Source organism: Ruditapes philippinarum, unplaced genomic scaffold (assembly GCF_026571515.1).
Source record: "Ruditapes philippinarum isolate M1 unplaced genomic scaffold, ASM2657151v2 ctg558_1_1_1_1, whole genome shotgun sequence".
In the NCBI taxonomy this organism is placed as follows: Eukaryota; Metazoa; Mollusca; class Bivalvia; order Venerida; family Veneridae; genus Ruditapes; species Ruditapes philippinarum.
The window spans coordinates 203,512-275,600 of NW_026857738.1; the positions used below are offsets into that span (position 1 = coordinate 203,512).

General features: G+C 32.0%; 4 protein-coding genes across 5 annotated transcripts in view; 2 read left to right on the top strand and 2 right to left on the bottom strand.

Moving 5' to 3' along the window:
- Nucleotides 1-217: 217 nt before the first annotated feature.
- LOC132750766 (casein kinase I) lies at nt 218-19,461 on the bottom strand. 2 transcript variants are annotated; one of them, XM_060740807.1, is made up of 9 exons: nt 19,027-19,461; nt 16,798-16,904; nt 11,316-11,442; nt 8,246-8,344; nt 5,984-6,110; nt 5,267-5,358; nt 4,511-4,585; nt 3,852-4,065; nt 218-1,564 (listed from the first exon to the last, which is right to left on the bottom strand). In XM_060740807.1, exons 1-9 carry the CDS (start codon nt 19,150-19,152, stop codon nt 1,557-1,559), a joined length of 975 nt encoding a protein of 324 aa, XP_060596790.1. In that variant the 5' UTR covers nt 19,153-19,461; the 3' UTR covers nt 218-1,556. The 2 variants fall into 2 exon arrangements, with proteins under 2 accessions (XP_060596790.1, XP_060596789.1); XM_060740806.1 differs by lacking the exon at nt 19,027-19,461 and adding an exon at nt 18,312-18,589.
- Nucleotides 19,462-23,080: 3,619 nt separating this feature from the next.
- Nucleotides 23,081-52,319, top strand: LOC132750767 (negative elongation factor A-like). Its single transcript, XM_060740809.1, has 11 exons — nt 23,081-23,256; nt 31,737-31,908; nt 34,545-34,706; nt 36,094-36,183; nt 37,185-37,342; nt 37,799-37,862; nt 38,585-38,715; nt 39,111-39,219; nt 41,933-42,192; nt 42,626-42,725; nt 46,981-52,319. Exons 1-11 carry the CDS (start codon nt 23,215-23,217, stop codon nt 47,157-47,159), a joined length of 1,467 nt encoding a protein of 488 aa, XP_060596792.1. The 5' UTR covers nt 23,081-23,214; the 3' UTR covers nt 47,160-52,319.
- A 3,203-nt stretch (nt 52,320-55,522) lies between these two features.
- LOC132750768 (uncharacterized) lies at nt 55,523-58,053 on the top strand. Its single transcript, XM_060740810.1, has 3 exons — nt 55,523-55,826; nt 56,293-56,835; nt 57,531-58,053. Exons 2-3 carry the CDS (start codon nt 56,305-56,307, stop codon nt 57,543-57,545), a joined length of 546 nt encoding a protein of 181 aa, XP_060596793.1. The 5' UTR covers nt 55,523-55,826; nt 56,293-56,304; the 3' UTR covers nt 57,546-58,053.
- Nucleotides 58,054-63,214: 5,161 nt separating this feature from the next.
- LOC132750769 (beta-1,3-galactosyltransferase 1-like) overlaps nt 63,215-72,089 on the bottom strand; it is a 32,593-nt gene continuing 23,718 nt past the window's right edge. Inside the window, exon 4 of the mRNA XM_060740811.1 lies at nt 63,215-67,370. Coding sequence (XP_060596794.1) covers nt 67,159-67,370 — 212 coding nt within the window. The 3' untranslated portion in view covers nt 63,215-67,158. The remainder of the gene's footprint in view (nt 67,371-72,089) is intronic.

The following is a 72,089-nucleotide window of genomic DNA, read 5'->3' on the forward strand; positions in this document are numbered from 1 at the left end:
AGAGAAACGAAATTTCTGCCTTTACACTATTTCAAAGAGCTCTTAATTTTAGATCAAACTTTTCAACAACTTTAAATGCCAGTCTAACATATAGCACAGCTATTGGTCACGCTGACTTTGCTTATCAAAACTTAGACTGGTTTCAATTACAAAAATTTAGACTGGTTTAATTTTCAAAAACTTAGACTGGTTTAATTTATAAAACTGGTTTTATTTATAAAAAAAACTTAAGACTGGTTTTATCTACAAAAACTTAGACTGGTTTTATTTATTAAAACTTAGACTGGTTTCATTTACAACTAGAAATCTGTTTAGATTTCAGACTGGTTCTTCAAAACAATTATATTAAAATAATAACGAGACAAAAGCTCACCACATTCAGTCTAATTTATACATCTTTATTTTCCCATCCATTAAATGGAAAATGTATTTCTTTTATGATGACTTTCCTGAGAAGAGTGACATTGAAACACCTCATTTTGGCTTGAAAATGCAATTTCAGTTCCTTCATATGATAACTAAAGTTAAATGACAGACTTTTAATGTTTTGTATCAACATTTGTATAGAATCTCCTGTTCTCCACAACAAGATTAAGAATATAAATAAATATAGGCAGAGAAAATAACACAAAAAATTATATTACAAACAAAAAGTGAATAAAATTACAACCAACTAAATCTTTGTCTGTGCCTACTACATACATTTTAAAAATAAATATGACTGGTGGTCATGTACAATATGCAAAAAATCATCTTTAACCCCACCCCCCTTTTCCTGGCCCACCCTCTTTAGAATAATTTACTGCATAAACACTATTCTGTAATCTTATTTACCTTCCTCAAGTAAAGAGTTATAACATCAAAAGTCTAACATTTCATAGCATACAAAAATCAAACATTCTATCCACTGTAAGATATAATGAAAATGTTTCAGAAACATATTCTTAAGTGTTTATGGTTTATATTAGTTTATTGTATACAAGCTCTTATGCTTACATTATCATATTTTGTGAATGGTTTGGGTTACTTTGCCTGTTTTATCATTATCAACAGAATTATATAATATCAATATAATAAGCATAATGTTAACTTGAACTATTTAAATCATGTTGACCTTCTTTCAAATATATTTCTGTAAAGTAATGATTTTGAAAAACAAAAAAACAAAAAATTTCATCTCAAGGAACTTGTAGCAGAGGCCATGTAAAATAACAATATTAATCATATATAATAAAAAAAATCACACAAAAAAGTCATTGTATTTCTTCCTCTTTCTTTAAAAAAAGTGACATAAAATAGAATGTGAATGCCTCAATACTGTCCAACATATGGTCCTTTAAACACTTGCCCGGTACTTACTTTACACTCTAACTTCTCAAAGTTCTAATATAATGTTGATTTTCTTTTTTTTTTGAAATTAATGAAATGACTGTGTCAATGGATATTTCTCAAGCACTCTATATATAATTAAGTGTTTTCTTTTGTTTCTTCAATCAATCATGAGTGATCACAGTTTGATTGTTGAACGAGATCCCTGGAAACACTCCTTAAAACTATCATCGCCCTGAAAACAGAAACCATATATACAGTTTATTTTATGATTATTTCAGAAATAAGATGTGGCAGAAGTTGGCATTTAATTTTACAAACATAACTTACTTGCCTGAATCTTGTGTTACAAGAAACCATGTACATTTTAATGGCTTAATTATCAAAATGTTTCATAGAAACAATTTAAATATTATGCATAAATATCCAATGCCATGTGTAGGCCCCAGCAATCAGCACAACCATTAGTTACTCAACAATTTACTGCCATGTTACAAATCACATTAAAAACCAATTAATAACCACTCAGGAGTGTTGCTACTGTCAAATTTTCACCAGCAACTTTGAAATAAGAGCACTGTAAATATCAGGTTTTAAAGGAATTTTGTCATCAATGTGTTATAACAATTTGTTGTCTATTCAACTATGATTGCAAGTTTCTAGTTGTCTTAAAAGGGTGAAGGGGTGTATTAAATCAGTATTTAAGCATAACATGAATCAAAACTAAATCATTAACATTTTCAGATTAAAATACTGTATATAACAACATTAAACAGCCAATTTTTCATTTAAAACACTTTTATGATTGGTCGAAATACAATTCTGAATGGTTATCTTTCCAATACAAAAAAAAACAAATAAAACATGGGAATTAAATAAAACACAATGAATGCATTTATCGGAAAACCTTTTAATCTTTATATCAAAAAACCAAAATTTAAACAGTATTAAGCTTATGTATCAGTATGTCCTTTTTAAAGAAGAAACCATTTATTTGCTTGTTAGGCATAATGTGCCTTTAAATGATGTGCTCTTAGCAAATATTGAGTTTTGTTTCATGTATACAATCTCTATATACACACATTGGAGGAAATATTTGACTTATAGAAACATATGGTTAATCTCATAAAGTGGTATAATTCAATGATTATAATATTAAAACTGCACACAAAGTAAGCATAAATGTTAGATTAGGATTAAATTTAATCCATTTTAATCTCTATACACTTAGAAACTTAACAACCATAAAACTGTGTTTAAGTACACCTATTCCACAATTTAATAAAGGTTATCAATAATTCTTATTAAAAATGCATATGTTTTGATAAAATCAATACTACAAGGTTTTAAAATGCACAACAAATTTTTTTTTTTAAATTACGAAATCTAAATGTACAAATTTAGCATTAGTTCTTAGGAATAAATCATTGATATATTTTTCATCACTATATATCCTTTTTTTCTATAATTCTCTTAAAAATCACAATAAACTTATTTTCTTTAACTTTCATTATATTATTATAAATATACTATGCTCATCCCTAAGTAAAATACATGTATTTTAATCACAGAAATTTATTGAAATCCATGAAATTCTAACTGACTATGTCTAACTGGAATAAAACAATGAATAAACTATGTAAAGGAAGCTTTGTTTCCAATTACAGGTCAAGTAAAGTTGATCTTTTCTTAAAAACCTGCCAGTTTTTTTAAATGACACCATAATGTATATTCATATGGTGACAACCTATAGTGCGCAGAATTTTAAACATAACATATCCACTGTCTGTCAAGTCAAACATGTTTATATTTTTTTTACAAAAAGAATGTGTAGCAAATATCAATATTTTCTAATATCAAATTTGAGCATAGTATATCTTTAAAATAAATTTTTCCTCCCCTGTGTCTGTTATTTACTTATAGCAATGTGATAGTAGATATACATGACAGTGATGGCAGGAAGCTAAAATGACTGCCTCAAATGCATTTTGGGTAACCTTAAAAGCTTGAAGAACACTACTGTATTTAAGGAGCCATCTCAGAAATTTTTGAAGGACAACCTCTAGTATAATTTTAGAAGTGAATACATTCAAAGATTAGTACAACATTCAAACAGTATAATCACTGGCATGGATTAACTTTAAGCAAAGATGCACAGGCCGGCAGTTATCACATTCAGCACTAAAAGTTGCAAAAAGCTGCTGTGCCACATGACAACTACCAACCTTAATTAGGACAAATTGAGTTAGTTTAGAATATATATGTAGTGGTCATTGCCCCAACAGAAATATAGTGGTGTTTGACCTGGTAAGATGGGACGTCCCAGAAATTCCTGTGAGTTTACATCCTGGTCTCTTGATGAGTGGACATGCAAAACTGTTCAGATTTATCTATCTGATTGCATCAGATTCTGCGTGTCAAAGTATCCAAAGAACTTGAACATTTATGTAAGTTTTTTTATACTATTATAGATTAACTATATATAGAAAAGTTATAGAAAGCTTATTCAGTCTAACACCTACCTGCTGTTGCTAATGCTTGTGAGCCATGAGCAGCCGATGAGCTTCCTGCTGCTTTTTGTTTCAACATTGTCCAATCAAATACGTAATCATACTGATAATTGAGGGTGCGGAATAGTATCCTAAACAGCTGACGTAAATACATATAATCTGGCGCTTCTTCAAATCGTAGTCCTCGACAGTAATTCAAATACATAGCAAACTCTGCTGGATAGCCCTGTCAATACAATACCAGAAAAACAATTAATGCTCAACAAAATAAATATCTTCAACGGACTTGTTCATCTTTCAATCTGGACAAAATTATTCTTCATGTTTTAAGGAAAACTAAAAAAGAATGTTCTGGCTGAATAGTGAACATTGCAGACTATGATCAAAATGCACAGTTGTGGCACAGGTACAAGCATTTTCAGTTGCTGATAGCAGGCTGAGGGTCAATTTACTAGCCATACTAAAGAGAAATCTCAGGGACGGTTTTATAATATAAAACCAGACAAGATGAGTAGATATGTTAAATTGTACATGAAAGTTCCTACATCATCTAAATTGTAAATTTTGGATAAATTTTGACACCACTCTGAGAAAAATAGTGATTTTCACATAGGACAAAGACTAATAGGATAGGGCCCATAGGGTGATAAGAAATAATTGTTTCAACTCACCTTACATAATACTTCAACTGGAGTTGACATTTTCTTTTCACTGATTTTCTCATATTTTTGTTTTTTAGTTGCCGCCTGAAAATAAAATAATAAAATTAAGGATTATTTATTGACATAGCAAAAGCTCACTATGTAAGACTAAATTGTTATCATTTTACTCCAGTGTTTTTCATTGAGAAGCCATTCATGCCTGAAACATTGTAAACCTAATGTCACTTATCTATCAGATAGTTATAAAGTGTATTACACATTTGTCAAAGAGGCCAAAAACAATTTTCTTGATGTAATTACATATTCATGTTGTACAAAGATTTGATTTTTGATTTTTTTTATAAATATCGGATACACATTTCATGCTTGAAAATTTTATAAACTTTGATCAAGTTGATGATTAATAAAATGTAAACAAGTTTTCCATGCATTTGAATCACTTTATCTGTTAGAATTCTACTTCACACTTATGATGATTTTTTTTGTTCAGTCTGTTTCAAAATTTATTCATAATATCAATCATATTTTGTTGATAATCTGCATCTGTGTGAAATTCATTTTTGTGTCATTAAATTTATTGCATCTAATTGGGAGAAATTTATCATGTATAATGTATTACAAATTAATGTATTTTTAAAGCTACTGAAAATTTTGACTAAATTCTTAATAACTTAATGTTTGTAATTCATCATGTAAATGTTAAACAATGCATAAATGCAAAAAATTTTTGGTTACAATAAAATATCTCTGTGTACAATAATTTACCTTAAGTCCCTGCCATGGTAGAGTGCCCCTGTTGAAGTACATTAGTACATATCCTAAAGACTCCATATCGTCACGACGACTTTGTTCAATTCCTGTAAGATGTACATCAAATTTAAATGATTATAATATATACAAAATTGCATATTATTCTTAACTGGAATTTTAGATTCAAACACATTATTAATGATACACTAACAGGGCTCAAGAGTATCATTTCAATATACACTCACATTCTACAAAATAAAAAATTTGTTTTCTCTGATTTCACAATAAATATTGCGCTAAAAAATTATAAGATATGTGTACCTCAAAATTCTCAAATACATGTAATTAAGTATATGCATAAATCTGTTGTTAGTTATTCTCAGAAGAAATGATTTGTTAAAAAGATCTAATCACAAAATTATGCATCAACTTCCTCACTTAAATAATACAAAACAAAAACTGAACTGTAATGAAATTATTTTAAATCCTGCTTTATAAACAAATCACTCCAAAGGTGAATTTCTTTTATGACACAGGTCTATAGGCTATACCAAGTCACATCACATCATCCCAAACCAAATTTCTTTTACATCAAGCTGCCAAAGTAGATTAACTATTAACTATACATAAGGATGTCTAATTTCTCCAAAAAAAGAGGTTTCTTCCTATAACTGTCCTTCTGTAAATAAACCACATCTCACTGATTATAATAAACATTGAATTTTGTATTACCTAAATGTGCATTAATGCTAGCATATCTGGCAGTTCCAGTGAGATTTTTGTCTTCTCTGTAGGGTATATGTTGTCTAGTTCGGCTATCCCGATATTTTTTGGCTAAGCCAAAGTCTATTAAAAATACCTGAAATTGAGAAAAATACATTTATTACTTCATGAAATAATTGTGATCTTTATACAAAAAAGAAATTCCTTTTCTTGTACTAATTTTTTTGAACAATAGATTATATTCAGTTGATATAACGGACAATTTAAATTACTACTGGTATATCTTTCCATATGTTGTACAGTAAATAAATCAAATACTTGGCAATAGGGGCAAAACTTTGCAAAGATTAATGTTAAGAGACTGTTTGACATAATGTCACATTTGTTATAGTGTACAATGTTTTCAAATTTTAATAGTTGTTATAGTGAACAATGTTTTCAAATTTTAATAGTTTCTGAGAAATGGAACAAAATTACGTAAAGGTTACCTAATGCCAATAATTTAACAGTAGTTTCACTTTTTTGTTTGAAAAGTGGACCTACAATGAATCTCCTTTAATGGTAAAGATAACAGGATTTAACTTACAACATACATACATCATTCAGTGACATACATAGCCCCCATCCCTCCCCATCACTTTTTACTTTTTTACTTGTAGTCTCCCAGATAATTTCTTTTAACTACAACTTACATAACATAAAACCGAACACGAGGATGTCATTGTTTCAAGAACTAAAGTCATGCATCTGCTTAAATATCACAAATGTCATTATACACCACAATACTGCTACACGTGTTTGTATCTTTACTGATTACACAACCATGTGATTACAAACACACGGCTATCGTATATCTTTTTGTTACGTGTAAAAACACTCCTAATTTCAGCTAGACACTTGAATGAACTACGTGTGATAGGAGAAAAAAATGAGGTTGAAATTAATGAAATGCTATATTTGGTTTTAGAATCAATATGAATATTTCATGGTAAAAGACAATAATGATAATGTCTTCTAAACACGTGGCTAGAAAATCAGGTTCATATTTACACGCACAATTGTACTCGCAAGTACAATTTTCATTAATGGAAATTTAATTCCTGATTATTACCTTTAATAGAATTTAATAGGTAAGTTAATGTCATCAGCTGAAAGTTACAGTTGATAGAAAGCAGTGGGGTTGCATGAGCTTTTATAAGCTCAGGGTATTATAAATATTTTATCCACATAATGGGCTATGAAATTACTATTACTATAGAAAACTTGACTGTTTCTCAATGTTCAGGAATAGAGTATATGATAATGACAATCTATTTCTGTTTTGAAATCACATATTCTCTGATCATTAACAGAATAACGTGCAGGGTATATATACAGCCTATTGTCAAATTGGGACATTGAAGATCTAAACTGTAGAATGTCAAATTGGGACATTGCAGAGATATAAACTGTAGAATGTCAAATTAGGACATTGAAAGATATAAACTGTAGAATGTCAAATTGGGACATTGCAGAGATACAAACTGTAGAATGTCAAATTGGGACATTGCAGAGATATAAACTGTAGAATGTCAAATGGGGATATTGCAGAGATATAAACTGTAGAATGTCAAATTGGGACATTGCAGAGATATAAACTGTAGAATGTCAAACCGGATTATACAACTCTAATAAATAACTGTAGAATGTCAAATTGGGACATTGCAGAGATATAAACTGTAGAATGTCAAATTGGGATATTACAGAGATACAAACTGTAGAATGTCAAATTGGGATATTGCAGAGATATAAACTGTAGAATGTCAAACAGGATTATACAGCTCTAATAAATAACTGTAAAATGTCAAAAAGGCCAATATGCAGAAATACAGACTCATAAATATCAAAAATGGTTATATACAAAAATGAATGAATTCTATAGAATGTCAAAAAGGGTTATTTAAAGAAAATTAAATGCAATAGAATGTCCAAGAGGCGTATAATACAGTAATAATTACTGTTACTGTGTATAAATCATTTCCTACTATACTGGTAACCCTCAAAGCAGATTCTTGCATTTGAGCTTATGTAGCTAGCATATCCATGCAGTCTGACCAAATTCTGCGATTGCTGACTGACACTTTTTTATTTTTGTACTTCAATGCTGAAACCTCATTATTTACTATACTAAAACTGTGCACTTCTTTAAAATCTGCGACCAGAATTATCATACAAAAATAAATGGGGTTTTACATCACTTATATTTGTAATGATGACATGATAATTACTTACTTTATTACAATGCCTTCCAATACCCATGAGGAAGTTGTCAGGTTTTATATCACGGTGGATGAAATTCTTATTGTGGACATACTCTATTCTGTTGATCATCTAAAATAGATATCATAAAATACACAAAATGATTTTCTTGCTGTAAATTTATCATCATACAAAGGAAAAATAGTAATATACATAGCAACTCTAGAAAAAAAAATATGTTCTCAAATGAGATAAAAAAAAATGTTGCATGTAAGAAAAATTCTATCAACACAAAACTTTTACATTAAAGCTATTATACCTTAAAGAACATAAACACAGATAATATTTGCCAAGGATTGTAAACTTTTTTATCCAATTTCATGATGATTTTTTTCAACAAATTCTTTTGTTGGGAAAAAAATTTGAGGGCTTCCATTTAAGGAAAATAAAAAATCAATTTTGCTAAACAAAATGATCTGCTTTGTTTGATTATGTTAGATTTAGATTTTTGTCCTTCAGTTTTTTTATATTATTTTCATAGCCCCAGGTTTGTTATCTATAGTGTATCAAAGTTTGTTTACAAAATGACATACAACATGCCCATACATGACAGTCGATCAATCAGCTGTTAACCTATACTTTTCAACATGTACAATAAATAATTAGGTCACTGAGGGTCAAATGACCATAAGTCTCATATTAATGTACAGGCATAAACGTAACTATGATAAAATATGGGATGTATTTATGTTATATTGTTAATGTATGTTTCTGTGTATATAACTACAACACAAAGCCAGTATATTTACACAAAGAAAGTAGGTCAGAAGTGATTAAGCCACTAAATCCCAGCAGTGTTGTCATGACAGGTTATTGTTTGCCATGAAATAAAATTTAGCTTGCATCATAATAGACAATTAATGTGTCAACATTTTACGAGATTTTAATAGATACAGCCTAGCTGCCTTTTATTTCCTCCTCAATATTTTTTAAATACTTAAAAATCCTTGTCCTAACAACAAGATTTTTTTTTTTACTTGCAGCCCTTTCTGTATTTCAGGATTTTAAATTTCAGGATCTAAATTTACATTATAATCATTACAATGTTTATTACTGAAAGACCTGATGAAAACAATATAAAAATACATATATATTAAACTTAAAAACATACTATTTAATTATATGTCAGAACCAACAAAAACTGATAAGACTTCAATTTTGGTCTTTGTCGAAAGTGGGTCAATGAAAAATGTTTTAGTGTTTGTACATCATAACAGACAATGGACATCATCAACAGATTGCAACTTTTAATCAAATGTTGCTTATGATTGTTTGCTTACACCCTTGGTTGTCTAATTGGTCATAAAATTTATTTCCTTGACTGTTTATCATCAAATTATCCCTTATATTTAACATAATTATATTTAGTATAATTATTACACTTTATATTTTTACATTTATTTTTACATAGGTTTTTTTTTAACTTAGACATACACATGTATGTATCCTGTACTATAGTGACAGTAATATCGTAACCTTACACCTACCAGTAACTAAATGGTTAATTGCTATTCATACAGACTTGAAAAAAAAACTCTAAATCAAACAAAGCCACATTGTACAGTATAGTATGTGTGTAAAGTACAAACAAAGATTATATCAAATATCTTGTTCATGCCTATGCTCAGAACAATACACAGGTATAATGTTTCAGTATTTACATGTTTATGTACACACACAAACATACACTCCCCGAGTTATTATTTAATTGAACAACATACATCAGTAACATGTATATCATCAGTCTCGAGCCTGTCTGACAGTAATTTGACAAAGTTTGTTGCTAAGTTTTCATGTATCACTATGGTATATATAAAACCCCCTCATTAACAAAAAACAACTCCAAGTTTCCAAAATAGTTAAGTCTTTTCCATTGAAGGTTAAGGTGTATCAATAAAAAAACCATGTCTTATCTTTAAACAAAATGTCAAATTAAAGTAAGCTGTAATCTATTTTCATCATATTTAACAAACCTGAATTCCTATTCATACAATAGTACTAACACCTGATTTTTTTGTCACTGTATGACATTTGAAATTTAGCAAAATTTTGTTTTAATTAATTGTTTTTAAAAATCATAATGAAACCATGATTATGTTTTAAAACAGATCAAAATATACATGTTATTTACACGGAAGTAAAACCATTCCAGATATTGATTTTTGTACCACCTAAGATAACAGCATTTAAAAGACATCTTATTGCCCTTCAATCTCTCTTAACCGAGCTTGTTTGGTCCTATATATATAATGCAGTATCAGCAAAATATCCAGTCAGCCTGCACAAGACATCTAGTAGGTCCTCCAATCAGGACTGCTCAGATTCATTTATACATGTATATTTTGAAATGGACTTTTAAAACTTCAAAGCCAGTGATTTTCTTTAATATATAACAGACTCCGATAATTTTTTTTGAAATCATGCAGTTTTCCCAAAAATCAGAACTTAAACCTGCTTCTTTACTTCCCAAATCAGCAATTTTAGCGATAATTTTCCCCAAAATCAAGAGACTAAGGCCTCTTCCCAATAAAGTGAAAGAAAGACAAAGACAGTAATGGTAATACACAAATCTAGCATGGTGAGGTTAATAATCATAACATATTGAGATGTTTATTTATTGTTGAAAGTTGAATGACTTGGCATAATAACCTGCCTTTATTGATTTCTTCACCATTCTTATAATTTTACATCTTTTCTTTCCTACTGAAGTGTGAAATTTACTGAATAACAACTGCTGAATGATTAGGAAAAGGTCATATCACGGTTTTCATATTGTTGTTATCTTGTGTTATCATAATTTCATCAATATGTTGACAGAAATGATCTTCCCTATTTAGTCATATTGAAGTAAATCGTGTTAAAACGTGTCTACATTGTGTGACACACCCATATAAACATACAATACGCTAAAACTGAGTGTGTATATAAAGGTAAAAAATAAATTTAAGAAACTGACGTAAAATTGCATTACACATGATGGATGAGTCAAGAGTTAAATTTATTTACTTGTTTAAATTCACAACAAGTTTTTAACATTACTAACCTGATCAGCTAACATGAGCACGGTTTTCATACTGAATCTTCTTGAACAAAAATTGAAGAGATCTTCCAGACTTGGTCCCAATAAATCCATAACAAGTGCATTGTATTCCTTTTCTTGTCCATACCATCTGAAAAGATTTTTACAAATTTTTTAATTAGAAAACTGTGGATGTCACAAGTCTATTTGATACATTTATAATTGAGTTTTGTTTGGAAAAAAGGCTCATATATAAATATATTTCTTTAATTTACATACATATGTATTTGAATTCTTTTCTTTCTATTTTTTTCATTTTAGATGAACTCAGAAATGGGTATATCTAAAATAAGGTGAAACAATCTTTATAAAAAAAAAGTTAAGCAGTTGGGTTATATTTCCAAACAACAGTTTATATAGGGCCATATAACATATAAGTTGATATAACCTGTCAAAAAATCTTTATAACTAACAATATAATGTACTTTTTGTGAGTCAAATTTTAAGTAAATAAATATAAATGAAATATAATAGAAAATACAAGAAACTTAACAGGTAATGGCCAATAAGACTTTCAAATAATACAACAAAGCTGTGTTGTAAGCTAAACAATTTTTATCTTATCTTAGTTGTTTGAAGGTGTATGGAATTAGAATGTTTTAGTTCAGTAACTTCAGTCACAGGTCTACTTTTAAGAAGAAATATGACTTAGATACCCACATCAAAATGAAACATATTTGAACAGGTGATAAAAATGTCCTGGCCATAAAATACTTTAATTGTAGTAAATTGATCAATTTCCTTGCAAAATGTGAAAAGCAATGCCATAGGGCAGAATACACTTTCTATTTTTACCAGTCTTAGTTTAATATGATCTTTAAATTTGATCTCTCACTTATAAAGTAAACCCAACTTGACAGAACTATATACTATAACAAATGTATCATAAATAGCTAATCAAAATATTTTTGAAAAGATTTATAGAATTATATTTATGTGTGTGACAAAATTATGTTTGATATATTATTGGATTGTGTGTGGGACAATTTCACTTGACTAATAAATATTTTTATGGTCCATTACACTTGTCTATATATCTAAAAAACACATCAGTTTGTACCGGTTAACCATCTTTATCTAGTACCTGTGCAATGGCTTGCTTAATGTGAATATATTTAAAATCATGTTCACAAGAAAGTTTTTTCAAAGAACTAGTCTATATAAAATACCTATGATTATTAATAACTAGAAACATGATTTTGTGACACATAGTCATGATTTTAGTTCTATTTTTATTATATAATTATTGTATCCATCCCTCATATTATCTGGAAACCGGATATGCTAGCCCAGTCTTCGCCTTAATTTTTTATCAGCACTAGCCCAGTCGGGCTAGCAGCTAACAAATTTCACTAGCCCGAACACATTTTATCTAGCCCGAACCAAAATGGTATTTTTTGCATACATTTTGTACAAAAATAACACTTTCTATATGTTTTATATACCATTTAACATTATTAAAATATCAACTAATCAACTTTTCTTCCTTTCATTATTTAAATAAGAAGAGTTTAAACTACATATGAAAAGAAGATATTTTGATATTTCTGTGGCATTGTCCACAGACACTGAAAAAAATTGTTTAAAAACTGAAAATACTCTTCTCCTCGTTTACTATAACCATGTCCGCTGATACATGCTTTGACAACATATTTATATTCCTTTTCGTATTACTTTTTTTTTTGGTGTGTTCCTTTTTGGCTTAGTGCCTTCAAAATACAAGAGAAAAGACATATTGTGAAGCATGAGATGACGCCTAATAAATGTCTCACAATCAATATTTCATAAGCGTTTTAAGTTCAATAAAGCTGCAAATAGTTTATAGGTCCAAGGTGGTTTACTCATCAAAATCTAGAGTAAAATGAAAATTCTGGGGTAAAATTTATAAAAAGAATTTGCATTGTTTTGTTATCAAATTTTATTGCCTTCTAAAAAGTTCCTTTCTTAACATAAATCAGACTGACTTATATAATAAAATATTGATTCAATGTGAAATAATACAAAACTTGCTCTGTTAAGGCAGGCTTTCCTAGACTAGTACACAGCAAATGAATGACAAGACTCATTTTTTTGTTGTTTGAATGTGTCACATTCTTTTACAATCAGCTACATGGTCAGCATGAGGCTTTATTCATACTCTATTTCTACAGACAACATTTTAGTGCCGTTCTTTGGTGTTGATTATTTATAATTGAAATTAGAATTAATGAAAAATAAATATAATAACACAAAGAATTAGTCTTTGAGGAAATTGTCCGTAACTGTAAACTTGGTACGAAAATATTGAGTACAAAACTGCAGATGGCAAGGGAGAAATATGTTTTCCAATAACTTAAGTGGCAAGTACAACATTTTTCTTTATTTTGTAGCAAAAACATTATAATATATGTCTAAACAAATTGAATATTAGGTTAAGTCCTACGATGATTACACCAAATTTAACTTTATCAATAATTTCATTTCAGAAACTCCCAAGAGTTATCTTCCCTTTTTACTCGATGTCACTTCCTGCTACTTTCGTTTTCAACTTACAGCAGTGTTGACAATAGTACTTTTAGTTTTCCATCCAATTCAGCAGAAATATATTGTATTTTCATAAAGCATAAACATTGCTATCTGGAGCTCTGCATATTTCCAACATTTTCTTAATTTGGATATGAAAAAAGCCCTCGACCAGAAGGGCTACCAGCTTGGAGTTTTCACTCGACCACCCGCAAATTTACTCGACTCGGTCGTCGGTCGAGTGGGTTAAGTCGAAGACTGCTAGCCTATATCTTCATCACCTTCATGGTTGATATGACTCAATCTTATACAATATTATCCACCCTTTTTTGTTAAACATACCGGTTGTATTAAAACATAATATTGTTACTAATGTTTCCCAACTTGAATCATTTTAAAACATCATTTTTAATGATCCAGACTTGAAAATCTAAATTAAGTTTATAAAACATATATTACTTTCATTTAAAATGAAGGTGAAGAATAGATTTGTTAGCAATGGAATAAATTTAATCAAAATTATAAATAAGGTTTAAAGCACATGCCTCCAGATGAGTCAAAAAATTTCAATAAAATCAAACTTGAGAAAAAAGTACAAAGATGTAAGGAAAGGTAAAGAGTTTGAAGATTCAAGTAATATTTTACATATTATGTGCGATTAATGACTGAAATTCAGTATTTACAGCAATATTTCTACTGCGTTACTAACACAGTAAAGGCTATTTATGCATATTTTGACCACTTTTTAGTAATTTAAGTAGTTTGTGTCATTGATAATGTGTAAATTGCTTCCTTTTGTTAATTCACAATATTATCACATTCAAATATGTTTTCAAAATTTTCATGAAAATTAGCATGAATCTGGAGGCGTGCTGCTTTAAGGGCAAACTACATTCTTGTACATAGTATTACAGGAAAACATGACCCAAAGCTTCTTATGAAACAAAAATCATTTACAATTTGTACAAAAAGTCATACAACACTTTTGTTTTTTGCACATGACTTTTTGGTCATAAAAGGCACCTATATGAACTTTAAAGTATTTTTGATTAAAAAAAGCCAAAATTTTCAGCGTTTCTTGATTTTCAATTTAATAATAGGAAATGTTAATTGGAAAAATAGTTTTCGAAAAATACGAGCCTTACGATTGTATAAAGAATGACTTTAACAAGAAAGGACAGTATGCCTTAAATACGTTTTTTTTATTGTACTAAATAATTCTTTTTCAGGGGACTTTTTTTTTTAGACTTAAAGAAAACATAAAGCCTTTTTACTTCTTCCTTTGGCTTCTTGTTATAAAAAATCTCTAACTATGAAATTTTAATTTAATTTTCTAATGGCTCCTACATGATATTTTGCAAAATTTGACATTAAGTATCTGCCCCAGTTTTTTCTGGCCCCATTTAAGTAGGTAAAAGGAGTGAACGTATTTCTATCCATGGTTACTCAAATATCGAGACAAAATACTTCCTACACTTCATTCTAAAGAAGTGTACTGATTTATTTTAAGTTTAAAAGTCAATATACATGTACACATGTGCTTTTTTCCAGTTTTGTCTTTGTTTCATTGAGAAAATCAATAAACATTATTGTACTTTCATTGTAAATGACAACCAGGTTGAATAGTACAATCTTGAATATGCATGCTCAATGAAATTCTTTACTGCAGTCTTTACACACTGTGGACAATATCAGGCAGTAATCTGCATAGATACATTTCTATTTTTGTTTGCTCAACCCTGGATCAATATTTGTAATATAAGATGTGTAATGGGGTTAAATTTAGGATCGATTTCGGGTTTATAACAGTTCATACGGGTGTCTTAAATTCTTTTGTTGACATAACACTTCACTGTTAAAAAATAACAAAAAGAAATCTTAATTCATTTTGAAGAAAACATTTAACTGTAATTAATGACCTATTTTGTCTAAAAAAAAACTGAAAGAAAGACTTCAAGTTTATTCTTACTGTAATTTGTTAAAAAACAGACAGAAGGAAGAATTGTTTTCAAACTTAACATGATTTTTCAGTGTTATTGTCTATATAAATTTAACTTAAATTTCAAGCCAGTAATTTAGAGTGTAAGAAAGTTACAGTATAAATAAAATTCTATATATATTCAAAATACATGTACCTTACTTCTACACCTTAACATTCATAGCTTGACAAAAATGTCTTGTGTTCATTCTATTCTTAATATTGTCTTTGTTGTTTCATAAATAACTGATCTTATACCTCGGATATTACAAGCGTATTTACAATACTGGCTTATAATCTTCTTGTTTAATAATGCAGATATATCACCAATATGATTATCAAATAACATTCTGATGTGACAAATACAATGTTCTGAACACATGCACACTATCTGCCATGTTTTACTCTTAAATAAAATATGAGATAAAAAAAAAAAGAGACAAATAGTTTCATATGCCTAAAGGAACTTAATGAAAACAAGATTGTGCAACTTTATATAACTTACACACAGTTACAGACAGACAGCCAAATACCCGGGGTATTATCAAGGGCATGATAACAATATTAATTAGTGCAACATATAGTGGTAAAAGGTCAGTTGGTACATCTAGTAGCTAATTTGACCAATAATTACGGTAAGTTGCTATTGGGTTTTTGACAATGTCTTACCAATAATATGTATCAATATTAACTATATATTATCATTACTTTGTAACACATAACAGCTTGGCACAGTAATACTATTATTTTCAACAACAACAAAAAAATGTAACAGCTTCGAATAGACCAATACATACATGCATGAAATAATTCACCCAGTTAAATTATGCAGTTTTAACCTTATTATATACTCCAGGAAAAAAATGTCTACTTTTTACCATCTTACGCGAAATTCTAAATAGTTGTCTCACTATTGCCTCTCTTTTTTTTCATATTTTTGTAATTATGTAAAGTAACAATAATCACCGTATATGTGGAATGCCAACTCCTCCCTGAAGAATTTTGTACAATTTACTTTCATATAACAATTGTGGATGTCTTGCTTTTTGTGATTCTAATTTGACAGCTGTCTCCTGCAACAAGTAAAATAAATGTTAATAACATTTATAAACTGATTGAGTACAAGAAGTCAGGGCTCGAATTTAGCATTAGCAAACTTGTAACATGCAAGTCAAAATAGACAAATGCCAGTAACTTTTCTTTACACTGGCAAACTTCTGCTAGTGTAGCAGATAGTTATTACTTAATAAACATAAATTGATACAACTTTGCAAAAAGCAATGAAATTTTAACAAAAATATTTGTAAATACTAAAGTTGGATTTTCAAGTTAATATTTCTTCTTCTCACAAAAAATTACAAGTTGGAAAAAAAGGGTTTAACTCTAGGCATGGCAGTAACAATAAAAAACATACATGTTACAGTATGAAGCCAGAGCAATTCTAAAGCACTTTTGTACTGCCAGATCAGACATGACGTTGTGTCATTTGTTATTTTATAAAAAAAAAATTCTGAAGAAGACTAAACGTCGTAAGCTTAAGAAAAGCATTTGTTTTTACTGAACAGATTACCTATTAAAGAAACAGCTTTCTGTGTTTGATCACTATTTACCAGTAAATTCATGTAGTAAAGACATTGATCATATATACAAATTGAGGTAAAAATGTAACATACTTTTGTTATATCTATCATTCTATGCCCTTGAAAATAAAACATTTAATATCCTCTTTTTAAGTTTAATGAAGCTCATTCTGACATTAAATGATAAATCATGTAATGATGTACATGTATACTATTACTACTTGTACTTGTATGTACAGTAGGAATCCCTCATTCAAAAATTGACATTTGTTTGAAATGAAATTCTGTAAAATTAAAACAGTCTTATTGCCTTCTACAATTATAAATGCCAAAATTTTCTGCGTAAACATGTGTATTTACAAATATTTTTGCGCTGAATTATTTGTATAATGATATGAACATTTTTAAAAAAGAAAATTGTTAATGTCATTTTATTTTTAACAAACAAAAAATGCCAAAAACATACTTGTCGCTGTTACACACTGTTATAGAATTACCCAGAGCTAAAGTCTGGAATGTACAAGGAGTACCGATAAACAATTAATAGCTAGGTTTTGAATTGGTGAATAAGAATCAAATACACATTGATCCAGTCCAGGTTTAATTTCTGTTTGAATTTGTGATAATATTTCCCAGTTAGAAATCAAGGCTCCATCAAGTGTGAACCACAATTTTCAGTAAAGAACATTAAGTATTTGATATCACATTCTTAATGATAAACAAAATACAAAATTGTTTTAATTAATGCCAATGAATATCATAAAAGTGCATGGGTACGAAAATGTCTGTGTACGAATCGGATCAATATAAAAGAGAATGTTTAATCTGTTTTCCTTTGTTTCGTTAAAGTTAAAACTTGAAGTAATCTAAAAATAATGATGTTCTGATAAAATATAATACCTCTCCAGTGGCTATATTTATTCCCAAATATATATCTCCGAATGACCCACTTCCTATTTTTCTAACCAGACGATATTTGTTACCAATATGAAATTCTGACCGTTTACTTAAATTGCTTGTTGAATTTGATGCACTTGCCATGGTGAAAAATTTATTCTTATTTTAATATCATCTATTTCACTCAGTTTTCATTTTCATCTTTATATTTTTTCTGAACAATCAGCTGTTGAAATGAACGAAATGTGTCACTATTATTTGCCAACAAAGAAAAAGCATTGAACTATGGGTAAGTGGGCGGGCACTTGCCTGGTTACTAAGGGAAGCACGTACAGCGTCCTATATTTCCTGTATGACGTCACCATATCTATTTTATTTACCAATTAGTTATAAAAGAAAAAAATAACGTTATTACTTATGACCTGTGTAAATGTAAACTCTTCTTTTCCAAACTAAAAATCGCCACAGAAAAGAATGACTTTTGGTTAAAGAATGAATTTTTCGGGACCCAATTTTTCCTAACTCACTAGCTCGTGAATGATTTATTTACGTAAATCTACGCTTTAAGTTTTATATTAATAGTTTAAAACAGTCATTTACTCATATTTTGGTTATTCTATAAACATAAAATGATGAAACTTGTACAAGATAATGACACGTTTCTTTAATAAATTTATAGGGGAATACCGATCGAATATGCATAAAATGTGTGCGTTACCTCTCCATTTGCTATATTTATTGCGAGATAGATATCCCCAAAAGATCCACTGCCAATTTTCCTAACAAGTCTGTATTTTCCACCTATGTGAAATTCTCCTTTCGACGAACTTGTCGCACTGGCCATTGTTCAAACCACTAGTTTTTAGCAAAGTATTTAATCACTTGCATGTATTTAACATGTATTTAATTCAATTTGTCGCTCGTTATATATCCAGTGTTTGTAGCCAATATAAGAATGAAATATTAAAAAATGTCTTATATTTTCTGACTAGAAATCCACATGATAGACCTCTTTGGTTGAACACAAAGAAGTTTTATGTTAACAACGACAGAAAGGTTAAACCCAACAAGGGTTATGGGTAATTCGACAACTTTAAGCGTGTAAAGAATTATTAGTACCGCAAATAAGCTTAAGGCATATACACTATTGTATCGGTGTGTCGCACAAGTACACTACGGCATTGATCTAAAAATCGGATTTAAAAAAAAAGAAGAAAAAATATTAATGAATGAATGAATGAAAAAAGAAAAATCAACGTTTCGCGTACTCCTCCAACTTAATTAACTCAACACGATTTTTTTTAGTCCATAGCTTTAAATCCTCAATTTATTCTCTCTCGATATGAAGTGTTTATTATTGACTTATGATGTTTATAAAGGAGTGACAAACAAAAAAAAAATGACACGTTTTGACAGCTCTTATTAAATGACCATGCACACGGCATCTAATTAGGTCAGACTGTATTTGCACAGACCTGTTGGTGTAATACAACAAAAACTACATGTATGTAGTTTGTAATTGTTGTTACTTTTTTTTATCTTATAATCGCCATAGGAAGTTAAATCAAGATATGCATGTCACCTTTCAACCAAAGACACCGCTCTTACATGATTAAACCGCAAATTATCTTCTTATCAGCACATTGAGTTTCCTTTTTGTAATCTTGAAAATTATGCTATTTTCTTACATTGATTGTATCACACAGAGCTTTATCTAATCTAAGTCTTTGATTGTATATATTGCAAAGGTCTCATTTATTTTCTATTACTTAATACTTTTTTTCACAAAGAAAACTTGTTAAATTTTACATCCCGCTCTCTCAAATTTTGTTATCCTATACTTTGAAGTAAATATATATAGAAAAGTTAAACATCTTTCAAAATATAACTTTTGATTACTGTTAATTAATGACCAACACATGACTATTCTCTAGCATGTTCTACTAGCATATGTAACCAATACGTATATATAACGGCCATCAATTAACAAATCTTAAGGTTTATATAAAACTCACGAGACATATAACTTATATGTGTATCACATACATCACAGTAATGTAATATTTGTACCATTACAACAATCTGGGAAGTAGCCTTTACGTATTCCCAGGAGCAATCAAGATTTCACTTTAAGTTATAATTTGGTACTTTTAAACTTACCATAAACGATGACAGTATACATGTGTACCATTTTAATATATGACGCACAGACATTGTATCTAAAACAAATCCATACTGTTCAAAATCAAAACACACACACACAAAAAAAAAAAAAAGGGGGGGGGGGAGGTGCGTTTTAGATTCTATAATTATCTCTGTTTGAATACGTGGTGATGATCGCCACATGTTTGACTGTATATTAACTATTAATAAACACACGGGGGTGGAGCCTCATATATGGATCTCAAAATTGAGCATCTCAGAATTACCGCTGATCCAGATGTGTACTGTAACACCATAATAGGACAATCACATGGTGAATTTTCATTTTCTTAAACATTTATGTAAAATTCAAAGCATTTTATAAGAAAATCGGAATGTAATTCTACCCTCCGAACTTTCTTCTATATATACATATTTTTGTTTTGGACTTTATGCAGTCTTCGTATTCTTTCCGTCATGGGGTTTTGCAAGGGGTTCCAAAATATCAATATATTTTAAAGAAAAATAAACACTTAAAAAAACTCAAAAAAACAAAGGGGTTTTTCAAATCCCTTTCCACCACACGATGCTTAACATGCAAACAAACTCTTATTTAAACCCTTTTGTTTTGGGTTGGGTTTTAAAAAAAGAATCGCCCGGGCAACATTTTCCCGGGCGAGATTCAATGTTTCTGAAAAAGATCCTAGGTATATAGAAAAAAACCACCTACAAAGGGACGGATTTTTCCCCCATAAAACATAAAAAGGCCAAACTTAAAGGAACAGTTTAAGATTTTGTAAACTTTGGGGGAAATAAACCCTTAAGGGGAAAAATTTATATGTTTTAAAATTTTCATATATTTCTACAAACGATAGGTAAAAAATCTGAGCAACACTAGAAAAAACTAAAATACCGAGTAAATAAAAAAAAATATTTCGCAGTACTTTTTTGTTTTATTAGAAAAATTTCCCCCTGAGGGGTACTAACTTGGAGGGAAATCAAAAAGTAATAAATTTTTAAACAGCTACAAAATTTTAAAATGACCAAATTTTTGTAAAACTATCGTACCATTTAATGTTTTCCATATCATTATTCAAATTCATATGGCTATTCATGACTTCAAGACTCCACAAGTGTTTCTAATAAATTTTTACTCACAGGCACGAGTATTTTCTTATTGACTGTCATGAAGTGAAATGCAAACCTCTTAAAAAAACTTTCCTCAAAATAAATATTCTACCCATGTGTCGAGTACACAACGCGAAATCAAATGGATATCATGCAGTATGAACATTATAGACCTATTTCAATTTTGCCGACCATATAAAAAAATAAAATAAATAGAATAAAGAATAAAATAAAAGCATATTGCATCTCAATTACACAGTTATTTATACAAAACTAATATTTTACTATATACAACCATATTTCAATTAAATGGTTTACCTCAATAAATTAATTTTCCATGGAAATCAATGTCATTTTACCGTTACAATTTTATTACAGTATTCTGAAGACAACTGCACGATTATTAACATATCATTGCATAAATAGCAAAGAATATTCAAGACATTTTTGTTCACTCTTAACTGAACAATGTACCTAAAACTGGTAGGGTATCAAAGTGCAACATCACGCATTAAAATTAAGAGCAACATGAATTGTTTTATTTTATCTTTTTTTCAACTACTTATATATTTAAAGAGTAACTTTTTATTAAATTGTAAAAAATAGATGAATCTGATTCATTTACCAGAAAGTATTAGCAACACATTTGGTATCATTATGGTATTTTATATATATTTGAAAGGCCCTGATATATGTCATGTTTACAAATTCATCTGATGCGGTATACTTGATTACATTTTTAAAACATTAAAAACATTATGTTGAACCAAAGTTCCAGCCGAAAACGTCGTTATATAAAAGGAAATTTTAAGACTTTCTGTTGACTACTTATTTTTACTATTTTATCAGTTTCAGTTTTTATTGAACCTGGGAAGGCATATAGTAATATGCAACTGGTTATAACAAACAAACGAACAGAAATATAACAGTAAAAAGTCAACTAATATCACAATAGAAAATACAAATATAACTAGCTAAATAAACAAGAAAGGAGATCATATTGTTCATTTCAACTACTGAATTAAATACTACACGTATTTTACGTTGTAACAAATGGGAACGGAGAATGAGATCTAGAAGTATTACATAATGTTTTTAAGAAATAAAGATTTAGTAGAATTTTTTATCACAACTATTCATTAATCTGTCAAGTTTCAAAATATTGGGATGAATATAAAAACTGGGAAGAAGAGTCATTAAAGTACGAACATTCAAATAAGTATTGAAATTAAAGTAGCGTATGAATTTACACATCATGGAAAAGGAAACCCCGTACAAATCCCCGCAGGAACCTCCCCCCCAAATTTTTCGGGAAGGTCAAAAGGGGGCAACCGCTGCGAAAAATAGCGTATACGGGATTTAAAAGGTTTTTAAATGGAAAAAACGGGGTTCCCCCAATCATTAAAAACGGCACATTTTTTCGACCCAAACAAAATTTTTTTATTTTAAATGTAGGCGAGTCTTTCCAAAAATGGCCGGGCCCGGTGACACTTGGCCCCTCTGGCTGCATAACAAATTGGGTTCAACTGATGATTTGTGGTCCGGCAAAACAATATGCTCTCAGCTGTCACAGGAAAGACTGCAGAGTGTCCATGCATGCTTTCATACATTACAGCCTCATGTCAAAGTCAAGCTTATGCTGTCATTCCTACATATTCCGAGGAGAAATGTTGACTTGGTAAAATTAAAATTTGTGTCAATGTTTATTTATATTATATTGACGGCTAGACCGCATCTATTCTGAACATTTTGATTATACATAAGTAATATCTTTTCTTAAATATTTATGTTACTCTACAAAATCATTCGGGTTACTTCTAGGGTTATGGGTTAGCGTTAGTGTCACAGAACACAGGGGGCCCCACACTGTGTTTGGATGGTAAATACTGCATGGAAAAGAGTCAACTCGGCCCTATACCAACTCGGCACGGGTCAACTCGGCCCACTTTACAAAAATATATATAACGTATTACCTTTGCTTTGCATGTTGTTAAGGTAAATGAATAATAAGAAATATCTTATTATTATAATATGAAATTAGGTGCTACCTATGGCGCGGAAAGCTCTTATGATTATGATTTAAGCATAACATGTTTAGTGTACATGTTGACCAGATCTATCATGCAATTTGTTAATAAGTAAATTCAGGTACTTTGTACCGTAAACATAAATAGAATAAATTGGTGGTGTTCAACCTATCATAGGGGAGAGGGACCACTGCGCAAGTGTCGGCATCCGCCATTTTCTGTTAATCTCTAATCACATATGTTGTTTTTACGTCATTTTTAATGTGCTAATTTATCAAAAAGGATTTAAAAGTAACTGTTTACATTTAACATCGTTACTATAGTTCTTATGAATGAAATGAATGTTCATTTTCTGATGTTGTACATCATTCTTTCACCGGAAGTGTTATTTAGCGTGCGTCTGCTAGCAATAGTCTGAATTATGTAGACGCTCATTAAAAACGCTGTGATATTTATATTTAGCTCAAAAGGATTTCAAAATGGCGGCGCCCAGTTAACTAAGGATTTTTTCACAGCTCATTAGGTATAGGATATGTATTTTTTTGAAATTTTCATTTACTTTTAATTTGATTTCATTTGAATTGATACGCGTCATGCATGTTATCTAAGAGCGCTACAGCCCTCGCGGGGCCTTCGGCCCTGCTCGGACTTTCCGCGTATAATTATACATTGTACTTCTGCCGAAATAAAGTATATTTAGAAAAAAAAAGTTATTTATTTGTCTTGCAGATTCGATAAAATTAATATTATTTGATATAATAAAAATGTGTTTCCTTAGCTGCATTTTGTTTGTTAAGTAATATTTAAAAAAAATATGAAACAAAAACGTGTTTACTTAAAATCATAAACTTCTAATTCATTGCAGGTGGTCACTAATCAAATTTGAATGAATGAGTCAATCATAATTATCACCTAATTAATCGGTATCCTTAACATACACATTGATTGATTATAATAGCCCGTGACAATAGAAGTCCTTTAATGTCTTTTACCCACTTTTAAAAGTGGGCCGAGTTGACCCGTGCCGATTTGGAATAGGGCCGAGCTGACTCGGGGGCCGAGTACGTTTTAGGGCCGAGCTGACCCAGATTCATACTGCATGATGGTGACCTTAAAATGAGATTTAAGTCATAACCTTATAATATGTATATAAATTAGTGTTGGGTATCAGACTCAAAAATCACTATCGATAATCGGACCACCACAATCGATTGTCTGCCGATAGTATAATCGAGTTTTGCACTTTTTATGGCCCTATTTTCTTTTAAGGTACCAATCCTTGTATGTATTTTTATATACAGTAGTGACCACATTTTGAGAATAAATAAACTCTTGTCTCCAAGATTAAAGTATGATTTGCTCTTTGAATTCAAAACAAACAACACAAATACCTAATACTACTTTGTGACAGTCAATTATTGTATAATACAACTTTATGGCAGTCAATATTAGTACTAGTCAACAGGTCACAATATAAATGAGTAGTATTGTAGATCACTAATTTAACTACAGTAGATAATTATATATAAGTTTATAATGTTATGTTATTACACACTATAATTTTCTAAAGTAGTATTAACCATGATAAATAGGTTTTGAATACAAAAAAGACTTTAGGATCGTCTGGAATTAAAGAGATTCAGTCGGGAAATTTCTATTTGACCGCGTGTAAAAAAGTTACGCCCTAAGCAATTCATGCGGTGGTAGAACATTAAAATAATCGATTTTTAGCTCGACTATTCGAAGAATATGAGAGCTATTGTAGTCGCCCCGGCGTCGGCGTCTGCGTTGGTTAAAGTTTTTTGTAAAGTCAAATATCTCAATTATTACTTGAGATATTCAATTGAAACTTACAATACTTATTTATAGTAACAAGGTACATCAGATTGACAAGTTGGATAACTCTGCCTACAATATTGACAGAATTATGCCCCTTTTTAACTTAGAAATTTTGGTTAAAGTTTTTTGTAAAGTCAAATATCTCAATTATTGCTTGAGATATTCAATTGAAACTTACAATACTTATTTCTAGTAACAAGGTGCATCAGATTGACAAGTTGGATAACTCTGCCTACAATATTAACAGAATTATGCCCCTTTGGAACTTAGAAATTTTGGTTAAAGTTTTTTTGTAAAGTCAAATATCTCAATTATTGGTTGAGATATTCAATTGAAATTTAAAATACTTTTTTATAGTAACAAGGTACATCAGATTGACAAGTTGGATAACTCTGCCTACAATATTTGCAGAATTATTCGCCCCTTTGAAACTTAGAAATTTTGGTTAAAGGTTAAAGGTCTTCAAAGATATTTACTGGAAACTTTACACATGCACTTCGAGTCATAATTTGAGGGTCATAATTGTATGTCACTGATCAAGTTCCATAACTCTAGTCTCATTTAGGCTGATTCATATCCCCTTTTCTACTTAGTCTCTTGGTTAATGTTTACATGCAAGTTTTACATATCTCAATAACTATTAAAGATATTTATTAAAAACTTCACATATGCATTTAGGGTCATAATTGTAGGTCACTGACAAAAATCCATAATTCTATCTTGCATTTAGGCTGATTTTTCTCCCCTTTTTCAACTTAGAAATTCATGCTTAAGTTTTTCTTGTAAGTTGTTATCTCAATAACTACTGAAGGGTTTGTGCCTTTTTCGGGACAATTTTATGCATTCATAATAATAAAGCAGTGATTTACGTGATAAAACATCTTAATAACAAGCCTTTGTACCTTTTCTGTCAAATTTATTTATTCATAGGTAATTAGTATTATTATACTCAATAAAACACCCTTGTGACATTACCTTCCGAATAGTCAAGCCAATACTGTATAATTAGACTCTCTCTTAGGCCTATAACATGAATTTATAAAAAAAAATTAGCCCTTTTGTGAACTTAAAAAATTAAACAATATAAAGGCTCTTTTACTATCAAGCACTTAGAATAGTCGAGCGTGCTGTCCTACAGACAGCTCTTGTTAAAAAGGACTATCGATAGTTGCCGATTTTGGGGTGGTCCGATTAGTTATCGATTTTCAGAGACAATCGGGACAACACTAATATAAATGTAGACTATATTTATATAGATTTACTTCAAATTTGGTCTGTAGCATCCTTGTGACAGTCACACTTGAATTTGCTCATTTCATTTCAATTGGCCCCATTTAAGGGTCAACAGAGCTAAAAATAGAATACTTTTAAACATCTTCTACTACAGAACTTATTGATGGATGATCACCAAACTTTGTCTGTAGCATTCTTGTGTAGTCTTTTATCAAGATTGCTCATATAAATTTGATTAGCCCCTTTTAGGGGCCGCTTATGCATAAAATAGCAACACATTTAAACATCTATTTCTACAGAACTGATTGATGGATGATCACCAAACTTTGTCTGTAGCATTATTGGGTAGTCTTTTATCAAGTTTGCTCATATTAATTTGATTAGCCCCTTTTAGGGGTCACTAAAGCTAAAATAAGAAAAACCTTTGAACATCATTTCCTACTGAAATAATTGATAGATGATCACCAAACTTTGTAGCATTCTTGGGTAGGCTTTTATCAAGTAAAAACTACAAAAGTAAATCTCAGAACTGTTTGATTTCACATGTTAACTTCAATTTCTCACTTTTTGCAGATGCAAATGAAAAATCTTTTAAGGAAGAACCAAGTCTTATTTGCATGAAAACATTTAACCTGTCATACGTCTGTTTATTGCAGAAACTTAGATATTTTTGACCACTACAGCAGAGATGTAGATAACATTGTTATCTATGTCACTGACTAAAGCCCCTATTTTTTGTGGTGTGCTTGCCATTGTGAGAAAAGCGTCTGCATGCACAAATCGCTTGTTTACACCCTGACCGTGCATGTCTAAATCGTGGATACCGTGACTGATTGTAGAACGGTTAAATGTTGTGCCGATAACGACACAGAATAGGTTAGCATCTTATACATCCCGCAGTTACTGGAAATAAATAAATTTCGGATGGCCATTGCGGATACTGAAACAATAATTGCCGATTTTAACACGATGGCACTAATAATAGGAGAAATAACTTAATGAAAATGCATCTAATTACATGTAAGGCAGATTATCACTGCTTCATAGAAAACGCGCTTTACCTTTTCCAATGCATCATTCTTGAAATTATTGCGTCAAAAACGCAAGAAACGCAGAGTAGCGGAAACACTGTCCCAGGTCATAGCATTTCTTCAAATTATTGTTTAAACATATTCTATGCTCAAATTTAATATTAGAAAATATATACAATGGATAATTTCCAACACTGAAAAGCAGTTGTTTCTGGTGAGCACTCAGGGCCATCATGGCCCTCTTGTTTTTTTGTTTTTTTTTTTTTTTTTAAATTGTTTTAGCCAAATAAAGATTGATTTGAATATCAGTGTTGCAATAAGCCTTATAGCCAATTTACTAAAGTTATAACACTGGAAACAGTATTGCTGGCAGTGACTACACAAAATCAAATTGGTTTATAATCTCTCATTGTTTGGTTTGGTTTAAACATACTTACTTTAGCTGGATTGCAAAACAAATTTTTGCAACTTACATTAATCACTTTTGTGTTCGCTTCCTGGAACCAACCAGAACTGGTATCATATGAAGAAACATGGTCGAGACCCGAGTAGGGCTCAAACCCATGATCTCTGGGTTGAGAGGCAGACACCTTAACCACTAGGCCACCGCTCAAGTTTTTATTAAACATGTTTAATTAAATTTGTTTTGAAACTTTGTGTTTATATTTTGGAGTGTGCAATTTTTACCTTTTTGAGACTTGCCAGTATATGAGAATTTTTTTATTCTTTCTTATGGGAATGGCTTAAAAATTAATTTTAATGATTAAGACAGATGCCCATTTGTGTTTAGAGATTTTTTTACCCTTTTACAGGTGCATTTTAAACCCGGGGGTTTGGGAAATGACCCCAAGTGTTGGTTAAAAAGTTGAGGGGAGAATTGAAAACGGATTTTGTGGAAGGTTCAAAAATGCTACAATTGTCAGTAACAGGCATTTTCGGGGTTTTAAAGCATACATGGCCGTCGACATCTAAAGTTATTGCTTATTAATGCATACAACAGAAAAAATTCAAAACATGTCTAAAATTCTAAATATTGTCTTGCCTTTCAAGATTTACTTAAAGTTTATTAGATTTTTTGTCAATTTCATGCTCCATCATTAATAAGAAATCTCAAACAATGTAATTATCAATTTAAAAAACAACAATCTATCTTTGCTTATCTGCCATACTTGATAGGTAAAGCAATAGACAGATTGATTCCAATTTTGTATGGAAAAATATATTTGTACACACTGACGGTGCATGGACAAATATTTTGTTCCAAAATATTTTGTTTGAAAACTTTTAACTTACTTAAACACGTGCATTTGATAAGCCAGTCTGATATTGTGCACTGTGTGACCGGCTGTATAAGTACTTTAATTTTAAATAAAAGGATTAAAACAGGATTTTTGGATGTTTCACTTTTTAGCTCACCTGTCATAAATTGGCATGGTGAGCTTTTGTGATCGCTTTTCTGCTGGGGTCCGTCCAGTATCCGTCCGTCTGTCTGTAAACTTTAACTTTAAACGACATTTCCTCATAAACTGCTAAGCCAATTTCATCCAAACTTCACAGGAATGTTCCTTTGGTAGTCAACTTTAAAAATTGAATTTACCGGTAATTCCATGCAGAACTCTGGTTGCCATGGTAACCAAAAGAGAAAACTTAAAATAACTTATTTTAGAAAACCGAAAGAGCTAGAGCTTAAATATTTGGCATGAAACATCATCTAGTCAGTGTCTTCAAAGTTTGTTCAAATAAATGCCCTGGGGTCAAAATTGGCCCCGCCCCGGGGGTCATTGATTTTCCTTATTTGTATATAGTAGAAACTTAAAAAATCTTCTTTTAAAAACCAAAATAGCTAGAGATTAGATATTAAGCATGAAACACAGGGCCAAAACACCATTTTTGGGGAAGGGGCCTCAACCTTTTTCTTGGGGAAATATATGCGTGATTTTGGCATACTCAAATTTAACACAAACTTTTAACAAGTTCTTCAAAATAGTTCTTTAAAATAGAAAAGCAAAAAGTACTGGGAAATACTTAAAATAAGGCAGTAAAAGACCTTAATTCAACACCATCATTTAATTTTGTTCTAAATTCTATGGAAATTTCAAAAGACTGGGGAATTTTGAGGACCAAAGTGGGGGAAAAAGAGGCTATTTTGGTTGGGGAAGCAGCCTATATTCGGCCTCTACAAAGAAGGGTTTTTTGGCCCTGAAACATCTTCTAGTGTGTGTCTACCAAGTTTGTTCAAATAAAAGCCCAGGGGTAAAAAATTTCCCTGCTTCAAGGGGTCATTGATTTTCTTTATTTGTAAATAGTAAAAATTTAAAAAATCATCTTTTAAAAAACCAAAATAGCAAGAGCTTAGATATTAAGCATGAAACATTTACTAGTGGGTGTCTACCAAGTTTGTTCAAATAAAAGCCCTGGGGTAAAAAATTGGCCCCGCCCCTGGGTATCATTGTTTTTTTATCTTTATGTATATAGTAAAAACTTTAAAATCTTCTTTTAAAAACCCCAAAGAGCTAGAGCTTAGATATGTAGCATGAAACATCTTCTAATGGGTGTCTACCAAGTTTGTTCAAATAAAAGCCCCAGGTTTAAAATTGGCCTTGGCCATGGAGCCTGAGCGATTTCAGGGCCACCATGGCCCTCTTCTTTGTTTAATGTATTTCTTTTCTACTTTTGTTATCCCCCGCCGATGGAATCGGTAGGGGGATATAGTTTTGGCGTTGTCCGTCCGTCCGTCCGAATTTCGTTTCCGGAGTAGTTCTCTGCAACTACTGGCTTGAATTCAACGAAACTTTATGGGAATCATCAATATCAAGAGGAGATGCGCATATCGTCGGCTTGTTCCGGTCCGACCCTTTAACTCAGAGTTATGGCCCTTGATTAGTTACGTAGTATGCATATAGTGTAAAAATCGTTTCCGGAGTATATCTCTGCAACTACTGGCTGGAATTCAACGAAACTTTATGGGAATCATCAATACCAAGAGGAGATGCGCATATCGTCGGCTTGTTCTGGTCAGACCCTTTAACTCAGAGTTATGGCCCTTTATTAGTTATGTAGTATGCATACAGAGTAAAAATCGTTTCCGCACTACTTCTCTGCAACTACTGGCTGGAGTTCAACGAAACTTTATGGGAACCTTCAATACCAAGAGGAGATGCGCATATCGTCGGCTTGTTCCAGTCAGATACTTTAACTCGAGTTATGGCCCTTGATTAGTTTTGCAGTATCCATATGGAAAAATATTTGTTTCCTCGCTACTTCTCTGCTACTACTGGCTGGAATGGGATACTAAGAGGAGATGTGCATATAGTCGCCTTGTTCCAGTCAGATACTTATAACTCAGATTTATGGCCCTTTGATTAGTTATGTAGTATGCATACATCTCATTGGCATTTCCAGATTTTACTATTTAACACAAAGTTATGGCTCTGTTATTGCCCTGAATATTTATCAAGTTCAAAGAATATTACTGTTTATGCCATGATTAATATATAAATAAAGCCTTATGTCTTCAGTTGTTGTGTTAATAATAACCAGTACTCGGCGGGGGATATAAATTCAACGAATTTGCTTGTTCATAAACAGCTCAAAATTAATGTATTTATTTTATATGCTGACTTACGTGTTTTATCATTCCGCAAGATTTTCTTAGAGACCGTGCTATGGGTTTATGTGCATTTTCAGTATGACATTGCTTTTCCAAGAAGTAATAATATCTCAAAGCAACATCAGATTTATAGAACTAAGTAAAATATGAAAAAACATCACACATTAAAAGAGCAACTGTGCATTAATTATTTTGTTTATCTTTTATTTTCAACTAGGTATATATTCAAAGAGCCTTGTCTTCTTTTGATCATTTGATTTTTGGTATAAGTCATTAAAGACAATTGGTATATATTATACATTGAATCTGTTCTATGTGGCAAATTAAAGTAAAAGTGTAAAATTTGGTAGACCAAAACATAGTACAGTTTTTTTTCTGTTGAAAAATTATTAATATATATAATATTTGTATAATCCAGTGTAAAGGGCAGCTTGAAGAGATTCTGATGTCAGCTATACATGATACAGACCAATGGGTATCTATGGTAGGAGAGATCTTGCGCACATATCCAGCAACTGGAGCCCTCAATCTTGAGTTAGAGGATAATAATGGAACATTTGCAGAGGTTTTGGCTGACCTTAAGAAGATGGGTAATAAGATAATTTGATCAATTTCATGAAAGTATATTTATAAAAATTGTGATGGTATTTGAAATAATGTAGCCTGATTTTATGAACTTAACAAGTTACTTGAAAACTGTTGAAAGGGTGTAAAAACCGGTCAAACACTCGGTCAGTTTAACTAATTTTATTTAAGATTCTACTTTTTGTACATCTGAACTTTCATCAGGAAAGTAAAGTTACTTATTTTGCAGCTTCAAAATGTCTTAACATAATTAAATAATAAGTCCGAATGATAACCATAATAAGTAGAAGTGAAAATGTTATATTAAGCAATATTATTGCTTGAGATTCACACAATTGTTTCAGCCCTTATTTTATTACATTTTTATCCCCCGTCGATGGAATAGGGAGGGGGATATTGTTTTGGCGTTGTCCATCCGTCCATCCTTCTGTCTGTCTGCACTCACAGGACAGTTATTATGTGGCTAGAGGGACAATAGGTAACTGTTCTTTCTCTTTGATGTCATTTATTATGTGGCTATTTTCTTTTGTGTGGCTAAAAACAACAATAGAGAGAACAATAGAGTAGCCACATTATTACTCTCCTGTTAGAACGGACGTCATTCTGGCTGTCCATCTGTCTATCCGAATTTGTTTCCGCGCTACTTCTCTGCAACTACTGGCTGGAATTCATTGAAACTTTATGGGAATCATCAAAATCAAGAGGAGATGCGTATATCGCCGGCTTGTTCCAGTTAGACCTTTTAACTCAGAGTCATGGCCCTTAATTAGTTATGTATTATGCAAATAGAGCAATAACCGTTTCCGCGCTACTTCTCTGCAACTACTGGCTGGAATTTAAAGGAATCTTTATGGGAATCATCACTATCAAGAGGAGATGCGCATATCGTTGCCTTGTTCCGGTCAGACACTTTAACTCAAAGTTATGGCCCTTGATTAGTTATGCAGTATGCATATAGGGCAAACTTTATGGAACCTTCAAAACCAAGAGTAGATGCGCATATCATCGCCTTGTTCTGGTCATACACTAACTCAGAGTTTTGGCCCTTGATTAGTTATGCAGTATGCATATAGACTCTAAGAGCAATAATTGTTTCCACGCTACTTCTCTGCAACTACTGGCTGGAATTCAATTAAACTTTATGGGAACCATTAATACCAAGATGAGATGTGCATAATTTGTTGCCTTGTTCAGACCAGACCCTTCATTACAGAGTTATGGGCCTTGATTAGTTATGTAGTATACATGTATATATATAGAGTAGGGCTGGGAACGAATAAGGAATTCGATGTTCGAATATTCGTTTTCCATATTCGAATATATTCGAATATTCGTTTTTACAACATTTGTTCCAATATTTCTCTTTGACGTATACGTATCCGAAATTGACTGCGTCGAATACTATACTACTTTAAAATGCTTGGAATAATCGGCGATTAAAAATACCTTTATTGCTATGTCGAAGTTTTTTTAATTTATATATCGTAAATCGAGATATATATGTTTACTTTTGAAATAAATTCATAATTTGATTGCCTTTTGTTCAGTAAACCCGACCGCTGTCTTATTAACGGGAGGTAACTCACGTGACTTGACTGACAGTAATATGAATCATCGTAGCCATTTATCCCCAAAGACACATAATGATATTGAAACTTAACTTGTATTAAAATATTTTTATTTATAATTTTAGATAAAGTTTAAAATATTCTTTAGATAAGTTTAGCTATAACGAGGTAAATATCACACGGAGTCTAATGTCTACGGAATAAATGTATTCTGACAGAATTTTGACACTTCATATGCTTTCATAATGCGCCAAATAATGGTGCCAATTTATTCTTATTCACAAAAATTTAAGACAATTATTGATAAATCTGAAAGATTTTAACACAGAAAACAATAAATAAGATAATTAAAATCGGAAAAATTTACATTATAAACTGTTCAACAGGTAAATTGCAAACTGTGAAATGGGTGCCCTTTTGATCAACATATACCCCAAAGTTTTCACAGTTAATTGGCGATAATTGTTGACACGCGTCATACAAACATTTGAACCACCTGGTGAAAGAAAGGGCAAAGGTTTAATTTACGATCTGAATTGAAATTTGAAAGTAATGACAAAAATGAAACATTTCTCCTTTTTTTTTCGAATATTCGTATTCGTTTTTCAATGTTCGAATATTCGGTAGTGTTTCGAATATTCGAATATTCGAATATAATTCCCCGGCCCTAATATAGAGCAATATTGCTATTTCTTTGCAACTGCTGTATTGATTTGAACAAAACTTTATGGGAAACCATAGATACAAAAAGGCAATTTACATCCCATTGCCATGTCCAGATATTACTATTTAACACCGAGTTAATTCAGACTCTGTTATTGCCCTGAATATTATTATGTACTAAGAATATTACTGTTTACGCCATGATAGATATATAAATAAAGCCTTATGTCTTCAGTTGTTGCGTTAGTAATAACCAGTACTCTGAGGGGGATATAAATTCAACGAATTTGCTTGTTTTATATATCAGCAACAACATTACACATTTATAGGGTAGAAACTATGATTGGTAGATCAGGGATGAAATGTAATGTAAAGGTTGTATGAGAATTCTTTTACTGTTTAAATTAAAGTGAAGCGTTCAGTAGATGTAAAGATGTTACCTATGGAATGCCAATTTCTAAACAAGACGGCACTGATTGCTACAACTGGACAGCAGCCACTTCCCACCAAACATTTTGCTCTCAAACGTAAACCAAAGTCAGCTGCTTTAAGAGCTGAACTATTACAAAAATGTAAGTTCTATTTTTATTTTGTTGGCCCTATAACTTTTGGTATGGTTTAAAACTTTGTATTGGGAGGTGTAATTTTTATGCGCAATATAATACAGATCATTTTATTGTTGTCTCTACGTCTGTCACATAACTTGTCTGGACTACTTCTCAAAAATTATTGTTGCAATTTCATCCAAACTTAAAAGGAAATGAACCAGCTACTAAAAGTCAAGTGGGTGCTTATCATCTTCCCTTTTATGGTTAATATTTTTGTCCCGAGTTTGGCCCCTTTTAAAAAGATTTTAAAATTTTGGGCTGGACCTTAAAAACCTTTTTTCTACTAAAATTTAAATTTTAAAAGAAAAATTTTAAAATTATTTCCTTTTAAGTACCTTTGCATATATTATGAGTTTTCTGGTTGAATGATTTTTGGCTTAGTTATGACCTTTGATTAAAAAATGTGTCATGGTCTAGAAAGTTGCTGTAACATACAAGGAATTTCAATTTACATGAACTAAAAAGGGATTCTTTTATTTAGGTATTACCATCCTAACATGAAGTGTAAGGAACTGAAAAATTGACTACATAGGTTAGATATATACCTTAAAGGACACCTGTATGCAAAATTTCAACAAACTTTACCGTACGAAAATCAAGTTATGACCACTTTTCTGATTTTAATCTTGGATGTTAGAAGGATCCTTTTTCAGAAATAAGGAACCTTTAAGTAATCTACAATATCAGCGTAATGAAAAATGTTTTCATAAGAAACAAAATGTAACATTCAGCTAACAGTTCTCATAAGCAAAATGATTGTTTCTACTCTTTATAAACTCTTCTTTATAAAATAAGTATAAAAATGTTACCCTACCCCATCCAATTTTAACATGTGTTTGACCAATTTCCTACTTTGAGATTTCAAAAATCCCTAAAATTTACTTAAATGAGTGCCTGTTTTCAAAGTTTTCCCTTGATTTTCTAAAAAGTATATTGGTTGATATTGTCAAATATAAAATACTTTTACCGTCTTGTTTTGATTTGATTGCACTTTGAAAATATCAGGTTCAATATTCGTTACAAGATTTAGCATTTAGCAAAGGGTTATGAGAGATACATAAATAATTTTTTTAAAAGAACAAGGTTACCCTTCTGGGGTTTGAACCCACGACCTGAAGTTTCAATGTACTTTACAGTAGTTCTAGCCCAATTAAAAACTCTTCAAAGGGGAGGTAATACATTAGGATTGTCATACCTTAAATGTTGAAACTGAATTATAATTGTGATATACAAAATCACACAATGTTCATCTTTTGTTGTTAATTTATGAGAAGTTTTACTTGCTGAAAAAGTCTGTTCATCAATCAAGTTGTTTCAAATGTTTATTGTACAAAGTGTAAAATATTTCCAGCATCGGAAGCAGCTGTTAATAGGAAGAGAAATGGATCTGATTATGTACCAATCAAAGTACGAAGTTTTGCCAAGAAGATGGACGATTTTAGTAAGTGTCATGTTTTAACAAATTCATATTTTAGGTCAACTGTTCGAAGAATAGTACAGTCTCATATGCTATACTCATTGGTGTTGATGTCATACATTGGTTAAGGTTTTGCAAGTTTAGTATCTTGTGTTTAATTGATTCTCATTTTCAGGTCAACTGTCCTAAGAATAGTACAGCTACATGGTTTATACTTATTGGTGTCGGCTTCACACATAAGTTAATTTTTATGCAAGCAAGTTGTTATCTCCAAAACTACTGAACGGAATGGGTTCAAACTTTACACACTTATTTGAGTACATAATAGTAGGTCAGTTTCCAATGCGCACAATATTAATATGGAATTTGACGGAAAAATGGCCCTTTATGAACTAAGAATATTCTCTGCTATCCAGGCTCTTGTTTTATATTAAGCACTGAAAATAGTTCAGCACGTTGTCCTTCTAACAGCTCTTGTTAATTTGTCAGATTTTGTTAATACTGAGAAAATATAAGATATTCATGTGCTCTTAGTGAACTGCTGATAATTTGCAAAACCTGTTCACCATATTTTATGCTCATATGACATTAACACTTGGATATATAAAAACTGACAAGTTATCAAGAACCAATTAAAAGAGTCTTTTTATTTAGAAAAATGCACTGCAGCCCTCTAACTTTGATTTGATTAAGGTTATCTGTAGTATTTGTGTAGCCTTTTATGCCTTATTTCAAGATACATGATTTTTGGTTTTCATCACATAATCAAAGAGTGTTTATTAAATATTGAGGTGGCATAAAATGCATTTGAAACAAACATTTTAGTCCACAAGCTACCTCCTAATGGCAACCTTGCAGACTCTGACTACAATTTTGAAGGTCAGTGGCTTTGACCTCTTAAACTAAATAATGCATACAAATGTGTGTCAGAGTTTCCCTGAGACTTTAGCAAAAAAAACAACAACAAAAAAACAACTTAGTTTAAACCTTTTTCTGATATTATTGTATTATGCTGGTAATTTCAGCTCCTTTGAAGGGTATTCATGGTAGAAATGTACCAACTGGGGGTTTCCTGAGTCCAAACTCTGTGGGAAGGAAGTCAGGATTTCTTGGCAGTTCAGGTTCTTCCATTGCTGGAACTCCTAACAGATTGAATGCTCTGAAAAAAGAAGGTGGAATTAAGGTAAAACAACAGTTTCTATGTGATTTTGTTTTCTCTACACTGTTCTGATCTTAGTTAAATATTACTCGTTTAAGTTTGATTGAAGACAGTTTGTAGCTTATTTGAACTCTAAGAGACCAATGAATAGTGGTGAGATTTTATAGTAAACACAATCGTGACCTCAGTGGGCTTGAACCCTGTGTTAAGAGGCAGATGACTTAACCTCTTTTTGTCTGCTCTAATTATGATGTATAAGCGCCTATAGTGCAATGCTGACATTAGTGTGCTTTAATGCTATGTTTGTATATAACGAAAATGATGTCACGTCAAAGAGTTATTACACTAGTGTAATATCATTTTTATTAAATGTTCCATGACATATGTGATAATTCCTTTTTCACAGTTCTTTAATTACTGAAAAACATAATACTTGTATTTTTATTAAGTGGTCATTGATATGTCAGTCATTTGTTTCAGTTGCTAGATATTACTGAGCAACCATTAGCACCTAAAGAAGCCAAGAGGAGAAGAAAGCAGGCTGGTAAGAATAAGAGTATAATAGTCTAAAATAAAGATTATTTATAAGTCATGTGTTTGATATAATTAAAATTTGTTATGACCTGCACAGTTTTAACCCTAACCATGCTAAATACCTTAAATGGATGTGTCCATCTTTCATTCTGGACAAAACCATTCATCATTTGTAGGGAAACCTTTAAACTATGTTATGACTAAATAGCAAACAGTGCATATGACACGGATGTGCTGGCTGATCTTGATCTGCGCTGGTGGCATGGGTAGTTCACATGGTCACATGGAGGCTGAAGGTTGATATAATATATAAACTTATGTTCCTTATACAAACCAAATGAGCTATATCTAAAGTGGCTTAAATGAAGCAGAGTAGCTTAAAATGAAGCAAATTGGCTTAACATAAAGCATGTTGGCATAAAATGAAGCAGATTGGCTTAAAATAAAGCATGTTGGCTTTAAATGAAGCAGATTGGCTTAAAATGAAGCAGATTGGCTTAAAATGAAGTTAAGTGGCTTAAAACAAAGCAGATTGGCTTAAAATGAAGCAAAGTGGCTTAAAACAAAGCACATTGGCATAAAATAAAGCATAATGGCTTAAATTGAAGTATATTGGCTTTAAATGAAGCACATTGGCTTAAAATAAAGCACATTGCCATTGTTGGTATACAGCTTGCTTTTTTCATGTTTTGTGTTTTATACAACAATTATGCAATGGTTTCCTGTTTACAGAGATAGAAGCTAATGAGCTAGCAAAGGAGAAGAGAGAAGCAGAAAAAGCTGCTGCTGCAGCTAACCAAACAACAAACCCTGCCCCCTATACTCCAGATTATGCTGCAGGACTTGTATCCCCAGCACCAGCCGTAAGTTTTATTTTTATAAAAGAACTCCTTTAAACTGACATTGTGCTCATTTTTTTTCAGAGTGACTATTATAGTGGTTACTGACCAATAATTGGTAAAAAAATGTTTATGATGAAATGTAAAATTTACCTAAAATATAAAAAGACTGCCCTACTCTTTTTGTATAAATTGAACATCATTGATACAATCCAAATAATATTTATAGATTTTTATGTGTATAACAAAGATTATTGATCATACCATTAAGATAGGCATGATGTCATTTATCAAAATTTGTAACATTTCCATGTGTTTCTGTACAATTTATTCTTTTAAAGAAATTAGCAAAGTGAACATTATGCATGACCTGGCATATGATACAATTATTATGAACTTTCTGTTTGATATATTTTTAGAAGATAATTGGCATTGGTCCAAGTTCAGCTGTCTCATCATTACCACAAACACAGACTGTGTCTTATGTACCCACGTCAAATACAAGAATCCCGGACCCATCACCTACTGGTATGTGTGCAATATTTATGTATTCTGTTCAGTTCATTTAGAAATAGAATTTTCAAACCATTGAAGTGATTTTTTTAAGGTCAATTTGCGGCATAGTTTTGGCGCACTTCCTGAAATACTTTTTTCCCAATTATAGAATAGTTTTACTGTTCAAAATTTATTAAAAATAAGGAACAGCCCTTAAAATTGTTGCAGTGATTTAAACTGAGGGAAACATTACGGGAATGTGCAGATTTATCCTGATTTGCATTATTTTGAAATTGAATAATTGATCAGTAAAGATTGTTTCAAACCTTGCTGCTTTTAATTTTGTGTTCTCAAAATGCCAATAACAACATGTTTCCCCACCTGATGGGGGTCCATCACCTTTCCCCAAAATGTGAATAAAATCATAGCTTAGTGTCTAAATCAGAAATTGAAAAAACTTTTAACTTAAATACATGCTCTAGGTGTTATATTTTATCTCCATTCAATGAAATTTTGTTTCTTCCCAGGCCAGTTGTGTGATGATTTTGATTCAAATGTAAACTATTTTATTATTCTCTTAATATTGTGCAACTTGTCTTTATGCAAGTACCATATAACAATGGATCTTTGACCATTTAATGCAAAATGGCTACACTAGAATAATACATAGTCTCTAGTTGACCTTGTTTTCACAAAAGAACACATAGTGATACCTTGTGTCAGCAGTTGACCTTGCAATGTATAGAAAAGGTGGAGCTAAAGTTTTCACTGCAAAAAACAAAACAAAAAAAAAACAAAAACAAAAAAACAGAATAAAAAAGCCTAAGTAAACATTATTGCACATTGCAATATTTCCTAATGGTTTAAAAGATTATTTTTGGGTCTGATTTTTAATTACCTGGCTATTAGAGTACATAGGTTAGGTTTTTGGACTGAAATAATAAGTTTGTTTTCACAGCAATGTACAGTAAAAACTCTGAAAACCGGACCCTCTGAAAACCGGAATCCTCTGAAAACCGGACCATTTTAAAAGTCCCATATTTTCTCCTTATATGTTCAATGAAAAAAGATCCTCTGAATACCGGAACCTCTGAATTCCGAAAACCGGACGATTTCCTATGGTTTCTAATGCTAAACATGCATAAAAAATCCTCTGAAAACCAGACAGCAATTTTAAGTGTCAACTTTCTGTGTATTTTAATGTAGATTAAACATAATCTCAACAGGTGATATGTTCAATTACCAATTAAGGATCACATATTTTTATCTATGCAGGTGTGAAAACACTTGTCAGTTTGTGTTAATTTCTTATTGGCTATTAAATTAAAGCTCTTTCATCGTAATTGTGTCTGACCCTGTATAGGCGTGATTTTTCAAAATGTTTTAAATTTGTTCTTGTTTTTTTTTTAAAATATAAAATGTCTAGTGGAAGTGGAAAACTTTTGTTAAATGATTCCTGTTTTCCTTAAAATTTTTACCTTGAAGTTATCTTTGTTTTGATATTAATCATATGCAAAAATAGTAATACTAAATTCCATTATTTACATATTTTAAAAGCCAATTAAGAAGATATATTTCAGACAAGGTGTTTTAATTTCTGATTTTCAGAATTACATTTATGGATTTGCATAATAAAATTACTTACGGTATTTATTGCAAAAAGAAATTAAAATATGACTTAGACAAAAGGGTTAAAAAGTAAATACAAAATCATTGAACAAAGTCATTGTTCAAACACATCATATTTATCAATAAATGTATAAAACCTCTGAAAACCGGAATCCTCTGAAAACCGGACTTTTGGTTAATTCCGGATAGGGTCCGGTTTTCAGAGTTTTTACTGTACTTGTTCCAAAAGATGGCATAAAGTTTTTATACACTTAATTTAACTTTGTTTGGTATGGTGCTAGTTTGTCCACACTACTGAAAGTGAATAGGAGGCCATCTTACTGTAAACAGAATAATAGAGAACAAGAGAGTTAATTCAGTAGCCATTAAGTAAGAGGCAAATAGCCCTCTGTTAAACAAAAGAAAATAAAAGAAAAGGCCCCTGATTCCATTTCTGTTACAGATCTTTCAACCTGTTTTTCCGTTTATTTAATAGCCACATCTAAGTTCGCACATTATGTTGAGAACTATTAGGTGTGTTGACCTCATACTTTATAGGGTCATGGAATAGATTTTAAGGTCAGTTGTTCAAAAATCAAAGTCTTTGTGACACTGGAAAATCCTTGTGTTATCAATTACTTTAGAAAGTATAAGTCTAGGTTTGTGAAACTTCGAAGGGACATAGTCTATGGCCAGTAGATGGCCCCTTTTGATTTTAAGGTCAGAAGGTCAAAAGTCATGGTCACAGTTACTTTTTTTGTAACATCTTGTCGGCTCAACAACTTGAGAAGGAAAAAGCCTGGGTTTTTAAAATTTACCTGGGACAATTTGGCAAGTTGATGACCGCTATTAATTTTGAGGTCATTAAATCAAATGTCAAGGTCTCAGTGACACTTTTGTAAAATCCTTGTCCAATCAATAACTTGTTCTGGTTGTTTTATTTTGTTTTTCTAAATTTAATCCTTTCACATTTTATAATTGTACATGTTACATCGGCACATGCTTCAGGCATATAACGTTCTGACATGAAGATTTCTTGTTCAATGAGTTATTTAACCAGTTAGAAAGTAAGGGTTGAGTAAAGAAGTATGTTGACTTGTATATATATATGTTGTCTTTTCAGCCTCCTCTGTTTCAGCAAACACTCAACAAGCTCGGGACAACTTACAGCAACAACTTCAACAACAACTTGGCCAATCACAAATCAGAACAACTACTGTCTTGCCATCCATTGGTCAAACATTTCAACAAGCAGCTATCAATCAAACTTCTGCCACGCCCACTGGACAGCCATTACAACCAATCCAGCCACAGCCTCAAAATAATGTTCCACAACCATTGGCTGCCCAGCAGCAGCAGCAACAACAACCACAAGCAAAGAAAGGACTTTCTCTTACAGTATGTTTTAGCCTCTTTTTTTCCCTTTTGCAAAATGAATTGAAGGACTTTAAAACACTTTTAAATTTGTAATTTGTTTGAATATTTTTCTGTACTGTTATAGCAGTACAATTTTAAAATACAGTGCATTGTTGAGTTTACTAGACTTTGTATGATTAGTCAAACAAAAAAGTACAAAGATGTATTACAAGGTAGCAAGAAAGAATTGTGTCTGTATTAACATTTAAATACAATAAAGTGCTATATACAAGTATTTTTAAAACTCAACTTTTAGTACTGTAATAAATATGTGTCCAAGACTGTGTGTAAGACTATAGGTTTTGGAGTATGAAGACCACTTTGAGTTTTTCATGTATTAAAAGCAAAACAATGTATTTTTTTTCCGGGTATGAATTTTAACATTAATGAGACGTTTTTATCATTTTTTTTGCAGCGTGAACAAATGATGGAAGCACAAGATATGTTTAAAAATTCCAACAAAGTTACAAGACCAGAAAAAGCATTAATTCTTGGTTTCATGGCTGGATCCAGAGGTATAATTCTATATCTTTTATTTGAGCTGCGTCACGACAAAACCAACATAATGTGTTTGCGACCAGCATGGATCCAGACCAGCCTGCGCATCCGCACAGTCTGATCAGGATCCATGCTGTTCGCTTACAAACTCTATAACAAGTAGAGAAACTGATAGCAAACAGCATGGATCCTGATCAGACTGCGCGGATGCGCAGGCTGGTCTGGATCCATGCTGGTCGCAAACCCATTATGTTGGTTTTGTCATGACGTGGCTCATTTCATAACTGTTCATGGTTAGCTTATGGGATGACTGACCATTTGTTGTATATCTGTTGTAACTCTTTCATAATAGTAAGTTCTATAAACAACAGGACACCTTCCTGTGAAGGAGTTTGTCTAGCTAGGGTATGGAAGTTCTTTGGTTCCACTCAGGCTCTCACTTGTGGTCTGAAATAATGCATAAAGGAACACCTGCGGTCTTTCTCCATCAGTAAACCTGGAAAGTTGCCAAATGAAATTTACAAAGGAGTGGTTTAATGCATACATCATCTTCAACAAAATTCTAAAGACTTTTTTGAATATAGTAAATTGGTCTCTTTTTATGGCTGAAATGATTTCATGTAATGAGATCAAATGAATTCCTAAATTCATAGATTTTTTTTGAAATGTCAAGAAAAAGTATTGATATGAAATGTTGAAAAGATTATATTTGTTATATTTTTATCACTTGCACGGTCAGATAAGCAGTTATCTTATACATATCAATGAAATAATGAAGTTTTCAGTGAGATACAACCTATAAAACATACTGCAATCACATTCTGTAAAACTTGGCTGGGTTTCATAGAAAGTCCTAGGATTATCCTAAGTCGTAGGACTTGCATCAAACTATAGGACTAACTTAAGATCATTTCAATAAGTATTTTTATCTTTAGTAAAAGTTTTAGACTTATTCTCCCGAGAAAAGGTACAAAATACAATGACATGTGCTTTAATCTGCAATGTGTGAATGTTCATCTGCATCAATATTCAGAAATAAGAGGGTATTAACCACGCCCGTTTAACTCACAATGAGTGAAAAATGTCCATCGGTTAAAATGTTGTGAGCAACTTCCGTTCCTCGTTGTGAGCACCCATCTATGACGTGTGACACGATAAACAAGGTGAGTTTTTCATAATTTTTGAAGATTACAGACATTTATGTAAAAATATCGGAATGCAGTTAGCTAGCGATGTGTTTTCCGAGTATGCACATGTAAAGATATTGCCTGTTGGTGGACAATTTGATGGAAATACCGTGCGACGCAGTCACTCGGGGTAGCTGGAAAACTGGAGACAACTTCTCTTTGGACCTAATTTAACATTGAAAACGTCGATTCTGGTGAGGTTTTGTGCATTCTAACCTAAAACAGATGCCCACAAGTCTTCAGCGTAAATTATTATCTGAAAGTCTTCATAGAAACGAAGAAATACCCTTTTTTGCTTTAATCCTCGTTGTGAGCACCATAACCTCGTTGTGAGCAAGACAAGCGCAGTGCTTGTCTTGTTTTAATATGTAATTTAAATGGCGAGAATACAATTTTCAATCTAACAAAAGCAATCAAAACGTTTTTGTACAATAGTTTTTCTTTGCAATAGTTCTTCTTTTTCTTTTTTTGAAAATTATTCTTCACATTCACAAGTCATCAGATTAACAGAAGAACTAATCAGTGGGGGTAAATCAGGTATTTTATTTCGTATACTCTAGTGTGGCTCGAGTGAACATTACGGGGAGTTTATGAATATTTCAACAATTTCACAATCTGTGTGATACACACATACATGTGTTTATCCTGAGCTGAAGACTGACCAAGGTACATGTATGTAAAACAAGAAGTGTCACGGTAAGTTGACAATGCCCCCGAAGTGGTGCTTTGTCCTTTGATTTATGGACCAGATAGATTTTTTGTTTTTGAACAATTAGATCTTCAATGTGAAGGTCATTCAAGGTCAAGGTGAAATAAATATAGGTCAGTTGGAAGGTCTTGTCCAAAGAGGCATTGTGTCCAAATATGAATTAATTCCATTTACTAATAAAGAAGTTATGACCAATGTTAAAGTTTTTGGATGTTCTAGGTCATTCAGGGTACAAGGTAAAAAAAAATACAGATCAGTTTGAAGGTCTTGCCTAAAGGGGTGTTGTGTCAAAATATGAGTAGAATCTGTGTACTAATAAGGAAGTTATGACCAATTTTTAGCTCACCTGTCACAAAGTGACAGGGTGAGCTTTTGTGATCGCTTTTCGTCCGTCGTCCGTCTGTCTTACTTTAAATGACATCTCCTCATAAACCACTAAGCCAATTTCATCCAAACTTCACAGGAATGTTCCTTTGGTGGTCACCTTTAAAAATTGTTCAAAGAATTTAATTCCATGCAGAACTCTGGTTGCCATGGCAACCGAAAGAAAAAACTTTAAATATTTGCTTTAAAAAAAACCCTAATAGCTAGAGCTTAGATATTTGGCATGAAACATCTTCTAGTGAGTGTCTACCAAGTTTGTTCAAATAAAAGCCCTGGGGTCAAAATTGGCCCCGCCCACGGGGGTCATTGATTTTCCCTATATGCAAATAGTAAAAACTTAAAAAATCTTCTTTTAAAGAACTCAAAGAGCTAGAGCTAAGATATTAATTATGAAACATGTTCTAATGGGTGTCTACCAAGTTTGTTCAAATAAAAGCCCTGGGGTCAAAATTGGCCCCGCCCCAGGGGGTCATTGATTTTCCTTATATGTATATAGCAAAAACTTAAAACTCTTCTCTTAAAAACCGAAATAGCTAGAGTTTAGAAATTAAGCATGAAACATCTTCAAGTTAGTGTCTACAAAGTTTGTTCAAATAAAAGCCCTGGGGTCAAAACTGGCATCACCCTAGTGGTGTCATTATGTGTATAGTAAAAACTTTAAAAAACCCAATAAGCTCAGAGCTTAGATGTTTAGCATGAAACATCTTCTTATGAGTGTCTACCAAGTTTGTTAAAAAAAAAGCCCTTGGACTAAAATTGGCCCTGCCAGGGGGGGGGGGGGGGGGGGAGGCCTATATACAGGTGAGCGACCTCAGGGCCTTCATGGCCCTCTTGTTAAGTTTTTGACAATTTGACCTTCAAGGTAAAGGCCATTCAGGGGTCAAGGTAAAAAAATACAGGTCCGTAGGAAGGTCTTGTGCTAAGTGATGTTGTGTTCAAATATATATCAAATCCGTTTACTAATAAGGAAGTTATGGCCAATGTTAAAGTTTTCGGACGGATTGACGGACTGACAGACGGACAGTTAAAAACTAATATGCCTCCCTGTGGGGTATGCACAACGTCTTGCAAAGAAATGCTGCTGTGCAAAAACGTTTTAATTGCTTTGGTAGATTGAAAATTATATTTTCACCATCTGAATTACATATTAAAACCATACACGCACTGCGCTTGTCTTGCTCACAACGAGGTTATGGTGCTCACAACGAGGATTAAAGCAAAAAAGGGTATTTCTTTGTTTCTATGAAGACTTTCAGATAATAATTTACGCTGAAGACTTGTGGGCATCTGTTTTAAGTTAGAATGCACAAAACCTCACCAGAATCGACGTTTTCAATGTTAAATTAGGTCCAAAGAGAAGTTGTCTCCAGTTTTCCAGCTACCCCGAGTGACTGCGTCGCACGGTATTTCCATAAAATTGTCCACCAACAGGCAATATTTGTACATGTACATACTCTGAAAACACATCGCTAGCTAACTGCATTCCGATATTTTTACATAAATGTCTGTAATCTTCAAAAATTATGAAAAACTCACCTTGTTTATCGTGTCACACGTCATAGATGGGTGCTCACAACGAGGAACGGAAGTTGCTTACAACATTTTAACCGATGGACATTTTTCACTCGTTGTGAGTTAAACGGGCGTGTTAACATAAGAGTGATAAGTTAGGACATTTTCTTTGAAACGAACATTTTCTCAGTTTCGGTCTTACGACATATTTTAGCCTTACGACTTCCCAAGAAACACAAGCCTGATCTATATCATTATGAGTCTTTATGAGATAAAACAGATAGAACATTAATTTAGATTTCATGATTTTATAATTCAACTTTAAAGTAAGCTTTCTTTTATATATCACTTTATATGTTTAAGAAAGTTAAATATTTCTTACTACTGTTCTTACCAGTAAAATTTAATTCATGTTTTGCGAAAAACACGTTAATCAATTTATGGCTTGTCATATAAATGATTATCATTTTCATATTTCAGAAAACCCGTGTCCTCAGCAAGGTAATATATTAAGTATACGACTGAGTGAAGCTGAAGAGCTTGTTACTATGCCTGATCACACACAGAAACAAAAATTAGTGGACACTTACTTCCAAATGAATTATTTGACTGGTGAATGGAAACGTGTGAAAAAATACAAGGATTTAGAACAAGGTTGAATGTGAGGGGAGAGATATTCAGTATTGTGTTTCAATATTGTGTTATGTTTGTATAACTCTAAATGAGGAAATATAGAAGTTGAAATTTACCAGCAACGCTTGATGGTGAGGAGTGAAAGGGATGGAGAAAATACTGATAAGTATGTGTGCTGGAATGAATTGTATGGTAAAAGCAAAAACAGTACAGTGGTGCTTTTATTTATCATTGAAATATGTCAGTGGCATAGGTTAGAATTTTCAGTTCTTGTTGTGTAAGTGGTTGAAACTTGAACTTAAAGCTACTAAGTTGGTATCACATATTCTATTGTAGCAAGTGAGCAACTCTACAGAAATGGCACATTGTTCCCCTTAACATGCCATTACAGAGATTAAGAAAGGCAGTTTTCTTTGTCATAGAGAATTGTATTACAAATGAATTAACATTTCATGAAACATTTCAGACAAGCAGGTCCTTATATCTGAAATTTCATTTAATTTATCTTCACATGGATTTGGTTCATGCATTCAGTTGAATTACTGTAAATAACTTAAATTTTGATTTTTCTAATTTTCAATCTAGATTAAATTATCATTTTTGGAACAAATGCATTATGTCTTTGTAATACTTTTGTATGATATAATGTACAGCTCTTATAATGGTTGTAGTGGCCTCCATGGCCCAGTGGTTAAGGTTGCCAACCAACTTCAAATCACTTGCTCCTCACTGCTGTGGGTTTAATCTTGTCAGGAGGGATTTGTTTCTTTCATGTGAACAAGCTATCCAGCTAGCTTACGGAAGGTTAGTGGTTCCATACGAGTGCCTGCTTATGTACCAAGGGGCACATGAGGTCTTCCACAGGTAAATCTGGATATTCGATAAACTCTTACAGGGTCAATTTGACTTCAAAACCAACAAAGAAATAACAAAACAAACAAACATATAAGGTATGGTGTAGTCAATAAGGTTAACTGTGTCTTAATGACAGTGGTAGGATTATTCATGTAGGTTACTTTTATATAAATTTCTTACATAAATTTTATCAAGCGATAAAATCATCGATTTTGGATATATTATTTAGATTCTAACATGACACCAGCAAATAAATGCTGCTGTACCTGATATTAAGCTAGATTACGCCTGATTTGTTTCCGTTCTTTTTTTCAGTGCGTCACATTTTTAGTGGTTATGTTACATATATATTGATTACGTCACATGTCTAAATAAAGAATGTCAACAGTAATTTTATTGCATTATAACATAAACTTTCGGTTCTTCTATATTCAATAGGGAAAAATGCGGGTCGTGTTATAATTACCTTTAATAAGGTACAGGTTACCTCCTATCTGGTTACTTTATGATAAAACATTGATGTTTTTGCATTGATTCATGGCAGGTTTGCTTGAAGCATGTGCACTTAAGTATAATTTGATTAAATGAAGCTATTTTATAAAAAAATAATGTTAACATAAACTTTGTACTAAAAGTAATATTTTTTGTTGTCTTGAGTGAATGAACTGGTTTATTAGATCTGCAAGCTTTGAAACCGGAAGTCCATACACCATTTAGAAAGTCAAATCAAAATTCATTACATCATGTTATGTACATTTTGTTGAGTATTAAAGAGTTCATTTTCAAAAGCCAGTATTTCATGAATTTATTAAGTATTTATCATGTTGACAAGTCAGAAGAATGGTGTTTCAAGTTTGTTGTATTAAAGTTATTTCACCAGGCATTAGCTTGTATAATTCAGACATCTGAGTTCCTTTCTGTATCAAATATTAAATTTTATTCTAAAAGGTGACATGATTTGTGTTACTCCTAGGCAATTTGTATCATGTCATGCCATTCCTGAGACAATGCAATGGGGAAGTACTGAAAATGAGCCAAGTTTTTACCTACTGTCTTTCCCCTCACTGCCAGGTCTATGCAGTGGTTGTGCCTTTAGTGCCTAGAGAGCTAGGGATATTTCCAACTCACATTACAGGGGTATTAATTGAGGGTTTTATCATTTGACATTTTTGATTATCATACCACCATTAAATGGTGGTGCATACCACTTGTGAGGGTGGGGCCTTCACTTGTGGTTCATAATCATAAAGTCAAAGTCACTCTTTACTCAGTGGGAGTGGTATGTGTCAAGGTAAGAATTGACTTATGCAATATATTGGATTTTACAAGCTTTTGATTGGTGAATGACCTTTATATCTATGATATATGTAATTTGATGTATACATTGTTGTACGATCTTGCTTTTAGTCAGGATACTGGGGTAAAGTGCATTACAGTTTTCGTTTTTGTTGTGTTACTAGGGTGAGATTGTAGTATATTTAGAGAGGCATATTGTATTTTTATGCCACCGCAGCATCTGCGATGCGGTGGCATATAGCGATTCACCTGTGTGTTTGTTTGTGTGTGTGTGTGTTATATAGATTATATAGTGAACTTAAAAAATCTTCTTGTGAAAAACCACTAGTCCAATTTCAACCAAACTTGGCAGGATTGTTCCTTGGGTGAAGGCCTTACAAAGTTGTGCAAAGAATTTCATTCTATGCAGAATTCTGGTTGCCATGGCAACCAAAAGGAATTATAAGAATAAATTAAAAAAATCTTCTAGGCCTCAGGCTTAGATATTTTGCATAAGGCATTGTCTGGTAGACCTCTACCAAGATTGTTCAAATTATATCCCTGGGGTCCAAATTGGCCCCGCCCCGGGGGTCATTGATTTTCACTATATGTACATATAGTAAAAACTTAAAATACCTTCTTGTCTGAAGGTACCAGGCTTAGAGGTTTGATATTTGGTATGTGTTATCATCTATAGGTACTCTACCAAAGTTGTTCAAATTTTGCCTCTAGTGTCAAAATTAGCCCTGCCCCGGGGGTCATATGTATATAGTAAAAACTTAAAAAATCATCTTCTCTAAATTGACAAAGGCTAGAGGTTAGATATTTTGCATGAAACATTGTGTAGTGAACCTCTAGCAAGATTGAGCAAATTATAGCCCTGGGGTCAAAATTGGCCCCACCCCTGGGGGTCATTGATTTTCACTATGTACATATAGTAAAAAATTAAAAAATCTTATTGTCTGAAGGTACAAGGCTTAGAGCTTTGATATTTGGTATATGATATCATCTATAGGTACTCTACCAAAGTTGTTCAAATTTTGCCTCTAGTGTCAAAACTAGCCCTGCCCCGGGGTCATAGGTTTTCCTTACATGTATATAGTAAAAACTTTAAAAAATCACCTTCTCGAATTGACAAAGGCTAGAGGTGAGACATTTGCAGTAAACATTGTGTAGTGAACCTTTAGCAAGATTATTCAAATTATAGCCCTTCGGTCAAAACAAAAAAAATGTGTTCCTACATTACTATTTTAGTGTTGTATTTATGCGGTGGCATAGCATTTTTTACAAATGCAAACTTGTTTTAAAATTAGTATGTTGATAGGACCCACATATTATTCTTTTACTAGCATTTTGCGCTTTTTATGCCCCCACAATATGGGAGCATATAGCGTTGCACTTGTCCGTCCGTCCGTCAGTCCGTCTGTACGTCCCGAAATCTTGTGAACGCAACTCCTCTTAAACCAGATGGCAGATTTTGCTTAAACTTACAGGGATGAACAACCTTAATGTGTAGATGGCAGTAAAGGAAGGAATTTTGGCTGCAACCAAATTTAACAAAATTATGGCCCTTTGTTGATTTTTTCACTATATACTATGTAGAAATTTTGTGAACGCAACTCCTCTTAAACCGGATGGCAGATTTTGCTTAAACTTACAGGGATGAACAACCTTAAGGTGTAGATGGTATTAAAGGAAGGAATTTTCGCTGTGACCAAATTTTACAGAATTATGGCCCTTTGTTGATTTTTTCACTATATACTATGTAGAAATTTTGTGAATGCAACTTCTCTTAAACCGGATGGCAGATTTTGCTTAAACTTCCAGGGATGAACAACCTTAATGTGTAGATGGCAGTAAAGGAAGGAATTTTTGCTGCAACCTAATTTAACAGAATTATGGCCCTTTGTTGATTTTTAGTTTTCAACTTGTGGCACATGTAGTCCAAAAAATATTTGACCTAGAGTCATAAGATTGACAGAACAGTGGCGTGTGGGGGCATCCGTGTCCTATGGACACATTTCTAGTTTTGCCTTGTCTTGGGTTTTGCCTTGTCTTGGGTTTGAAGCTCAGCTTTCATATACTGTCGTACTGCACCAGCAATCCGAAAACAATATATATGACATTAAGTGGAATGTCTCAATTTAATGCCGTTGTAACTATGGTTTTATGTTTATTTGCCCAGATGATTATAGAATCTAGTTAATGTCAGTTATATTTTAGTATAATTTTTCTTGATAAAAAGTGCCGGAACAAGAAAAATTATATATATAAGGAAGAAAGTCATGAGCAGGAGATTATACAGAGGAAAAACATACAAAATTATATAAGGTCAATAAGCTATATAAGGTCAATAAGCATGAAGAAAAAGCAATGGTCGCTGTGGTGTATTGGTTCACAATCCAGAGACCCTTGGTTCATGTCCTGGCTGCAGTGTACCGATTTTTCAAGGTTTTTTATGTTTGGTATATAAATATATATGGCAAGATGTATAAACTTTTAGCAGCAATAATAATAATAGGCAAATGCTACCAGTGTAGCCCAAATTGTAGTATTATGATGGTAGACCAACTAGGTATTCATTTTATGCAGAAACAATCCATGTCATTTATTAGCATGACTTATTGGAGAGAATCATTTTTGTAATAACATGGAAATGAAATGTACTGGAAATTCACTGAAATACATGGCTGTTTATGTTACAATGTAATAATTTTAACACTGCTAAAACATTCAAATCTGTTTTGTTGTTCAGTTGCAGTAATTTGTTTTTAAAATCCTTTAATTTAGAAATTGAATATTTAAAACGGGTCAAGGTTCTATACCGTACAACTTGACAGATTAATAGGTATAAGAAATATTTGGATTTTAGTTTGTAGCTGATTTTTATGTTCACATACAGAAAATATGTGTAAAAGTGGTACTATAAGTGGTATTATAGTATGTAATTATTCTTGTCTAAGGGTTTGGCATTTCAATTTTCTACATGTGTATGTTTTGAATAGATATTTATTTTGAAAAATATATGAAATAAAAAGATAAAATATGCAAAATAATTTGTTGTTTTAGTCTAATATTGGCTGAATAGAATTTGAAAATATAAAGTACCTTGCTTACTCTATTACTATGTAAATGATTGATATAGTAGACTGCAATGAAACTTTACAGAGACATAATATTATTCCAAGCAGTTATTCTTACAATAGACAGGAGAATTCTGTTCTACAAAATAAGTGAAGTACGAGAAATGCTTAAAAAATTGTGTTTTGTTTTGCAAAAATGGTGACGAATGTACACAAATTTACCTGAAGTCAATAGGAGAACAGTCAATGAAGTTTAACATTTGAAAAAATCTTGCTCACAATTTCACCGACCTTAGTGCAGCACATGGTACAGTCTATGTCACAATGCAAATTTCTGTACACGATTAGTTAGCATTATATAAAGAACATAATATATACTTGCAACCACTTTAAATTATCAAAAATAGGCCAAAGTATGCAAGCACAGCCCTTACTGTGTTAGTAACGCAATAGAAATATTGTGAAAAAAATACTGCAAAATCGGTCATTTATTGCTCATAACATGGAAATTATTAAATTTATCTTGAATCTTTTTATCTTTTTTTTTTACAAGATCAGTATATTTTTCTCAAGATCGATTTTCTTAAAATATTCTCAGTCATCTGGAGGCATGCAGCTTTAAAAGTTTTTTACCTGAGAAGACGGATGATGATACTATCAATTATGTTCTTACTGACTATCAAATTTGAGAATATATTAACATACATTAAACATAGTTTGTGCAAACCATTTTTTTTCACAAAAAGGTCAAATACATAGTATAGTGAAAACACCAAAAATCTCTACCAGGTTTGTATTTTAGCCTACTGATACACCTTATAGTATGCTTTCTTATGTTACAGTAATTTATCGTACGCAGAGGTTTACCTTTACCTTCTCCTTCTTCTGAGCATTTAAGCCAAGATGGCTTGTTTTTACGTTTAAATTTTAGAATCTCTTTGCGAGAGATGAAAGGAAAAATGTAGAGCATATACTAAAAGGAAAAAGAAAGAAATTAAAACAATTATTCAAAAAATCGTGAAGTAACTAAAACATCTTTATTAGCTATTTCTTTTCACAGTGAGTCATTTTTTTTTGGCTGCCATTTGTTTTGGAAAAGTTGTTCCGGTTAGGTGGTTTCCTGCTTACATTTGTTAGTGCATGATTAAACGGGAAACCAGCTGCAATCGTGCCAATCGCAACTTTTCGGCCCTTTCCGTCACTCTTCGGATTAATGACAATAGCCGAGGTAGTTCCGATTGCAATCGGGACAATTCGGGCGATTCCGTCATACTGCGGAATCAGACGAAGTAATATTACGGAAATCTAAGCTATTTAGTTACTTCGGTAATCCCAGTTTGTTTATATAAATAGGATTTCTATTTTTACTTGATTCCGTTTCAATTTTTTTTCAAGACGCAAAAGTTAGTTTCTTTTAAAATTGGTTTTTGTCTTTATTAGTTTATGGCTACTGTAGTAGTATTCCGTCTCCAAAGGGCGGTCCTGTTTACCCGAATCGCGCAGAATATTAGTGCATGATCAAGTTATATTTAGATCTACTGACAGAGTTTAGGTAATCTAAAAATAGCCCATGCATATCATTAACCTTACCACGTGCTGATCTCCTGTGTTGTCGGTATATATGTGATTATAGATATTTTAGTTGATACATGCTTATTAATTGGTACCACGTAACGAAGTCTTTTAGTGCATTTACTTGTCTCTAAAGCTGCTATATAAATGAAATTAGCAACTGCCAAAACGAATGACTCTCTCTAATGAAATGTGCACACTTGTTTCCCTTCAGTATGATAGATTGATCATGATCACGTGAGAGGCAATGTTAGTATTTTTACGATTGATTATTTTCTTCATTAGTTTTATACAATAGAGAATAGATTTTGAATCGTTTTTGACAAAAAAATATTCGTTTTTACAAAAAAAAAAAGTTGCTACTGTTATCGTCAGCATGTTCCCGTTCAGTTATAATCAGTGGACTTCTGGTCCCTATTTGGTCCAAATTTGCACGCATAACACTGGTGCTCAAACAAATGGGCACAGGTGTTCGTCCAGTCTTGGGCTTACCCTACCTATCCCTTTAAAAGTGAAACTTTTTTTTTCGAGAAAAAAACTAAATAAACCCTTTATGATATACAAAAAAAAATATGATAATAAATTGCATAAAAAAACAATTTTAAAGGGAATGGATGATGGCACAACTGAGCAAGCCTTTCCTTTTAAAAGGAAACTTTATTCAATTTTAGTTTTTCAGCGGTTATTATTGCGTTGTATTTAATTATGCCGGTTAATTCAACATTAGATTAAAGGTGGTCAATGCCATCGTAGTTTATTCAAGTGGATTAAATGTCAAATTTTTACATTGGGTTAAAAAGTAATGGTTATAGATTCAAACATTTGATTTCCTAAAAATTGCAACTATATATAATAACAATCTCAGCGTTATTATGATACATGTATATATGTAGAATATAATGACTTGTATCTATTACTGGGCAACGGTTTTTAAAACTCTCTTCTGCAACACAAGTCTTTTCTTTCTTGTAGTTAGTTTTTGTATTAATTAACTTTCCACATAAAGTGTACAATGTATTAAGCTATAGGCCTATATATGGTGCAAAAAATTATTGTTTGAATTGAAAAAATGAGTGTACTGTATAGGGCAGTAAATTACCATAAAGCGAAAAACGCATGCACGAATTCATCACGCACGAAATCATTGCATAACGAATGATATTTCTTTCCAAATATTTTATTCTGTTTACGTATAACATTCGTTGATGCTTTATATTAATGTATACGTTGTATTTTAGGCCGGAAGCCTTCATTTACAATTTGAATTTAATTGAATTCATTGAATTGAATTCATTGGCTTTAAATAACGAACATTCTATGGTACAACTCTTAAGATTCGACCATAACATTATATATGGGACCAATATAATTTTACTTTAAACTGTATGAAAATATTTCATAACATCTAGCTTTAAACCCTTAAAGTTAATAGTCAGAAGATACATTTAGAATATTTCAGGGGAGGGCCCTCGATAATGTTGTTATAACTGTTGGCCCAACTCTTTTGTATATTTACATTAATGTATTTATATAAAGTTGTGAAAATTTATGTATGTATATATTTATATACAATAAAATATGTTTAAACTTAACTAGAATATTTCACTTGAAAGCCTATAATGAAAACTGTTGTTATTTTAAGTAACTAGGCAAAGTTAAACTGTAGGTATACTACCTTTAATGCAAGGTTTGGCATGTTATTAGTGTTACATACAAAGTAACAGCCTTTGGCAAATTTTCACTTATATTCACTTCCGCCTCAACTATTTTGACGCACGCAATACTTTCTAATCCATTTTCCTTGTTTCAAAGTAAAAACCTTTCTTTGTCTGATACAATATGGGATATTTATGAAAACAAAAAAGTTTTTATGCAATAGACATAAATCTGAATAACTGAAAAATCAAGGTAAGTATTAATTTTCAGTGTATGTTTGAATTTGTATTGTCGATATATTTGATTTACTTTTACTACATTGATAGAGATGTGATTTTTTAAAAGTAGCATGTGACCGTTGTCCATGTTAATGGTATTATAGGAAACCTTTGTTATTGTAAAGTATATGTATTTATTTATAGTAGAAAAACTCATAACAACAGTAACACTACTAACATTATTAACTAATTTAAAACTAACTTATTGTTAGATACAACTACTGGCATATGAACGGAGAAATGTCCCTTGGTTATAATATATAACACATATTAACATGTTCATACATGTACAAATGTACAATTTTAGTTTTCTTGGACAAGTAAACTGACTTCTAGATCAAATTATAGCCTCCAGAGATAAAATTCCTTTATAGAAAGTTATTGTTATTTTATCTTATGTTTAGACACGAAGGTAATGTCTTATATTTTCTTTTATTTAGATTGTGATAACGATGGGGGATTTTACAATACGTCCAGCAACAATTTTGCTTCCGTTGTTGTTATTCTGCATTGTCTCAGCCCATGGCGTTCAGACTAATATAATATCTAACACAGGAGTAAATCAAAGAACTCTTGCTGTTGATAATAATGATGGAAATAATTTTGCTGCAGCTCAAATGTCGCATAAAGCAGGTGCACTACAGCAAAATCATGAATTAATTCCACAGAAATTAGAGACGTTTAACCGGCCAGAAGGAATTGAAAGTTTGGTTCCACATTTTGATAGGAAACAACAATTCGAAACTTCCTACGGAAGAACTTTTGGTCAGTATGGTAGTTATAAAAAGCACACATCGTGGAATAGGGCGGTTGCCCAGGATAGGCGGAGGCATGGAGTAGCTCCTAAAGATTTCAAGACAAAGTTTCCATGGCTTGTAAATAAGTTACACTTACCTTCTGTACATGGTTTTGGTCTAAATGGATTTTGGAACAGCTATGCTCTACCGGAAGGTACACCGGACGTAAAAGGGCTTGGTCCTTCCGTAAGTTGACAAACTTCCTTGTATTCTTGATATATAGGATTAAATACGGACTCACTAGTTGGTTATATGTTTTACTGGAGCTTTCTTACATTTTCGTACCAAAGATTTGACTTTTACAGTAAAGTTTAAGCAAGCTTAAATTCTCATATAAAATGATTGACGTTCCACTTGTCACATTCAAAAATAATGTCAGAGCGTAATCAAGATGATTCTGCTTCAAGATATACAAATGTACTATGCTTAAATTTGATATTTAAAAATATTCATAAATGCTACACAGTTTTTTTTATAAATACAAAATAAACATGTTTTGACTTCACACAAAGTAGATAAGTAATAATGGAACGCAGATTCCTACACAAGGTGTGTACGTTCTTTTATATAAATAAGACCTATTGAACAAGAATTTTATAGATTTCAATTAATTTTTGCAATAGAAATATTTTACTCAAAGATTAGCATAATATATCTTTAAGACTTATTCTCCATCAGTTACTAGTAATGTCGACTATTTTACACTTTACTTTTGATATGTCATCCAATGTAAATAAAGGGATGAATTTGTAGTCGTTATGCTGTATGCCAAAGACCTTTGCACGTAAACAATAAAAACACTCACAAATTTCCTAATTTGCACTGTAAATAAATATATAATAATAATGATTATTATAATAATTATAAATACATTTTTACAGAAATTCGGACAATAATTCCAAAGGATCGACGAAACAGTGACTTGATGGCATAAAGGTTAATAACAAAAGTAACTTGATGGAAGAAAGGTTATAACAACAGGGACTTGATGGAATAAAGGTTATAACAAAAGTCACGTGTTGGAATAAAAGTTATACATATATATGTAAAGCGGATAGATACTATAAGAATGTTTTATTCCGTTTTTATTCTTTTCTTTTTTTGTTGTTAGTTTTTTGTTGGTTTTTTACTGTTACATTCTATTAAAAAATTGTCAATATAAATTATGTATGTATTTATAACAGTTTACCTTTGAAATGGTTAATAAATAATGTTTAGACTCGTATGATACTTGTAACTTGTCAACATTTTAGTTATACTGAAAATGATAAATGTCGCAAAACAACTTTACGGTTTTAATGGTAATGTAAACTTTAGGTACACGCCTTGAGTTATTTTCGACATCAAAAGTAACTTCCTGTGTGCCGGTTGGATAACTTCCTCATAAGTAACCATCCAACGTTCCTGGCGAGATCAAGTTAGTTAAAGGTGGACCTTTAAGGCCCATCATGCTCCAGAAATGCATTTGTTTTTCTAAAGCTTTTTACCTTTGGTGGGACTTTTGGTTATAGTTTCCAAAAGGTTCTCATTAACCAATTACGTTTACCATGTTTTCTGCTCCTGTTGATTTTTTTTTGCAATTAGTTCCGTCATAGTGATTAAAAGCAGTAGTTCAGTGGTAGGACGCGCGCTTAGGGATCGAGAGGTCCCGGGTTCGAACCCCACTAGGGGCACTGCTAATTTCCTTGAGCAAGAAATTTACCTGCGATTGCTTCACTTCACCCAGGTGTAAATGGGTACCTGCGAGGGTGGTATAAATCCGTTGCGCCAAAGTGTCGGCTGCACTAAGCGGAGTTAAAAGACTCCCCAGGGAGATTGATAGATAGATACCAGTAGCCCGATGACCAGGGGTAATAGCTGTAAAGTCGGTGAACGTGCGTAAGCATGAAACTTAGACTATAAAATGCAATTACTAAAAGAAATCAAATCTTTTTCGGAGTCCGTCTAAAATTTTACAGGGAAGAACTGAATATTAGAAGGATTTTCAGTGGTCATTTAAGAATTGCAAACTGAAATCTGGGAATCTCATCTGTCATTATAAAATAAATATAATAATCTAAAGGATCATTCTAAAACTTATTAAACAGTCAAAAGGAGTATCGAATAGACACATTCTAGTTAAATTTCTCGGTCGGATAGGTGAGATATGTGAATTTACTCTCAATAAATATTTTACATGGCTTTATTTTTTTAAAAATTAATTCTCGACCAATAACGTCCATGATGCTCTAAAACCGTTATCTAAAGGTTATAAAACTCATGTTTAAACTTATCAAAGAAGGAAAGAATTTCTTCGTTTCTGAATATAGCTCATTAACAATACTTACAATACTAATCAGTAAAAGAAAATAACCATTAATACAATTATAATAAATCCATTTTCTATGAGGTGTGTGTGTGTGTGTGTGTGGGGGGGGGGGGGGGGTGTGGAAGGGGGAGTGGGAGGGCGGCGGCTGCAGAGGTTGAAGTACCTGAATTTTAAATAAGGAATCGTGGGCCCTACTCGGTCCACAGCCGTGTTTCCTTATATGGCACAAGTGCTGGTTTGTTCAAGAAAAAAAGGACTTGAAAGTTGCAATAATTCTACTATTGGGGTAAGCTATCTATAAACTTTCTAATACACGGAGATAGAGGATATTGAATGAGTGTAAGTTCAATACTGAATTAATTGCACGAGTTGAATAAAATTATATTATGCGAGCCTCTGCATAATATTATTTTATCCATCGAGTGCAATAAATTCAGTAATGAACTTACACGAATTTAATGTTCTATTTATCACATACCCAAAATAAAGACCGTTTAAATTGAAATAAGAGTCTTTTTTTCATTGACGCGCCTATAGTATAAATCTAACATTTAGCGCGTCTTTATAACGCTAATGTCGTCACGTCAAAATATATGCACAGCCGTGCAACACCATATTTACGGAGTCGCAAAAGAGTGAGACTAAAAAAAGGATTGGAGCACCACACTAAATACCGTATTCCGGTATATACCGGGTAGGAATGAAAAATATAAAAATCGGCGTAAAAAACGATATTTGTCTATTTTGTGATCATGATTTCTGCAAGCGTCTAGAGGTACTGCTCCAATCCTGTATTGAGCTAAATCCGTCGCAAAATCGGCACGGGTGTGTGATAAAAACCAGTTCAGAACGGTCCTCTGAGTTATAGATAGTACGGAAATTGACGACAATTGTCGATTTCACATAAACTTTCTATGAATGTGATTCAAAATTGTACCATTTCATGTTAAATGATGAATTATTTTTAAGCCGGTGCTAGCCTGCTAGGGAGCGCGGACGATAGCTTAGACAAAATACAGTAACGTTCATGAACAGGCCCAATCAAACCGAGCCTGCAATATTATAAATATTGCCGTACGTTTTTAGCAATTCTAGTTCTCTATATTTCACAAACATACAGTGTCAGGTTTAGAGTGACCATTCCCTGTTTGTACGTTATCATCTATTTTTTTTAATTTTTATAAATAATATCGAAGCATGTAAGTCATAATGTATAATTTACTCAATTATATTACTCAAACATAAATAATTCAAGTAGACTTTCATCTGAAAGTTACCATTTTAAAGACGAATTTGAGTAACAAAAAATATATTGAAACATTAAAAATAACATTATTCATAAGGTAACTTTGACATAATTCTGACTGACATTGTATGTCAAACAATTAATAACTTGGCATGTGAAGTTGGACTGTATTAAAAATGACTTCGGAGTTCTTTTAAGAAATTATAGTTCTTTTATTCAACCATATTTATTAAACCTATCGGCGGCTACACCTTTACTTTACAGTAATGATTACATGATTACATTATACTAAGAAGTGTACAGTGTCGTCTAGATATGGTCCGCACTTTTCGCTATTCCGTCAGTCTACCTTTTGAAATTTTCCCTAAAATGATGAATGCTGTTTAATGAGGGACAAGTCAGCATGGTAATTATGGCAATGTCGGTAAATGGGAGATAACCCCTATAACAATGAGCATAGCGCACACACTGGTTATGCCATCTTTAAACCGTTCATGTTCTAGATTATCATACATGTATATGTCCTTACAAGTATGTGCTTACTAGTACGTAAGCGAGTGCAGCGTATCAATCAATCACGAATTTATATGTGAGTGATGGCAAAGAGCAATTATCTTAAGTCAAAAGTAGATACCATTTATAGTTACAATATAAAGTGTAAAAATAACAATTTTCAAATATATATCATTTACCTTGTATAGTAACAAAGAAGAAAAAAATCAAATGTATTCTAAATTCAAAATGAAAATAATCATGGAAACCCAGGCGCTAGACTAAATCTATTCACATATGATTGAGGTGTTGATAATGAACATATATTTGAAATTTGAAGTAAATCCTTGATGAGATAAGAAAATTCTAGAATTAATAAGGAAATTTTGATTTTTAAGGGGGAGATAATTCTAGAAAATATGGACGCTAAATGTATAAACCTTGTCATGATATTATGATGTGGGAGTTTGAAGATCGAAGTAAATTCGTTAAGAAATGAAGAAGTTTTAGCAAAATAATAATTTCTAGAGAGAAAAAAAAACTCAGTATAAGGGGGACATAAATCTGGAAATAGCCTAGCTTGAGTGATGAATCTTCTTACATATGATTTGACTGACTAAGAAACATACACTAGAAGTTTGAAGTAGATACCTTAATTGTCTAAGTTATAGAAAACAAATAACATTATTTAATGAAAATTCTAAGTTCAAGGATGATAATTCTAATAATATAAGTGCTGGAATTATGAACCTTGCTACATATAATGTAGGTTGATGATAAGAAACATATATTTGAAGTTTGAAGTAGATACATTAAGAAATAAAGAAGTGATATGTATATATAAAGTCCTACATTTCTTCATGAAAGTTCCAAGTTTAAGTGGGATAATTCGGATAATTTTGGTACTTGCATGAGTTAGGAACCATGTGGTTGATGATCAGAAACATACATTGCAAGTTTTTTAAGTAAACACCTTAAGAAAAAAGAAGTTACAGTGATAAAGATTTACTGTATAAAAACTTTAATTAGAAATCTGGACGATGTGTGAGTAGGACAGCTCTCAATATAATCCCTATAGTCGAGCCTAAAATGATGTGCATAATTTCCATACTGCCAGCTATCCATATAACATGTTTCACTGTATTCCACTATGCCCCATTTTTTTTTATTTCTGAAATGATTTTTTATTTTATTTCTGAAATGATTTTTAGTTTTGGTGTACTTTAACAGTTTCCAAAAAGTTACTCTTAGGCCAATTACCTGAACTAACTTCTTTTTCTTCTGCTGTTTTTTTTTGGCAATTAGTACAGTTGAATGGAAGGCAAAATACTACATGCTTGCAATTTACTACTTTTATGACAAATAATTTCACAGTGAGTGCTACTTTCTCCCGGTAACAATCATTCAACATGCTTAACAAACCATTATTTTAACGATAGGAAATTATGTTTGCCCTATCGAAAGAAGTAAAATTTATTCGTTTCTGACGCATAATGTATCTTTAATTATTGTGGCTTATGGCGAAAACTAGCTGTTTGCAAAGTCGACATATAATTCTAAAGAGTATGTATATCGTTATCAACATAAACACTTATATAAATGTTATATAGAAACAAATGGCATGGAGTTTATATTTTCTTTTTATTCTATCATCACAAGTGAAGTATACAACAATTTGAAACTTACTAAAAATATCACCGTCAACGAGAGAAACAATAAACGATGTCAATAAATAATATATAATATTATTTCATGCTTTCCAGTATTTTACTGTAATATATCAGATGATTTTATAGAGGCTATTTGTTTGTTTGTGTGTATGATGAAATTTTATTTCATCGAGTGAGCTTTAAAAACAATATTCTCTCGAGTGGCGTAGCCACGGGTGAGAATACTGTTTTTAAAGTTCACGAGATGAAATAAAATTACATCTGACTAAAAAAATGAAAAACCAAACAAATTTTCTTTTTATTGTATGCTTAAAAACAAATTAAAATGAAATTTCCTTAATATTAACTTTAATATTAAAATCTGTTTTCCCTTCTGGTAGCCTCATTTTAGTCGAATTTCTCATAAAATACAAGAAGTCTTGGGCTGAAAAATAAGTTCGACAATCAACGTTGAATGGCAGTATTATTCATTTTATTTAAAAAATATGAATGCTTGGACCTAAAATAAAATTTGATTTGTTTCCCTTTCCCTACCTATCCAACAAATTTGCCCCTATCCATTTTTTTTTCAGTATCTTAGGGGATGAAAGTATTTTCCTTCTTTCAGAGTACAATAGGTACAATCTAATCTGATATTTAAGACAGCTAGCATAGTTAATAAATTGTTGCAATGTCAGTTGTGAATATGGTAATGCATGTTCATATACTATTGCACTTAATAAATTAATTTAAATAGTTCATTATATGCATATTATCTATTATTATGCACATATAAAAAATCCCACTGACCTACTCTTAATATAATGGGTCGGGAAGGGGAAACAAACATATATTTTTTTGGGGCCTGGCATGTTTAATAATAAAAACAAACAATTCTAGTAGAAGAAAAGTCACACCATCCGACCTTATTTCCGTTACTCACGGCGAATTTTTATTAGACCTGGCTTTGTGAAAGGTAATCGGCCGTCATTTTTAAAAATTGTGTATTTCCCGGAATGAAATTAATTGCGTTCGATTCTGGATTTGTTAGTCATACATCTTTTTAGAAGAAACAAAACTTATTTGAGGATTGTTACAGACAATAAATAAGTGTTGACAGATGTGTAAACATTCAAAAAGCTGCTAGGAAATTGGAAAACATGGAATTGTTGAAAGACTGCCTTATGAACGCTGGCTTGTTTACTTATTCTTCGGGCTGGTAGCAGTCATTGCTTTTCGAGTTTTCATATTGCATTAGACAGTTATATATCAGTAAAAAACGTACTTAAAATCAGTTAAAAGGCATGAAATATAAAGAAAATGTATTTGTTTTACATATAAGATTAAAATATATATTTCATTCGTGAACACCAGCTATTCTATTTTCACCCGTGGCTACGTCACTCGTGAAAATATTGCATCTGGTGTTCACTCAGTGAAATATTATTCAATCTTACAGGCAAAACAAACAATTATTCTCTATCTTTTTGCGATGACAGAGAGAAACAATCGAAAATATATATACAAGAAATTTGATATCAAATATTGTTTTTTTATTAGCTAATGGCAATTAAAAACCTTTATGAAAGGAACATGACAGTATGCTTTTCCATAAAAATATATTGCAAAGATCATATGGTTGAAATTCATTGAAAAAGGAAAGAATATATGACAATATTACATGCACAAGAATTCTGTTTATTGTAAGATGTCGGGTTTCATAATTCTTTTTGAAATAATAAACGTAAGTAATATGACGACTTTTCGACGATTTTCCGTGAATATTATTTGACGATTTTCTTTGAACTTTATATGATAACTTTACAAGTTGACTTCAGATAAACAGAACAACGCATTATTTATTACAAATATAAATTTGTTTGTCATAGTAAATTATACGACCGTTTTAACTTTAAGAGTGTTTTATGTTTCAATTGGGAAATTTCAGAAAATCCATTAGAACTTCAAATAAATAATAACTTTCAAATAAAAACGTTATTTTTCAAGTCTTTTGAACATGCAAAAGATATATTTATTACAAATGTGCTATAGTAGCAACATGCTGGACTGATGCTAAAATTTTTTTCAAAAGATTTGAAAAACGTACATTTTTGAGATCAACTAGATTTATATTTTAGTCTTGGATTTCAAATACAAATACAAATACAAGACATTTATATAGCGCAAAAATTTATTAAATATTCGATTGCGCTGTACATTTTTAAGGCTATATACACATATGCTTGATCAAGACACTCCCAAACCCAGTCTCGATGGCACAGCCAATCTACAACTCTAGTTGAAAAACAGTCCAAACAAGTATGTTTTAAGTTTGGCCTTAAACTGATTTTCATTGGTAATGTCCTTCAGATAGTCTGGCAATGAATTCCACCATTTAGTTCCCACAATAGCCAAGGATCTATCAGCAAGTTTTGAATTTGTTGATGGTATATCAAACCGAATGTGGCTAGATGATGAGGATCTCAGTCTTTTCCTGTAATGACTCTGGCATTTAGTGAACAATTTACGAAGATACAATGGAGTGGTGCCATTTGCAACACGAAACACAGTCACAATAACTTTGTACATGGTTCTTGCTCGAATTGGAAGCCAGTGGAGTGATTTAAGAATTTCAGCACTGGATTGATAGTAAGCAGCTCCAGTGACAATTCTAGCAGCATAATTCTGCACACGTTGTAATTTATCAAGTTGATAGGCTGGAATATCAGCGAATAATCCATTGCAAAAGTCTAAATGTGAATGAATCAAACCGTGAACACGGATTTCTGCAGATTTCTGAGAGAGATGTTTTCTGATTGCTTTTAAATTTCTTAACTGCATGTGTGCAATCTGACACTTCTTTTGAATATGGATGTCAAAACTTAAAGTGCTGGTCATCTGTACTCCAAGGTCTCTCACATTGTCAACACAGTTGACTTCGACCCCACCAACATTGACACTGGAAATGTTCAATTTCTTCAGCTGATGTCTTGTACCATAAATGATGATTTCTGTTTTGCTATTGTTCATTTTAACTTAAATCTAGTCATCCATGACACAATATCATTAAGACAGTCAGTGAGTTTTTGGCGAACGATTTCTTCGATGTGATGGTCACCAGCTCTAATTTTAAATGCCACTTTATGATCGTCTGCATATCCATACAATTCCGCCGGATATTTCTGGACTATTTTGTTAAGGGCAGCTATATAGAGAGTAAATATCACCGCTCCAGCACAAGAACCCTGGGGAACCTCAGTGGTTCAGTATCCGATGAGGACTGTTCAATGACAACTTTCATATCTCTGTTGGTTAAATAAGATTCGATCCACTTTAATGGAATACCCTGTATGGCAAAGTCTTTCTGTAGGATTTCAAGTATTATTGGTATATCGATAGTATCGAAGGCGGCGCTTAAATCAATCATTACAACTATTGTCACATGGCGGCTATCAGCTGTTTCTAGCAGATCACTGTACATTTTCATCATAGCAGACTCAACACTGTGAAATTTACTGTATGCACTTTGGTAAGATGGTAACAAATTGTTGAACTCAATGTGGCTTGAAATTTGGTTCATTGCAGCTTTTTCAAGAATTTTCGACAAGAATGACAGGTTTGATACAGGCCGATAGTGTTTCAATTCTAAGGGAAGGCCTTTCTTTTTCAAAAGGGGCTTGATAACAGCGCTCTTCCACGTCTCTGGAAAAACACCAGAAGACAATGACCGATTCACGATTTCTGTCACAACAGGTGCAAGCAAATGAAGATTTTCTTTCAGCTTTGGTGTTTGCATAACGTCCAACTCACATGTTGTTGACTTTGATTCACTCACAAGTTTGATTATGTCTTTTTCATTTAGTGGTTTAAATTTGTTCATGATATTTTCACTTGATGGTACATCAGATGCCATAATACTATCAATCACTGAAGATGATGTTTCTGTGTTTATGTTATCCAGATCTTCACGAAGTTTAAGGATTTTGTCACTAAAGTAACGCAAGAAATCGTTTGCAAGTGCCGTCTCACTGGTGTGAGGTGGAAGTGGGTTATCCTTCGAACGCCCAAGCAAGTCTGAAGTCACGCTATATAACTTCTTCACATTCCCTTCAGCCTCTCCAATTCTACCATGATAGAACCCATCCTTTGCTGATGCTATTGTCGCAGTATAGGAGTTTCTTACATTATTGTACACTATTTTTGTGAGATCTGACCTGTCCTTTAAGTATATTTTCTCTATTGATCTTTTGTACTGTTTTAATTGCTTAAGATATCCAGAGTACCATGGAAGTTTGGGTCTAACAGTAATTGATCTTTCTTTCAATGGAGCATGTTTACAAATTATATCAGATGCAGTCTTTGTGAAATCAGACACAAGTTCATTCACGGTAGAAAAGGCAAAACGAAACATCCTTATACGTGAATTCCATATATTGAACTTGTGCTATAGTAACAACATGCTGGACTGATGCTAAAATTTTGTTCAAAAGATTTGGAAAACGTACAGTTTTGAGATCAGATTTATATTTTAGTCTTGGATTTCATCGGAGAAAAGGCAAACGAAACATCTTTATAAGTAAATTCCATGTATTAAACTTGTCCCTTTGTGGCAAGATATTATGATAAATGTTTATAAAACACAATTATAAGACTCTGAAAAATTATCAAGTCATGATGTAACAATGAAATGAAGATTCCGTTTAACAGTGACATGAGATGAAAGTAGAGACAAGAACAATACGCAACTAAAGTCGAAACCTAGCTTTGTATGGAGAACAATGTATAAAGTTGTTTAGATACTACATGTAAAGCTATCATCTCGCGTTATTAGTATCCACATTATAACAGTTTTTTAGATTTCTGTATCCTAGTGCCTTCCATAGTTTACGTTTCTTGTCGTCATCAGCATTTGTGGCAGCTATACGTGCAGTATTGTGAAATCCACAAAGTCTCGGCGGTTTGTCATTCCATTGTGTAAACCCTTTATGATGAATTATTCCTAATCCAAGAGTGGTTCGGACAATACCTGTAAATAAACAACAAAAATATCATAAAATACATATATTGGTAACCTTAATATTCCCTTGATTACAAACATACTCGTATATAAACATAGCTTAAATATTTCAAAGTCATTGCGCAAGGATGTCACGCAGCACACATTGTTTATTATCTCTAGTATATTAAAAGATCTGAAAATAAAAACCCATAAATATTTCCAGGTTGGCAGTCGACGCTATAAATCTCAGTTATACATTACATGAAAGCTTTTAGGCCAGTTCAATGTTTCATAAATCATTCCTATAACTTAAAATAGACTCAAAAGTCAGTCTGTGATCATATAGAAACTATAATAATAATGATGATGGTGGTGGTGGTGATGGTGGTGATGATGATTATGATGATGATAATGACGATGATGTTGTTGTTGTTGATGATGATGATGATTACGATGACGATGAGAATAATAATGATAATAATAATAAAGATGATGATGATGATGATGATTATGATTACTTATCATTAAACTTAGACATTTCTGTTGAAATTCATGTGGTGTTCGTACGAACCTTTGTACTATTTATTTTTGCTGCTCCTTTTTGTGGCAAGGTCAGATTTAGTACTTTTCCCCAAAACAGAGTAATAATAATCTAAAACTAAAAACCTGGAAAAAAGAACTTCATTAGAAGCATAAATTACAGTAACAAAATTACATGAAAGTTGCAGACTTGGTTTGATTGAATCTGCACATGATGGATAATGAAAAAGTACAACATCCCTCACGCTCCATAACACCGGCTTAATGTCAATTTGTAAAAATTACATTTATAAAAATGTGTTTCATTTCAGAAGTGAAACGATGTGAAGTTTTTTTTTAAGAAATGCAATATTTATGTTATTTTTGCACATAACATGAATATTCCTTTCATGATGATTATCGACATAAACAACCTATCATTTTTAAGTATTATTAACGTGTTGAACTATGCCATCATCTGCATCAACATCGTTTGTTGCTTTGGCGTGAAGCAATCTAAACAAGAAGGTCACGATGGTCTTTTATCACTCACCTGATTATTAAGACTCTTAATGAAATGACAAAAAAAACCCAATTAATATTGTTATATAAATAAAAAGTGGACATAATGTCTTTATCTTAAACTAATATCATAACTGAACTAGTGAACTAATAATATCTGCATCTGAACTAGTGCAATTGTAAACAAAGTTTTTTTCACCATATTTGGACTGTTTAACCTAGTTTTTGACTCAAGATAACCCATATTCGAACTTGACTAGATAATATTTAAACAACTTTGCTGACAAATTTCCAAAATATTTGGGCTAAAAAAATAGTACATTTTTGGTGTTAACATGTATTATGTAAAAAGTTTAGCATATTGGGCTCAGTGGGCTAGTTTTTGACCCCAAATGATCCATATTCGAAGTAAATCTAGAATTCAACGAAACAACCTTTTTGACCAATTTACCAGGATATTTGGAAATATTGCCTCCGCGGTGTTATCAAGTTCTTTCTCTCCATAATTTGGGCTGTGTGACCTAGTTTTTCATCCAAGATAACCCATGTTCGCATTTGACCAAGAAATCATCTAAACAAACTTTCTGACAAATTTCCATAGTAGTTTGACAGAAAATGTTTCCTCTAGAGTGTTTACAAGATTTTCCATATTATGGCTGAGTGACCTTTTTTAACCACAGATGACCCATCTTAACAAACATTCTGACCAATTTCCAGGACAATTGGCACGGAACAGTAGCCTCTAGAGTGTTATCAAGGTTTTTTTTATATTTGACCTAGTTTTTGACCTCAGGTGACCCATATTCGAACTTGACCTAGAAATCATTTAAAAACTTTCTGACCAAATTCCAGGATATTTGGACCGAAACAGTAGCTTTTAGATTGTTAACAATGTTTTCTCCTCCATATTTGGGCTTTGTGACATACATTGTATTTTTTTACCCCAGATGACCCATATTAAAGCTTAATTATCAAAACTACTTTTCTGACAAATTTTCAGGACGTGTGGACCGAAACAGTAACTACTGGAGTGTTGACAAGGCTTCTCTAATGTTATGCTCCTGTGCCCTATTGCTCTTAGATGACCCTTTTTCGAACTTGTCGTTCGAGCAATTACTCGGACAAACATCTTGACCAAGTTTTGTAACAATTGAGGCATGGTGAATATTAATATTTTTTTTCTTATCTGCTATATATCTATGTAATATCGGATCATGTATCTCACAATTGCCATCGACATACATATTTAAGTCTTCCATGGTCTAGTGTAATGCGAAATACAACATATTATCAACATAATTATTCATTGTTTTACATACCTGCCATTACAGACCAAGTCACTTTAATATTGACAAACTGCACATTTAGCATTTTTAAAAGGAAAAGCAGAGTTAAATGCAAATATTTGTTATTCTTAGGCAGAATGTTGCTCAAAGCTTTTACCTGTATATGCACCGAGTTAAAAATAATCTTTGTGCATTACATCAAATGCTTTGGATCAGCCATTGCTCTAGCCAATAGTTTGACGGTGTGTAATTTGGATATCGGCCTCGTACATCGATCTTTCTGTTTCAGAAAGACAAAGGTCCAAGGTTATAAAGAAATTTTCTGAGCTCAAACTCAGATCTCCATTATTTGTCAGAAACCAGCTCAGAATGCATACTGGCCAATAAAATGTTGAGATTTGAGACTTGCTCAGAAAAAGGTTGTATAACCTCGAGGCCTGGTCACGAATTTTATGAAACAGCTGGAACAGAATGACCGTGCTCGGTCGATATCCTATACGAATATTGTTATCTGGTCAGGCAAGTGTCGGTCGAACATTGGTAAAACGGAGATTGGGTGATAGTTACTCGCATCTTCTCTATCTGGAGATTTGTGTAAAGGAGGGGCATTAGACTGTTTCGGTAATTCAGGAAATTCCCTTCTATATTATACTAGTATATTAGCTATATAAAAACCGTCTTCATAAGAATAAATTTCCAAAGAAGTTGACTATCTCAATTGCATACAACATTTTCATTACTTTACTGAATATCTGTTTTACGAAGACCATTATTAAAAGCATCAACAGTATCATCAATATAAATGCTACAATATCTCTTATGAGTGCCATCACTTCTGATTAATAAAATGCACATCTGATTGTTTCTTTAAAGAGAAGGGCCGATCACTATTGTTTAATGAACTTGGGCCAAATCCTTTTGCTATTTCTTATTTCGAAAACTTATTATTTCTGTATATGTTTTACAGGTTTTCTACTAATAGAAACTTTGGCTGTGTTTGCTTTACATAATTAAGAACCGTATATTTCATACGTCAAGACGAAATCGAAAACAGTTGTACTCCAAATTAAGGATGCAGTATACAAGTAATGAACTGTTCTGTACTACATAGGTTGTGATGCAATCATTCGTCTGATTTGTTCGTAAATTTTTAATTACATCATTTTTATTTCAATATTCTAAATAAAAAATTGAAAGCCACGATTCGCTTAAAAATTTCATAGATAATTATTTTACTAAGCTACAAATATAAATTTAAATGAAAAAAAAAAAATTTAAGCTCAACCAATTTGCGTATCTCGTTTTATTAACTATGACACTTGATAGGTTGTTTACATTATTACATTTTTTATACCAAGATAAGATTAGCTTTATGACAGCAACAGTTTAATCAATGAATTCTCATTTTCTAAAGCACTAGTAATGTGAGCCTGTCTAATCACGTAATGTTCTCGTGTTTCATTAGTAAGAAGTTCAATGTGTACCCTGTTTTTATGACATGTTATTCTTAATCGAATCATATCGAATAATATTTTGTGCTTCTATAAAGAAAGGCAATAATGATTTACTTGTAAATTACTCTCTGTTATAGCGAGCTCGACGAGCTGGCCCGAAGGTCCTGCTCGCAAAGCGAGCTTTACGGTAACGCGAGTACCTGCTAAGTGATGGTTTTGAAAACTTTCGTCCGAAGTACCGAATTGGACACATCGCAACTTTTTGAATTACAAGATAACTATAAAAGCCGATGTACTCTGACTGAAAACGGAAGCGTAGACTGGTGTTCAGCGCACTTATATAGGAACCATAATAGAAAGGAGGAACCAGAATAAACGGAAGCAGTGTATAAAATACCGAATGACAATTTTAAAACGGAAAATGTAAAATAAAAATGAACGAGTCTTTTAAACTATCTTACGGTAAAAGAAAATCGAGCTCGCTTTGAGGCTTTGCCTTTTTCATATTTAAATAATAAGAAAAATTCTTTTCTTTTTATCAATGTTAAAAAATAATATAAAAGTAGACAAAGCCTATGGACGGGGAAGTATATATATAATCGTCCATTTTTTATTTTACACGGTGTCATTCGGTATTTCACGCGCCTCTTCCGTTTTTAATCGGAATATTTCGACGATTACTCTAAAGCCGAAAAGTTGCGATTGTTATGTTATCATGCGTTACGTTAAAAATGGCGGCAGCTGACCAGAAATGACACCGAAAATGTGACTGATAAATATTTCTTTTTTTTCAATTTGAATTTCTTTTAGATATGCACGAATAGTCTATAAGCGGGCAAGCCAAAGCCCAGGACCGCGAAACCTTTGACTTGCCCATATTAATTTTAAAAGAGAAAATTGATCAAATAACTAAACACAGCATGCCTCAAGATTCATGCTTATTTTCATGAACAGTTTAAAAATAT

Excerpts from the sequence above, each read along its gene's own strand:
- LOC132750766 (XM_060740806.1), bottom strand. The coding sequence starts at position 18,452 with ATGGCAAGTGCATCAAATTCAACAAGCAATTTAAGTAAACGGTCAGAA. Across the intron at positions 11,443-16,797 it reads GTTGGCATTCCACATATACG|ATGGTATGGACAAGAAAAGG; the intron begins GTGATTATTGTT and ends AAATCTTTTCAG. Across the intron at positions 6,111-8,245 it reads TTGGAAGGCATTGTAATAAA|GTATTTTTAATAGACTTTGG; the intron begins GTAAGTAATTAT and ends TCTCAATTTCAG.
- LOC132750767 (XM_060740809.1), top strand. The coding sequence starts at position 23,215 with ATGCTGTCATTCCTACATATTCCGAGGAGAAATGTTGACTTG. Across the intron at positions 39,220-41,932 it reads CCCGGACCCATCACCTACTG|CAAACACTCAACAAGCTCGG; the intron begins GTATGTGTGCAA and ends CCTCTGTTTCAG. Across the intron at positions 42,193-42,625 it reads AGAAAGGACTTTCTCTTACA|CGTGAACAAATGATGGAAGC; the intron begins GTATGTTTTAGC and ends TTTTTTTTGCAG.
- LOC132750768 (XM_060740810.1), top strand. The coding sequence starts at position 56,305 with ATGGGGGATTTTACAATACGTCCAGCAACAATTTTGCTTCCGTTGTTG.